The 71,063-nt window shown below is 34.7% G+C and overlaps 6 protein-coding genes across 11 annotated transcripts; 1 reads left to right on the forward strand and 5 right to left on the reverse strand.

Annotated features, from left to right (window-relative positions):
• Positions 1–216: 216 nt before the first annotated feature.
• On the reverse strand, positions 217–28,948 carry LOC132179588 (serine carboxypeptidase-like 18). 2 transcript variants are annotated; one of them, XM_088515446.1, is made up of 15 exons: positions 28,764–28,948; positions 28,535–28,680; positions 27,000–27,076; positions 26,741–26,863; positions 26,404–26,506; positions 26,270–26,307; positions 25,856–25,957; positions 11,526–11,540; positions 7,364–7,432; positions 2,006–2,155; positions 1,755–1,826; positions 972–1,090; positions 518–631; positions 385–439; positions 217–300 (listed from the first exon to the last, which is right to left on the reverse strand). In XM_088515446.1, the coding sequence occupies exons 1-15, from the start codon at positions 28,937–28,939 to the stop codon at positions 217–219; spliced, it is 1,443 nt and encodes a 480-aa protein (XP_088371572.1). In that variant the 5' UTR covers positions 28,940–28,948. The 2 variants fall into 2 exon arrangements, with proteins under 2 accessions (XP_088371572.1, XP_088371571.1); XM_088515445.1 differs by lacking the exon at positions 11,526–11,540 and adding an exon at positions 21,904–21,918.
• On the forward strand, positions 21,989–22,776 carry LOC132164154 (uncharacterized). Its single transcript, XM_088515447.1, has 3 exons — positions 21,989–22,048; positions 22,155–22,507; positions 22,609–22,776. Exons 2-3 carry the CDS (start codon positions 22,161–22,163, stop codon positions 22,655–22,657), a joined length of 396 nt encoding a protein of 131 aa, XP_088371573.1. The 5' UTR covers positions 21,989–22,048; positions 22,155–22,160; the 3' UTR covers positions 22,658–22,776.
• Positions 28,949–31,266: 2,318 nt separating the features above from the next.
• On the reverse strand, positions 31,267–38,014 carry LOC132177431 (serine carboxypeptidase-like 18). Of its 3 annotated transcripts, none has more exons than XM_059589755.2 (14): positions 37,124–38,014; positions 36,885–37,030; positions 35,527–35,603; positions 35,258–35,380; positions 34,900–35,002; positions 34,642–34,679; positions 34,079–34,180; positions 33,599–33,658; positions 33,210–33,368; positions 32,985–33,056; positions 32,050–32,168; positions 31,704–31,817; positions 31,543–31,597; positions 31,267–31,446 (listed from the first exon to the last, which is right to left on the reverse strand). In XM_059589755.2, the coding sequence occupies exons 1-14, from the start codon at positions 37,297–37,299 to the stop codon at positions 31,363–31,365; spliced, it is 1,428 nt and encodes a 475-aa protein (XP_059445738.2). In that variant the 5' UTR covers positions 37,300–38,014; the 3' UTR covers positions 31,267–31,362. The 3 variants fall into 3 exon arrangements, with proteins under 3 accessions (XP_059445738.2, XP_059445737.2, XP_059445739.2); XM_059589754.2 differs by having other exon boundaries at positions 33,572–33,658; positions 37,124–38,013; XM_059589756.2 differs by lacking the exon at positions 32,985–33,056 and having other exon boundaries at positions 33,572–33,658; positions 37,124–38,013.
• A 184-nt stretch (positions 38,015–38,198) lies between these two features.
• Positions 38,199–47,545, reverse strand: LOC132178787 (CLP protease regulatory subunit CLPX2, mitochondrial). 3 transcript variants are annotated; one of them, XM_059591338.2, is made up of 15 exons: positions 46,914–47,545; positions 46,355–46,416; positions 46,065–46,165; positions 45,866–45,949; positions 45,266–45,312; positions 44,231–44,305; positions 44,068–44,145; positions 41,481–41,537; positions 41,072–41,142; positions 40,889–40,988; positions 40,665–40,769; positions 40,272–40,334; positions 40,012–40,134; positions 39,366–39,524; positions 38,199–38,397 (listed from the first exon to the last, which is right to left on the reverse strand). In XM_059591338.2, the coding sequence occupies exons 1-15, from the start codon at positions 47,451–47,453 to the stop codon at positions 38,383–38,385; spliced, it is 1,680 nt and encodes a 559-aa protein (XP_059447321.2). In that variant the 5' UTR covers positions 47,454–47,545; the 3' UTR covers positions 38,199–38,382. The 3 variants fall into 3 exon arrangements, with proteins under 3 accessions (XP_059447321.2, XP_059447320.2, XP_059447322.2); XM_059591337.2 differs by lacking the exon at positions 38,199–38,397 and adding an exon at positions 38,486–38,613; XM_059591339.2 differs by lacking the exons at positions 38,199–38,397; positions 39,366–39,524; positions 40,012–40,134; positions 40,272–40,334 and adding an exon at positions 40,466–40,554.
• Positions 47,546–49,955: 2,410 nt separating this feature from the next.
• Positions 49,956–55,610, reverse strand: LOC132179036 (serine carboxypeptidase-like 13). The gene is made up of 14 exons (XM_059591654.2): positions 55,412–55,610; positions 55,171–55,316; positions 53,851–53,927; positions 53,591–53,713; positions 53,332–53,434; positions 53,178–53,215; positions 52,248–52,349; positions 51,442–51,528; positions 51,195–51,350; positions 50,886–50,957; positions 50,680–50,801; positions 50,424–50,537; positions 50,285–50,339; positions 49,956–50,175 (listed from the first exon to the last, which is right to left on the reverse strand). Exons 1-14 carry the CDS (start codon positions 55,567–55,569, stop codon positions 50,092–50,094), a joined length of 1,437 nt encoding a protein of 478 aa, XP_059447637.2. The 5' UTR covers positions 55,570–55,610; the 3' UTR covers positions 49,956–50,091.
• A 4,286-nt stretch (positions 55,611–59,896) lies between these two features.
• On the reverse strand, positions 59,897–64,908 carry LOC132179037 (serine carboxypeptidase-like 17). Its single transcript, XM_059591655.2, has 14 exons — positions 64,635–64,908; positions 64,413–64,555; positions 63,561–63,637; positions 63,297–63,416; positions 62,455–62,557; positions 62,301–62,338; positions 62,097–62,198; positions 61,597–61,683; positions 61,342–61,491; positions 61,201–61,272; positions 60,862–60,980; positions 60,445–60,558; positions 60,295–60,349; positions 59,897–60,089 (listed from the first exon to the last, which is right to left on the reverse strand). Exons 1-14 carry the CDS (start codon positions 64,781–64,783, stop codon positions 60,006–60,008), a joined length of 1,413 nt encoding a protein of 470 aa, XP_059447638.2. The 5' UTR covers positions 64,784–64,908; the 3' UTR covers positions 59,897–60,005.
• Between the last annotated feature and the right edge of the window lie 6,155 nt (positions 64,909–71,063).

A 71,063-nucleotide genomic window follows, 5' to 3' on the forward strand; every position in this document is an offset into this window, starting at 1 on the left:
GATGATAGCTAGGCATGTTGTCTTTCAATTTCAATAAGCTCTAATTCAGTTCGAAAATACAAATTATAATGTCGGATATCTTACCAGAAAATACAAACTATATAGTTTCATGAACGTGTCAAAAATGAACAAGAAATTAAACGAAAACCGAAGATCAAAGACGTCGTTGAACATGTTGAGTTTCATGAAACTGTTTATTAAGAATAACACCATTTACTAGAGAGGGTAGTAAGCAAACCACCTATCAACCATAGCAAAACACTCCTTGGGCTTGTACTCAGGAGCTGTGTGGCCTCCTCCCTGCAAGGCATAAAATGTAGTTAATTAGCTTTGGTAATAATAACTTTGGAAATTAATAATTGGAAGATTATAATTATTTCTTGCCTTCACAATTGTATATGTCAAGCGGGACTTTTTGTAATAATATTCCATTGTGTACCTACAAATTATATATTGAAATTTAGAATTCAAAATAGCTTGATGACTTCAAATTATGCAAGTTCAAGAAGACACCAACCCTGCAACTTGCCCATCAACAAACCATGGCTCCCAATCTTCGGAAACAGTCAAATTTAGAGATTTTATCCATGCGTGAGTGCCCACATAGGGAATAACTATGTCCTGATCACCACTGTTGTAAAATAAAAAGCATATGATCGAGTGAAGTATGTTACTTCTTATAGCAATGAAATTAGCTTTTGGTGCAATCTAAGTAGGGGATAATAACTTATGACACAACCTGCAAATCCGACACAAACCCAACATGGACTTAGCAAGTTATAATTAAAAAATCTAACTCGTTTAATTAAATGTGTCAAATTAGAGTTGATCCATATAATCTTATACGCATACCTTGACACAACTCGAACTTGAAACACAACAAGTTGCCACCCCTAACTATTCATGGCAAGGGTAATTAATAGTATTGCAAATTGGGGAAGATATAAGAAAAATAAAATTTATGATATTACCTGTAAATTAACATTCTATACCCTTTCTTGATGAGGTTTCGGTGGTAATTAAGAACAGAGAAGACATTGTCCGTGTAAGATAAGCTTGCATTGCATCTTGTCCACTCTTTTATTCTCCCCTGGCGTTGTCATTTGAAGTAATTGGTAAAATTATTCTTCATCTTGAAACCCATTATATAGTTTTTATTTGGAAATGGGAAAAATCAAATTTAGTCAATAGGTTTTTATGCGATTTTCATTTAATCACTAGATTTTCAATTTCGACAATTAAGTTCATAGGTGTTCCTTCCTCTTGTTTTAAATAGGTCACTTTGTCAACATACTGTCCAATTAATTAACATTATCTCACATCAAATCAATCAATTAATGCCACGTGGTTCTCATTTGAAATGTCATGTGTCAAACTCTCACAGCTACTTAAAATTATAGATATACCATAAATAAATAAATAAATTTTGACAAAAAAAAAATAGGCGAGGTGGTCGACCACTCTTGGGTTAGGGTGGACACAATAAAATAAAAAGAAATTTTACATATATTTTTATTTAAAGTAATTGTGTCATATGGAACATACGGTTGACACATGCATAAAGTGTCAAACTAGAGTCATGTTGTATTATTTGATTAGTTTGATGTAACATATGGTTAATTAATTGGATGACATATTGACAGAGAGACATTTAAAAGTAGATAAAAAAAAAATTAAAGATTTAATTGTCAAAATTGAAATCGCACGAAACCTAATAACTTAATTTGATTTTTTGCTTTAAAATATTTACATACCTCGTGAATGCCAAGAACATCTTGAACAGTTTTGTTGTTGGCCCAAATGTAAGAGAACAGATAGTTATAGCTCTACAAAATGAATAAGCTGGTTATGGTTAGTTAAATTTTAATTACTTAACAAAAAATATATAATATAAATAGAGTGCAAAAGGAAATATGAAAAAAAAAAAAAAAAAAAAAAAAACATGTGGGTGCACATGTTCACCTGTGTGAGAGAGAGAGAGAGAGAGAGAGAGAGAGAGATTTACCCGACACCATGGTTTAGAAATTTGAGGAACAGTAAGGAGGTCTACAGAATCCTCTCCGAGGCTTGGATCCCACTTTGATCCAACAGGTCTTGGTGACAGTAAACTACATATAGGTTCTAATATATGTGCTACATTTATCTTTTTGATGCACTACAATTTTCAAATGGTAAATTGTTAATACACTTGAGAGATTAAAAATAAATCTAACAATTATGTTGTACAAATTGCTAGTGAAATATAAGATAATTTTTATGAGACTTGTTAATTTGAATATGTTAGATTATATGTAGTGCTGTCTCACATTGGTTGTATACATATAGTGTCTGTATCATTAACCTATATATATAGGCCTCTTCTGTACATTATCCAACGTGATTCAATATACAACATTATTCTCAATATAGTATCAGAGCACAGATTCTGAATCACCATTAATTTTTTTTTTTTCCGCATCCTATTTTTTTTCTTTCGGTTCCACTAGTGTTCTCTGACAAATCTCTCGCTTTGTCCTTTTCGGTTCTCTCTCTTCCCATTGTAGTTTCCAATGGCTCAATATATCACTATAATCCTTGGAAGATGACTGTTTCAGAGCTGCTGCACACAGCCTCATCGCAGTCCTCACACTCCCACGTGCCGCTTGAAGTCTCTGCCATCCCGCCATAGGCCGCCACTGTGGTCCGTTCGCTTCGCTTAGGCTCTCGTTCGATAGATCTCCCTCCAGCGACTCTAGAATTGTTGACAACACCACATTCCGCTAAGCCACGTGCCCTCACACGCTGCTCCAACTTCTGCGCGTGAATCTCATGCGCCCATGCGCTGCCATCCAAACGCTCCAACCTACCACATTACCATCTTTGCCACATCAGCCTTGTGTTGACCATTGACTATTGTCAAAGCTGACCTTTGACTTTGACTGCTGCCAGAGTTGACCAGGTGCTTTATACTCTATTTTTTCATCCTGATTTCATATTTATGGTTTTTTTTTTTTCATTTGACCCTTCTAGATGGCACAAAATGAGATTACTCATCATGTTCAAACTATATTGAATGGCACAAACTAAATGGTGTGGTTTCAATCTATGCGTAGCTTTCTTAAAGGCGGCAAGCTTTAGCTTTATGTGACTGGGGAGGTCAAAAAGTCCGCTAAAGGTGTTACTGAAACAGATGATGCTTTCACCATTCGTCTTATTGATTGGGACAGTAAGCATCATCAGATTCTTACATGGTTCCATAACACAACTATTCCATCTATTTATGCTCTCTTTGGTAGCTTTGTTAAAGCAAAGGGTGCTTGGGATATGCTTGCTTCTCGCAATTCTTCTTTGGACGGTGCTCATGAGTATCAACTTTTGTTTGAACCTTTTCATCTGAAGCAGGAACCTGGCAAAAGTATTAATGATTTTCTTGCTTGTATATAATTCTTATGGAACCAAATTGATGTTTTTGATCCTATTTGGAAGGATCATAATGATGCTCTGATGTATGTTATACGTAGAGATCAGCATCCCTTCACCAATTTTTGATGGCCCTGCGTGATGATTTTGAGCATGTTCGTGTGCAACTTATACATTGTTTTCCGCTTCCCACTTTAGACACTACCATCTTCGAACTTGTTCGTGCCGAGACTAGATCGCAAACTATGCGCTCTCAGCCCAATCATACAATGTTGGTTGCGCCATCATGTGGTTCTTCGTCATTTCAGCCATAGCATTCTTACAAGTCAAGTTCTCCTTGACTCCCTCCTAAGTCTCGTGATAAAAATTACTGTCGCTATTGTCGACGTCGAGGGCAAACTATTAACAAGTGTTGGCGTAAGGGAAGATCTAATGCACCCACAACAGCAGTTGCCCATACTGAGAGTGATTCATCTCTAGTGCTTCATCTCCAACTGCTCCCTCTTCAGTTGCTCTCTCAGGCTAGTCATCAGGATCCAGTGTCACCTTATCTACAGGTGGCTTCGAGGCAATAGTCAACCAGGTCGTCCTATCTCATTCTAGTAATGCATCTTCCTTTGTGCTCTTAGTCCTTCTAAGTACCTCTTTCTCTTCATTCTTTGACTCTGCTTGTTGCAATCACATGACACCTCATCCTACTTCCTTTACCACATTTTCACCTGCACCTCATTCCTCATTCATTCGCACAGCTGATGGCTCCACTATGAGTATTAAAAATATAAGCACTATCAATACACCTTCCTTTTATGTTCCTGAAGTTTTTCATGTGCTTGAATTATTCTTCAATCTTCTTTCTGTTGGCCATCTGTGTGAACTTGGATATAGACTTGTCTTTGACTTTTCTAGTGTACATGTGCAGGATCCTCGTACGAGCCAGACCCTTGGGACTGGGCGTAGAATTGGGCGCATGTTCAAACTCTCATCCTTGTTGAGAGTTGTTGCCTCTTCGTGACCACCATCTCTTGCACTTTGGCATTCGCGTCTTGGTCATGCATCTACATCTCGTGTACAAATTTTAGCTTCAAAAGGGTTTGTTACGTTCAGTGTCCAATAGTTCTTTTTATTCTATTTCATGTCAACTTGGGAAACAACTGGCTTTGCCATTCAATAATAGTGAGTTTCATGCTACTGCTTCTTTTGATTTAATTCATTCTGATGTTTAGGGACATTCCCCTGTTACTTGTATGAGTGGTTCATATTATTTTGTCATTTTTGTTGATGATTTCTCTCGTTACATTTGGGTGTTTTTAATGAAATCTTGTTCTGAATTATTGGATATTTATCGGACTTTTGCCAAAATAGTTGAAACCCAATTTTCAAAACTCATTAAAGCTTTTCGTTCTGATGATGCTTTAGAATATATTCAACATGATTTTCAAGTCATCCTCAAACACTATGGCACTATTCCTCACTTGTCGTTTCCAAGCACCTCACAACAAAATGGTCAAGCTGAACATAAACTTAAGCACATTTTAGACACTGTCTGTGCTCTTCTTCTTTCCACATCTGTTCTTACCCCATTTTGGGGTGAAGCCACTCTCACGGCTGTCTACACGATTAATAGGTTGCTTACCCTTATCATTGATAATTGCACTCCTCACGAGAGGTTGTTTGGCTATGTACCCCCATCTTCATGTTTTTGGTTTTGCTTGTTTTGTTTTACTCCAACGTCATGAACGCACCAAACTCGAGCCTCATTCTCAGTTGTGTTGTTTTCTTGGATATGGAGTGGAACAAAAGGGCTATCGGTGTTATGATCCTGTGTCTCATCATCTTCACATCTCCCATCATGTAGTCTTTTGGGAGCATCGATTATTCCACAAAGTCGACAAATTCAGCATGCCATCATTTCCTCCCTTTACTACTCTTCTGGAGATTCCTCTTTCTCCAACTCTCACAGCATTTCCTCCCTCTCGCTTGAACAGCAATCATCTGATGCTCTCGACACCACTATGCCTGCGTCCCGAGGTTCTATTCCATTCAAGGATCTGGTTTGCACTCCACCACCTGACCTTCACTGATCCACCCGAGTAAGATCTCTCGCATCCCATTTACAGGATTTTCATTGCTTTCATTCTTTAGCTACCTTGCAAGCCTCACTCATTTCGAGAGGCCTACACTAACCCTCTTTGGCAAGCTGCAATGAAAGAGGAACTTGATGCTTTACACAAGAACAATACATGAGATCTGATTGAATTGCCTCTTGGAAAGTCTGTAGTTGGGTGTAAGTGGGTTTACAGAATCAAGACTTGTTCTAATTGTACTGTTGACAGGTACAGGGCTTGATTTGTGGCCAAAGGTTACTTAGGAGTACGGTGTGGATTATGATGAGACTTTTGCTCCAATTGCTCGCCTCTCTTCTGTGCGTGCTCTACTGGCTGTTGCAGCCTCTCTACATTGGTCACTTTGTCAAATGGATGTCAAAAATGATTTCCTTAATGGTGATATAAGTGAAGAAGTCTATATACAGCCACCTCGTGGATTATCTCATCCTACAAACAAGGTTTGTCGTCTCCGTCAAGCTCTATATGGACTTAAGCAGACTCCTCAAGCATGGTTTGCTAAGTTTAGCTCCACTGTCTCTAGCCTTGGATACTGTATTAGCTCTTATGATTCAGCCTTGTTTATTCGCCGCACAGACCAGGGCACCATACTTCTTCTATTATATGTTGATGACATGATCATCACTAAAGATGATCCCATTGGTATTTAGAAACTTAAACAGTTCCTCAATCAGCACTTTGAAATGAAAGATCTTGGCCCTCTCAACTATTTTCTTGGTCTTGAGATTTCTTTTTCTTCTGATGGTTATTATTTGACACAGGCCAAGTATATCTCTGATCTGCTTTCCCGGGCCAATCTCACAAACAGTAAAATTGTTGACACACTGACTAAGCTTAATACTCATCTTACTCCTCATGATGGCGAGCATCTTTGTGATTTTACCTTATATCAGCATATAGTTTGCAGTCTTGTCTATTTTACTGTCACTTGGCCTGATATCTCGTATGTTGTCCATCAGGTGAGTCAGTTTATGGCTGCTCCTCGCTCCACTCATTTCTCAACTATCATCTGCATCCTTCACTAACTAAAGGGGACATTATTTCATGGGCTCTATTTCTCCTCCTAGTCTCCTCTTCAGCTGTGTGCTTATACCGATGCTGATTGGGCGGGTGATCCAACAGATCGTCACTCTACCACTGGTTACTGTTTCCTACTTAGCACCTCTTTTATTTCTTGGCGAAGTAAGAAACAAACTATTGTTGCTCGATCTAGCACCGAAGCAGAATATTATGCTCTAGCTGACACTACCTCGGAGCTTCTTTGGTTGCGATGGCTGTTATAGGATATGGGTGTCTCTCTTTCTTCTGGTACTCCTGTATACTGTGACAACAGGAGTGCTATTTAGATTGTTCATATTGATTTTTTCATGAACGGACTAAACATATTGAGATTGATTGTCATTTTGTCTGTCATCATCTTCTTTAGGGATCACTATAGCTTCATTCTGTCACGTCCCATGATTAGCTCGCGGACATATTTACAAAGTCACATCCTCTAAGGCGTTTTCGTGATCTTGTGTCCAAACTCAAGTTGGTCTCTTGTACTCCACCTTGAGCTTGAGGGGGGCTGTTAGAATATATGTAGTAATGCTGTCCCACATTGGTTATATACATATAGTGTCTGTATCATTAGCCTATATATATATATGCCCTTTCTATATATTATTTAGTGTGATTCAATATACAACCTTATTCTCAAGAGAACAAGTTTTAGACAACTTGTCCCTTACTAAAACAGATAGGACCCTTAAAACTTTCACTAATTTTCTATTCGAATTGCTAGTAATTAATAACATCATATATTATATTATAAATACATAATTGCTTTAGTGCTCGCTTACCTCTGTCACTGTGGTAAGATCTTTTACGCATGGCGTATTGGTTGGATCTATGTTGATATACTCACCACACTACAAGAAACTGACTCATCAGGGGCGACTCATTAGGGGCGACTATAAAGTCGCCCCTAATACTCAACTATTAGGGGCGACTTTTGAAAGTCGCCCCTAATAGTTATGTATTAGCGTCCACATCCAAGTGGACGCTAATAGTCGACCCAAAAGATGAATAATAGCGTCCACTCTAGGGTGGACGCTAATAACTCGACCCTAATATACTCGCGGGAAATATTCAAAAGGCGGGAAAAAGATCATTAGCGTCGACTTTTCAAGTCGACGCTAATGCCTAATCATTAGGGTCGACAAAGTCGACCCTAAAGAGTGTATGGATGAATTAAAATTTTTTTTTAAAAAAATCATTTTATTTACCAATAGCGTCCACTAAGAGTGGACGCTGAAGAGTGATCATTAGGGTCGACTCTAGAGTCGACCCTAATGCCTACGTATTAGGGTCGACAAAGTCGACCCTAAAGAGTGTATGGATGAATTAAAAAATTTTAAAAAAAAAATCATTTTATTTACCAATAGCGTCCACTAAGAGTGGACGCTAAAGAGTTATCATTAGGGTCCACTCTCAAGTCGACCCTAATGCTTAAGTATTAGGGTCGACAAAGTCGACCCTAAAGAGTGTGGGGAGGAATTAAAAAAAATTAAAAAAACCTAATATTCATAACCAATAGCGTCCACTTTTAGTGGACGCTAAAGAGTTATCATTAGGGTCGACTCTTAAGTCGACCCTAATGCTTAAGTATTAGGGTCGACAAAGTCGACCCTAAAGAGTGTCGGGAGGAATTAAAAAAAATTAAAAAAACCTAATATTCATAACCAATAGCGTCCACTTTTAGTGGACGCTAAAGAGGTATCATTAGGGTCGACTCTCAAGTCGACCCTAATGCTTAAGTATTAGGGTCGACAAAGTCGACCCTAAAGAGTGTGTAGGAATTAAAAAAAAAATTTTAAAAAAATATATTTAACCACCAATAGCGTCCACTTTTAGTGGACGCTAAAGAGTTATCATTAGGGTCGACTCTTAAGTCGACCCTAATGCTTAAGTATTAGGGTCGACAAAGTCGACCCTAAAGAGTGTCGGGAGGAATTAAAAAAAATTAAAAAAACCTAATATTTATAACCAATAGCGTCCACTTTTAGTGGACGCTAAAGAGGATTCATTAGGGTCGACTCTCAAGTCGACCCTAATGCTTAAGTATTAGGGTCGACAAAGTCGACCCTAAAGAGTGTGTAGGAATTAAAAAAAAAATTTTAAAAAAAATATATTTAACCACCAATAGCGTCCACTTTGAAAGTCGACCCTAATGACAAACTATTAGGGTCGACAAAGTCGACCCTAAAGAGTATGTGCAAGAATTAAAAAAATAAAAAAAAAAGAGTATTATTTACCAATAGCGTCCACTCAAAGTGGACGCTGAAGAGTGATCATTAGGGTCGACTTTGAAAGTCGACCCTAATGACAAACTATTAGGGTCGACAAAGTCGACCCTAAAGAGTATGTGCAAGAATTAAAAAAATAAAAAAAAAGAGTATTATTTACCAATAGCGTCCACTCAAAGTGGACGCTGAAGAGTGTTCATTAGGGTCGACTTTGAAAGTCGACCCTAATGACAAACTATTAGGGTCGACAAAGTCGACCCTAAAGAGTATGCAGGAAAATAAAAAAAAAAAATGAAAAAAAAAAAAAAAAAAAATGTTGATGCCCAATAGCATCCACTAAAATTTTGTATATATCACTGCATTGTTTAAAATTTTCAAATAAAGTGACACAATATGCACCGTTAAATATAACAAAATAAAATTTTAACCGTAAAAGTAAAGCTCTCCCTTTCACTTAATATTTCATATGTACAGTTGTTTCAATATATATATATGTGTTTTTTTTAAAAAAAAAAGGAAAATTCTTCTATTTCAATTCCATCCTCCTAAAGAAAGATTTTAATTTGTATATATTTGCCATTTGGTTAGGACTTTCATTTGGAGGATAAAGTTTTCATTCGGACTAATTTGAAGACTTCAGTTTTAAGTGGATTCCCCAAATGATTCCTAACCAAATGGGATTTAATTCCCCGAATGAAAACTTAATTCTTAATTCTTAATTCTTAACTCTTAATTCTTAATTCCCATTTCATAATTCATATTAAATTTTACATATCTAATAGTGTATATATATGATATGATGAATATATTGAAACAAAACTAAAGACAAATAAAAAGATTAACTTAAAACATACTAAACAAAATAAAAAGGGTAAACTAGGGGGTGCCTCCCATGAGCGCTAAGTTTAAAAACTAAAGACAAATAAAAAGAAACAAAACTAAAGACAAATAAGAAGATTAACTTAAAACATACTAAACAAAATAAAAAGGGTAAACTAGGGGGTGCCTCCCATGAGCGCTAAGTTTAACGTCTTCAGCCAGACGGTGCTCCCTGCTCACTGCTGTCCAGAAGATGATGCTCCTGCAGGTGGCGGTGGCAACCGGGTGAGAATGGACTGCATCAATTCTTCTATGGTGTCTAGGCGTTTGTCCATCAATTTGAAAGTTTTGGATGCCTCCTTTCTTTGGCCAGCCAACTCTCTCCGAAGGCCCGCTATTTCTTCAATAAGTTCGCGGTTTTGTTCCTCCTCCTCAGATGCCTCTGGCTCAACTTCAGGTTCATCTTCGGCCATCGGCTCGGCCTCACTCTCTTCCGCACCAGGTGCTGGTCCCCGGGGCATGTGGGACAAGCTCTTGTTCCATTGGCGAATGCCAAATATGGGAGTAGTAGTGACTGGCTCATCAGCTGTGGTACCCTTGATGCCTTTCTTCCGGAGGATGTACGAGATTAAGTATGGGAAAGGCAACCCCCATGAATGTGTGGACTCCGCTCCTCCAACGTGCACCCCATTCCAAAATTTCTGAATTTGCTTCCAAATTATGTCGGGAATGGAGTACCAAGCATCTTTATGGAAGGCGTAGAGTGTTTGAAGAAATTGATCCCGCCTCTGAGATTTGTGCCCCAACGGAAAAGCATTACGGTGTAATATGGAGTCCACAAACCAAAGCCGTTGAGGTAGCTTCGATCGGCTGCCGGCATTATGATGGGAATCAGCATATTGCCCATCGCACATGTCCTCAATGATTTCCGTCACGTAGAATCTGGCCGGTTGCTCAGCAAGTTGTGCGGCTTCTGGAGGGTGCTCATGATTGCATTGAAGGGCAGCAGCAATGTCGGCCCGTGTTACGTCAATAGCTTTGCCTTTCACTTTGGAAGAGAGGGCCGCCACGTTGTTGCAGTCATGCCACAGGTTGGCATAGAACTCGATCACCAATTTTCTGTAGGCAGTGGTGGTGACCGGCTTGAAAAGCTTGTTGAGGCCCCGTCGCTTGAACTCGGCGACCGCCCATTGAGTCGCCTCAAGATTTTGAAAGTCTTCGCGAATGGCGAAGGTGGTCTCAAATAGCAGCTCCCGCTCCTCAAAAGTGGGCGGGGGACAAATGGCTCTGGTATCGGACCCTCGGGAGGACGAAGCTCGAGCTCTTGGCATGTTGAGGTTGATTGGGGACTTTTGACAAACACTTGGTGTGCACTAGAGATAGCCAAAATTGAAGAACAAACCAACTCCGCTCAAAACCCCCTGCAAAAACAACAAAATCCAACCAGAACAAAGCAATGTGGGTGGATGAACACCCACAATTGCAGAAATATGAGAAAAAAAAAATGTTGGGGAAGTAATCGGGGTTGGGGTGTTGATGGGAATGGGGAAAGGGGTGTAAATTAAAGGTGGTGAAAAATACCTGGTATTGTTGCCGGAGAAGAGAACCGTGAGGTGGCTGTGAGGTAGAGGTGGTGAAAAACGGTGGAGGAGTGGAGGAGTGGTGAAAAATGGTGGAGGAGTGCCGGAGGTGCGTGCTGAAGGGAGAAAAAAATATGTGGGTGTGGGGGGGAAAGTGACCTAAAATAGGTCACGTGATGTGCTGGCCGAGTGCGATCGATCGCACAAATGGTGCGATCGATCACACTCGGCCAGCATATATCGCATATATGCTGTTTCTGTGACAGCGATCGATCGCACCTTGGGTGCGATCGATCGCAGTCACAGAATGTACAAACGTGTACTTTCTGTGACTGCGATCGATCGCACTCAAGGTGCGATCGATCGCTGTAACAGAAAGTACACGTTTGTACATTCTGTGACTGCGATCGATCGCACCCAAGGTACGATCGATCGCTGTCACAGAATGTTAAAAGAGAGGCAGAATTTAATTTTTTTTTTTTTTTTTATTTTATTTTAATTTTTATTGAATAATGTACAACAACTTTGATAGTGATACAATGAAAGGATAGGATCAAGTGACAATCAAAATTTAAACAATCGAAATTAAAGGTTCATTCAAATATCCGGTTGATCATAGTACATTTGTTCAATCGATCATGATAGGATCAAATGATCGATGAAACTTGAAACAATTGAAATTGAAGGTTTGATCGAATATCCGATCAATCATAATGAATTAGTTCGATTGATCGTGATAAGATCAAATGATTGAAACAATTGAAATTGAATGTTTGATCGAATATCCGATCAATCATAATGAATTAGTTCGATTGATCGTGATAAGATCAAATGATTGAAACAATTGAAATTGAATGTTTGATCGAATATCCGATCAATCATAATGAATTAGTTCGATTGATCGTGATAAGATCAAATGATCGATGAAACTTGAAACAATTGAAATTGAATGTTTGATCGAATATCCGATCAATCATAATGAATTAGTTCGATTGATCGTGATAAGATCAAATGATTGAAACAATTGAAATTGAATGTTTGATCGAATATCCGATCAATCATAATGAATTAGTTCGATTGATCGTGATAAGATCAAATGATTGAAACAATTGATCTTATCATGTTTGATCAAATATCCCATTGGTCCTACCTAGTGCATTCGATCGATCGATCGTGATAAGATCAAATGATCGAACAAAATTCAAACAAATTAAATGTTCGATCGAACATTGAATTGAAGTCTAAGCATTTTATATTATATTAGTGCATTACTTAAATTGATCGGGATACAATCAATACAACTTGACATGATTGAAGGTTCAATCAAACATTTGATAAAATCAATTCTGATCGATACTATTACATATATATTAGTCTGATCGATCGTAATTGGATCAAATGTTTGATCAAACATCCGATTGATCATAATGAATTAGTTCGATTGATCGTGATATGATTAAATGATCAATCAAACATCCGATCGATCTTAATAGATTAGTTCGATTGATCGCGATAGGATCAATCTTTCGATCAAACATCTGATCGATAGTAATGAATTAGTTCGATTGATCATAATAGAATCAAATGTCCGATCGATCGTACTGAATTAGTTCGATTGATCGTGATAGGATTAAATGTTCGATCAAACATCCGAGCGATCCTAATGAATTAGTTCCATTGACTGTGGTATGATCAATTGATAGATCAAACTAGATACACTTGAAGGTTCAATCGAACATTCAATTAAAGGTTCAATCCAACATTCAATTGAACTATTAGCTTTTTATATTATCTTAGTGCCTTAGTTATATTGATCTTATATTATCTTTGGATTTTGTATTATTTTATAACTAATTATAAGAGAAATATCAACTTAATGATTTTTATCATAAAAATTTTATGAACCGAAATTTTTAGTTAATATTATAATAGTAAAAACATATTATAAGAGAAAAATTACAAATAAATAAATAAATAAAAATTAAAAAATTGGTAGTATAATTTTTTTTTTTGGAAAATTATAAAAAGATACTAAAGTAGCCTCCCGAACAACCAAATTGTATAAAAATGCCACTTATTTTTAATATTCATATAATACCCCTATTATTTTAACAAATAAATAATAAAATAATTGAAAAAAAAAACGAAATTTTTTTCAAAAAATAAATTACAACTTGCTTCATGTTTTTTTATATTTTTCTCATTTATTTTGGAGCCTTTTTTTTTTATATATTTTTCTCAAATTTTTTTTTTTTTTAAGAACAATGCCCCAAATAGCCACTAATTAAGCTACACCAAATAATTTGCCGCCATCTGCTAAAAACTGGCGGGGGCTCAAATTTTCGGACATCAGATACCCAAATTTTCGGACATCAGCACTCTCACTCTCTCTCTCTCACTCTCACTCTCACTCTCACTCAGTTCATATTTTCGGAGGAAATACAGGATTCAGCACCTGAACTCTCACTCTCACTCTCTCTCTCGATCGCTCTCTCTCACTCAGTTCTCCGACGCAAGGTTCTCTCTCCGGCAGCTCTCTTTCCGGCGCACCTCTCTCTGCCAGCTCTCACTCCGGCGCACTTAAGGCTCTCCTGCAGCTTTCTCTCCGGTATGAGTTTCTCCTCTCTTCTTCTCTTTCTATTGGGCAGCAGCAATGTTCATGGGTTGCAGTTTTGCATCTAAAATGGTTGATTTTTGTGGTTTCTACACTGTTTCCTGTGATTTTTAGTATTGGGATATTTTCAAACATAGTAGAAGGCTAATATTTGATCATTTCAAGCTTGTGTTGGGTGTAAATTTATTCAATTTTGCTCTTCATTTTGTTGCCTATATACTCTTAACAATTTAGGGTCGGACAAAATTTAACCTATATACTCTTATACTCATCCATAGTGATTATATATGAAAACAAGTATTTGGCTAAAGCAACAAGTATTTGGCATATAAATCAGAAGGTTCTGCTTCGATCCTAAGCATGCGTCCATCAAAAAAATCAAATAATAAACTCAACAATAACTCAAAATTACCAATGAAATTAAATAGTAAGAGTATAAGTTCCACCCTTGAACGAACCAGCTAGCAATTAGGCCCCAATAGCCATAATAATGAAAATAGTTCGTCCAAAACGTTTAACACGATCTACATTGACACTAGAAAATTCAAACAAAGTAATGCAAAATTGGTATTGATTTTTTTATTGTCAAGTATGGCTTTTATCTCACTTTAATGATATTGTACTACCAATAAGTCTATGAATTTTGGGTTAATAAGCTAATTAATAATACCACAAAATTTTAATTTTGAAAATTATTTGTCATTTCTCCTCCCCCAACCCCATCCCCAAAAAATCTGTTTTTATGTAGTTGTTGTTGTTTAGGGTTGCCATAGTGTGATCTTTGTCTGCCCCAATTGGTTGGAACAATTTTCAGTTGCTACCAACTGTTGTGTTCTTGCAAGTATCTTCTATCCGGCACTTGGAGTTCATTACTAAATGGTTTCCAGAAGCTCATATCTAAGCGGCCAGCCCTAGTTCTATCTCAGGCTTCTTCTTGAATATTTTTCAATGTACACACCCCTCGCCCTCGTGCAGGGGACCTGCCGGTGGAAATCTCACCAAAAATTAATTTGCCAAGAAGTGGCTTGATTAGTGTCATTATGGTATTAGGGACTAATCACCTAGGATTTAAGATGCACTTCTCTTTTATATGGATCTCTTGGTCTGCTAACTGGGTTTAAGTATCTTGAGACTAGGTCCTTAGGGAATTGAAATTAATAGTGACCCTGTTTCAATAAGACAATTTTTATAGTGATGTCTTCCTCAAAGTTGTGGTGCCTGAAAGAGTGAGAAACAGCGTACTTGACAATAAAATATGTTACTTACAATTTTTTTTCAAAAGAAAACACAATAAAAATAAAATATTTGAGCCAATAATCTTAAGTTGCTAATGATAGGGTACACATACTTGACAATAAAATATGTGAGCCATAATCATTGAAGAGCTAAATATATAGTGGATAAGGGTACCAAAAATAACCTGACGCTCAAAAAAGCTCAACCACAGCCAAGGTTGCCACTAATTCTGTTACACCTATTTACATTTCTGACCCTAAGATACCAACTTAGAAATAGTTGAAAAGAATCACATAAAAAACATAACAAAAGAAACACCCTTGCCTTACAAGTAACATGAAAACAAGTATTTGGCTCCAAATCCGACGCAAGATAATTTGTGGTACAGGTACGTGGATTAACGGTGACCAAATGTTGCAATCCGAGTCATGGATCACACACCAAATGAAGAGCAACAATGTAGGAAGAGAAGAGAGAATTTGATCATTCTTGAACAAAGTCTTATACGCATACCTTAACACAACCCGAACTCGAAACACAAGAAGTTGCCACCCCTAACTATTCATGGCCAGGGTAATTAATAGTACTGCAAATTGGGGAGGATATATGAAAAATAAAATTTATGACATTACCTATAAATTAACATTCTAGAGCCATGTTGTATTATTTGATTAGTTTGATGTAACATATGGTTAATTATGTGTATGTATTCATATGCACGGGTGGGTGGGTGCACACACGGTCATGTATAGCCATGTCATTAATTGTTTACCTGTATAAATGTGGGGTTTGTAGAGATATGTGTTGATTGGAGTAAAGCATAAACTGTTTGTGGGATAGATGATATTGCGATCGATCGCAATCACTACAAGTAAAACCTCTCTGGTGGTGCGATCGATCGCACTACGTGCTGAAGACCCTGATATTGCGATCGATCGCACCACCAGAGAGTAAAGCCTCTCTGGTTGTACGATCGATCGCACTATCAGTGGCTTCAGCACGTAGTGCGATCGATCGCACAACCAGAGAGCTTTTACTCTCTGGTTGTGCGATCGATCGCACTATCAGTGGCTTCAGCACGTAGTGAGATCGATCGCACAACCAGAGAGCAAAAGCTCTCTGGTTGTGGGATCGATCGCACTATCAGTGGCTTCAGCACGTAGTGCGATCGATCGCACAACCAGAGAGTAAAAGCTCTCTGGTTGTGCGATCGATCGCACTACGTGCTGAAGCCACTGATAGTGCGATCGATCGCACCACCAGAGAGTAAAGACTCTCTGGTGGTGCGATCGATCGCACTACGTGCTGAAGCCTGAAAACTTGTATTCCCACTGCATCTCTCCCTTCTTATCTTGTGGTTGCATTAAACCTCTCTTCTTCTCTTGTAACCTATTAAACCTTGCTTCTTCTCTTATTATTACTTGTTTATTAGTATTAAGTCTTATTCTTATATTAGGATTATGTTATTAATTTTCTAGTTCACATCAACTTATGTTATCAAAGTTGATATAGTACATGATTGTTTCTTTTCCATTTAAGTTCAATAAGAAAGTAGCACAGTAAACTTGAAGCAAGTCAACATTCTATAATAAATATCAAAACTAACAACAATGGTAAAAAATGTAAAACTGTCATTGAGCTAAACAAGTAAATAAATTACAAATAGAAATTTGTTCTAAACTACTAACCCACTTCTAGAATATTTTGTTAGGTAACATGGCATTGAGCTAGCATCAATATTTCAGAACAGACCTCCCATTTAATTCTATTAATTCTTAAGAATCTGATCTTCTAATTCCCTTGTGTGCGTACATGTACGCAACGAATAACCTCTAATAGGGACATCAATATGGATAGGAGTTGGATGCGGGAAAGTACTCGATGTTCAGAGCGATTTCAAAAAGGTGTGGAAGAATTCATGGGAATGGCAGTTAAATCAGTTGATTCACGTGATATGACAAAGTGTCCATGCCGTGATTGTGCAAATAGATATTATTCCCATATTAGCGAGGTGAAGGGTCACTTGTATATGAATGGATTTACTCCGGCATACACTCGATGGATATTTCACGGGGAAGAAGATCATTTTAGGGTAAACACTTCTACAAACATGCACACACATACAACTGAAATGATGGAGGAGGTTGATGCAGTTGAAGAATTGTTAGACGATGTATGTATGGGGACATTTGTTGATGCTAACATCGGAGAATCCTCTACTTCACAGGGCCCCCCAACTGATGATCACGAACAAACAAGCTCCTTCCACCGATTTTGGGAAGATGGTTTACGAGAACTTTATCCAGGCTGCAAGAAATTTACACAAATTGCTTTTGTACTGAAGATGCTTCATATAAAGGCGTTCTGCAACATGAGTAACAAGGCGTTTGATATGATGATTGACTTGATAAAGATGGCCCTCCCAGATGGAGAGACATTGCCACGCTCGTATAGAGAAGCAATACAGTTTAGGCGACACGTGGGATTCGGTTACGATAAGATACACGCATGCAAGAATGGTTGTGTGCTTTTTTGGAAAGAACATGCAGACAAAGTGGTATGCCCAAAGTGCAACAATTCAAGATGGATTGATGGCAAAGGAAAAAAAAGTAATATTCCTCAAAAGGTCTTACGGTATTTCCCAATAAAATCAAGGTTACAACGGTTGTTTATGACAAAAGAAATGGCCAAGGAAATGCGGTGGCACAAAGAAGGTCGAGAAGATGATGGCAATACTCTCAGACACCCTGCCGATTCTATTGTATGGAAAGAGTTTGATAAAAGACATGAGTGGTTTGCAAGTGATTCCCGCAATGTGCGGCTTGGTTTAGCAAGTGATGGTTTCAACCCATATGGTAATATGAGTACAACATATAGCATATGGGCAGTAATGTTCACGGTGTACAATCTCCCTCCGTGGATGTGTATGAAGAGTCCAAATTTGATGTTGTCCCTTATTATCCCTGGGCCTTCAGATCCCGGAAAGAATCTTGATGTATATTTGCGCCCATTGGTTGATGACTTGAAAGATTTATGGAATGAAGGCATACGCGTGTACGATGCATCAAAGAAAGAGACATTTCAATTGCATGCGACATTACTATGGACTATAAATGATTTTCCCGCATATGGAAAATTATCTGGGTGGTCTACAAATGGAAATCTTGCATGTCCAGTATGTAATAAGGATACATCGTTCAGGTATTTGAAGTATGGGCATAAGGTGTGCTTTATGTGTCATCGTCGGTGGCTTCCTCAAGAGCATCCATGGCGCAAAAGAGGAGATTTGTTCGATGGTACAGAGGAGCATAGATTGGAACCTGAAGAATTGTCTGCAAGTCAATTGTTGAAACAGCTAAGGGATGCTGAGGGTTTACAATTTCGAAAAACAAGCGGGAGAAAGAGAAAGTACACAGATGTTGTGTTGAATTGGAAGAAGAGAAGTATTTTCTTTGAGTTGCCTTACTGGTCAAGTTTGAAAGTACGTCACAATTTAGATGTAATGCATATTGAGAAGAACATATGTGAAAGTATCTATGGTACGTTGATGAATATTGATGGGAAGACCAAGGACACAGTCAAGGCACGAAGAGATTTACAGTTGATGGGTATACGTAAAGAATTGCATATGCAGCCAAATGGTGAAACTTATAGGATGCCACTTGCGAAGTACACATTGACAAGAGATGAGAAGAAGAGTTTATGTGAGTGGTTGTTAGGTGTTAAATTTCCTGACGGGTATGCATCTAACATTGGTCGATGTGTGAACAAGCTTCCTGGTAAAATTTCGGGTATGAAAAGCCACGATTGTCATGTCTTCTTACAGCGCTTGCTTCCTGTTGCAATTCGAAATTTCTCTACGTCGGAAATACGAACAACATTGACCGAGTTGAGTACCTTTTTTACGCAGTTATGTGCACGGACGTTGAAAGTTGATATCCTGAAACAAATGAAAGTCGATATTGTAATAATTTTATGCAAAATGGAAAAAATATTTCCACCAGCTTTTTTTGATGTTATGATCCATCTAGCACTTCATTTACCTCGGGAGGCCGAGCTTGCCGGTCCTGTACAAAACCGTTGGATGTATCCGTTCGAAAGAGAACTTGGAAGATATAAGAAGTGGACACGTAACAAAGCGCGTCCAGAGGGGTCTATTGCCGAGTGTTACCTAGCTGAGGAGAGCTTGACCTTCTGTTCCAGGTATCTTCGGGGGATTGAGACAAGATGGAACCGTGAACGGAGAAATGTTGACGTTGAGGAAGTAGAAATGAGCCAGCGCTTGGATGTGTTCTCCCAACGAGTTCGGCCGTTAGGAGCAGCTAAATTAGTAACACTGAATGCTAATGATTTTGGTAGGGCACGATGGTATGTGCTTACCAACTGTAACGAAACGGCGTCATATTTGGAGTAAGTTTAGTAATGGTCTTTGTGTTTTACCTGTTACGACATGTGATAATTTTAGCGGTGATGATCATTTACGAATATGTTTATTTTTCATGCAGTGAACATTATAATATGATCAAAAGAGAAGGCAGCCATGACATTGATAAAAAGCATGAGGCTAACTTTGAACGTTGGTTCCATAAACGTTTATACAATAGTGGGTGTACTGCAGACAATGGCTCAAAACAATTATATGATCTTGCATGCGGGCCTGATCGTCATGTTAGATCGTACAGAGGTTGCATCGTGAATGGTGTTAGGTACCACACGAAAGAATGTGCAGAAACTCGTACTACCCAGAACAGTGGTGTTTCTGTTTCAGGTGAGGACGAAACCTCAATAACTGAGTATTATGGTGAGTTAAAAAATATTCTAGAGTTACGTTACCCTGGCCAAAATCTCGTGTACTTGTTTGAGTGCGATTGGTGGGACACTGGGAGTGCAACAGGAATACAAATGGACCAAGGCTTCACGATTGTTAATACTTCTCGTACATGGTGTGAATCCGACCCGTTCATCTTAGCATGTCAAGCTTCGCAAGTGTTTTACTTGGATGATCCCAAATTGGGTGGTAATTGGAAAGTGGTGCAGAAGTGGATCAATAGGGACATCTATGATATTCCAACAGTACAAAAGGGAGATAATACAGAAGATGACGAAAGACTCAGTGATGACGTATACCAGGAAGGTGAATGTGTTGGGGGTAATATGGTCTTCGTTGATGAAGCAAATGTTGAAGCCTCCACTCAATTACGTAGAGATGATGCGACAATAGCAATTGATGAATTATATATTCAACTTGATGCAAGCATGTTTGCCAACGATAACTTGTCGAACGAGGACTATGATACAAACTTTGATGAGGAAGAGGAGTTATGTAGCGACAACGATATAGACTCTGAACACGAAGAGGACTCTGAACACGAACAATCATCTTCAAGTAACAGTGATACAGATTCTGAATATGAATCTGATGATGATATGTGTTGAACATAAGCTCACATTTGGTGTAAGTACAAAGTGTATTAGCATATTTAATGAAGTTGATGCTCTCTCTCTCTCTCTATATATATACATGTATTGTGGTGTTTGTTTTTTTTTTTACTAGCATAATTATTGTTTGTTTGTCAAAAATATTGAACATACTATATGGTTATAATTTGACTAATATATTTTTTTCGTTTTTGAGTTGTTTGCAGATTGATCATAACAATGACAACAACAGGACGTAAACGTGTTCCAGCAGCACGAGGCCGAGGCCGAGGCCAAGGTCAAGGTCGAGGCCTTATTGACGAGCATGAGAGTCCGACTCCCAATTCTGGGTTTGGTGATACAGATATGCAAATGGCGCCCTCGCCCCCCCTCCTCCTCGAGTCAGTGGATAGGCATCCTTCGCACGAGTCTAATGATCCTATTCACTCAGTGGCAGGATTGGATTCACAGGGAGGCGCCCCTACTGCATCTTGTAAGTTCATGAATTATATGTTTATGAAATGTTATTTTTGTATTATTTTGGTTTGTTATAGACATTTGACAATATAACTTACTACGTTACCATGTTTTGCATAACAGCTACCACGTCTGTCAGAAGTGTAAGGGGTAAGGCCAAGTGTAAGAAGTTGAGTGAGCACGTACTTAAGCATGGTCCCTTAGTGCTAAACATTCCAAATAGACACCGGGCACCTATAGGCGATAATGCGTCATGGTTTGCAAGCAAGATTGGGGAGATTATTCGTAACATGTGCGAACTCCATCACGGTGAATGGAAAAAGGTCCCAGCTGAGGAAAAGAACAAGTTATTATTTCATGTTCAGGTATGAATATCAATGTAATGTTTATGAATATGTTTTGTATGAAAAAATAATGTGACACATTTTTTACCATTGTTTTCTTATCTATTATGTATCAGTCAAATTTCGCACTGAATATGGAACGATACGAGCACGTCAAAGCTGTTGAAAATAAATTGGGTCGTGCATATGCTAGGATCCGTTCCAGCTTGTATAGAGACCACTACAAAAATTTTTTTGAAGGCATTGATAAAGACGATGATGAGGGGATTGCCAAGGCTAAGGCTATTGGGAGGGAAAACGTGCCAGCAGGATATGGTCCTGAACAGTGGAACCTAATATGCGACTCATTTGATGACGATAAATGGAAGGTAAATATATATTATTATACTGATTAGAAATTTCAGATTGATATAATTTGCATGCACTTGAGGACATTTTATGAATAATTGTGTTTGTTTTTTTCTCCAAATTTTATAGAAAAAGTCTGCACGAAATATAAAAAACAGAAGCAAATTGGAAACAAATCACACAGCTGGCACTTGTTCATTTGTTAACGTCATTTACAAAAAGGTAAGTGTCTCTTTTTTATAATTTAATTAAAGTAACATTATTTAGTGTAAACTTTGATTATATGTATTATGTGTAGGAACAAGAAACAAAAGTGAAGCCCAATCCTGTTGAATTATATGAGGCTACCCATACAAGAAAAAAAGATAAAGAGTTTGTGAACGACAAATGCAAAACTCTATATGTAAGTAAATGTTTACGCTCCGATTATTAAGTTGATTAGTGAAGAACATGAATAGTAAACTTGCATGAAGTATATATTAAACTAAAGCCAACTATGACTTGTGCAGCTTCAGATGCAAGAATTAACAACCAGTGAGGCCTTAGAGGAAGGCAGTGTGGAGGGGACAAGTGTCGAGGACCGAATGCAAGAAATAGTCACACAAGTGCTAGGGGGCCGACGATCTGGTCACGTTAGAGGAATGGGATGCGGTCTTATTCCTACCCCTTTAAGTACTTCATCTCAAGCGTTCACCCACTTCGACAACCATGACGAGTGTAGGAAAAGACAAGAAGATACTCAAAGCGAGCTTCAACAGACTAGAATCGAACTTCATCAGTATAGAGAGAATTTGCAAGCCAACGTTGAGGAAACCAACAAATTGAAAGCCACTGTTGAGTTCTTAATGTCACGTATTGGAGGGTTAGTGAAACTATATCTATGCATTAATTTTACAAAAACACACATACTAAGTAATCGTTAAAAAGCTTATTAATCATTATATGAAATTCTATTCTTCTTAGGTCTGGAGGGAGCTTGCTTGGAGGTGCATCAAGTGAAGCCAACAATTGAGGGAGCTTTGGAATAACCATTTATTTATGATGTACTTTTTGATACCATATATTTCAGATATTTTTTTTTGATACTATGTATTTGGATAGTTGTTGGTACTTTCTATTTGCTATTGTGTATTTGAGTATTTGTTGATCGTGATCTGTTTGGTAATGTATATTTGTTGGTACTTTTTATTTGGTTTATATTATGTTAAGATATTCGCAAAATTTTTGGTTCACGAACTTTTGAGTTAGTAAATCTCCCTTGACATGTTTATCAAGGTTAAAGAGCTTTGAGTAAACAATGCAAGGGAGTAATAATATCTTTCTAAATTTTATTTTTAAGTGTATGCAGGATGATAAGAGTACAAGAAAGTTAAACTACCCAAGCAGGTTCTTACTTTAATATGTTTCATGAACAAACACATTTTTAGTATTTCTTTCTCTATCATGTTGGGTTTCATTCTTATTGTCTTGATATCATATATTGGTTCATTGTGGTAGATTACTCAAATTGCTTATGAGGATGAATTGGGAAGGAAGATGATGCAGATAAGTATTTTATTTTGGGTTTTGAAATTTTCCTGGCCATAGATTGTAAAACATATATTTAATAGTTTTCTCCCTTGGCAGGTTTGGTTCATGGGGCAGTTCTCACATATTTTTGATGATTTTGATGAGGTTAGTCATTTTGAGTTACGTTGCTTGTGAGCATTTAGATTAGTTTGAAGATTGTTGTCTGATGTGGTGAAGTAGTGTTAATGCATAGTACTCTTCTCTAAAAGGTGTTAAACTTTTAAACTTTGCCAATATTTGTGGTTTTCGGCTTCTGTTTCCAATGATAGGTGTCGTTTTGTAGTTTTAAGCCATTATTCATGATATGTTTGCCCTTTATATTATATCATTTTCATAATTATAGGATAAAGAGGTATAAGATGTGTTAGTTGTGGTGAATGAATGGGAGAGTGGTTGATGGGTTTGTTTTGTTTTGGTGATTGATAGCGTCGAGAAGGAACGAAGCGGCGGGGTGGCTGAGGAAGATGGTGGGAGTAGTGGGGGCGAAGGATTTGCCGGCGGAGCCGTTGGAGCAGGAGTTACGGCTAGGATTGAGAGGTGGGATCATTCTCTGCAATGTGCTCAACAAGGTTTACTCTGGAGCTGTGCCCAAGGTTAGCCTTTTCCTCATCCTTATCTTCATTTAAATTCTGTGTCTTTTTTGTTTTTTCAATTTGGGATGTTTAAGCAGTAGTTTGATTTCTTTTTAGGTGGTGGAAAGTCCATGTGATTCTGCTTTGGTTCTTGATGGGGCCGCATTGTCTGCATTTGGCTGCTGTATTTATGCACAGAAAAGGAAATATTCTGATAAGTTAGGACCTCAATGGAGCAAGGAGGAGCTTGAGCATTTTTATCAAGCCTATTGGAAATATGGAAAAGACTGGAAGAAGGTATGCCTTTATTTGACGTTGTGTTTTATTTACTCTTTTGGGATTTACTTAATTAGCCATAATTGGTTGTCTTTCATTATATAAGCAGCTTCTAATTTTTGTGGTGTAACTTGATATCTAATTTGGTTATGCATACATATGCAAACATTTTCCATGCTTTCTCCCTGTAATACTGTTTACAATAAAATTTTCTGTTCTAATGCGACAATTTCTAATGTGCTCCAGTTTTGTTTTTGGTCTCTTTTCTATTATTGACTTCTGTGCATATCCAGGTGGCTGCTGTAGTACATAACGGATCCGTTGAGATGGTGGAGGCTCTCTACATTACAAACTGGGTTGGTAGCGTCCATTAGTGTTAGATTGATTTATAACTAGAATCCGTAAAATTAAGCACTATTTTCACCTTTCTTGTATAATCTATTGCGCTTTATTTTAATGTAATTGATTTGCATGAACTAATGACCAGGGTATGACCTGGTTTAATATTTCTTTTGTTTTTTTCTTAATACTTGTCACTGCTTTGTCTTGAACGCGTTCTTACAGATTTGAATAAGGGTCATAGTGCTCATTTACTTCTATTAATTGCAAGCTGGAGGATTGAATCTACTAAACCTCTTGGCAGAAAATAGTTTCTTTTGCATCCCAGTTATTAGATAGTTTGGAGCGGGTTTGTCATTCAGTTAATAATTTCTTCTAGTTTTAGTAGTTAGTTATGGTGAGATTCTTGATAACTAAAGTTAATAAATTTGTATGAAATTTGATCTTAAATTCAGAAATGAAACTGGTTTGCATATGTAAGTAATTTGGTTCCCTGGGACTGGGTCTGGGTCTGCGATCGATCGCACACGATTGTGCAATCGATCGCAAAATCTCGAACACCTTCTGGTACTGCGATCGATCGTACACATTGTGCGATCGATCGCAGATTATTTTTTTTTAAAATTTTTTAGGACAATTAGGGTCCACTTTGTGGACGCTAATGGTTAACCATTAGCGTCGACTATGGTTTCCGTTTACATTACCTTTAGGGTCAAAAAATTGTGACTTTTAGGGTCCATAAAGTGGACGCTAAAAGTTATCAATAGGGTCGACCCTGAGCCGACGCTGATAGATAGTTTTTTATTTTTATTTTTTTAGGACCATTAGCGTCCACAAAGTGGACGCTAATGGTTAACTAATCAGCGTCCACTTTTATTTGGACGCTGATAGTTAATTTTTTTTAATTTTTTTTAGGACCATTAGGGTCCACTTTGTGGACGCTAATAGTTAACTATTAGCGTCCAATTTAAGTCGACGCTAATGGTTAACCATTAGCGTCGACTATGACTTTTTTTTACATCACTTTTAGGGTCAAAAAATGTGACTTTTAGGGTCGATAAAGTGGACGCTAAAAGTTACCATTAGGGTCGACTTGAAGTGGACGCTGATGATCACACGTATGAGCATTAGGGTCGGACTATTAGCGTCGACACTTTTAGGGTCCAAAAGTCGACGCTGTTGGCAACAGCGTCCACTTTAGGACTTTTAGGGTCGACTTTGAGTCGCCCCTAAAGACCTAATTTCTTGTAGTGCCATTGCAGTTCGTTTTGATTGACTTGATATCCAAAATAAAACACCCAAGAAATTTAGATCCATATTTTTGTATGAGAACACATTTGAATTTCATAAATAACATTAGGATTTTCAATTACAAAGCATTAATTGAACTAATTTCTTCCTCAATGACTGAAACTCTTTGAACAAATATATATAAGAGCAGAGGCGAAGTTCACCTCATAGAGCTCATCTGATATAAGCGTCTTCCGGTTAGCAAAAGGAATTCTGGAGTTGTAGTCATCATGTGGAACTGTGGTTGGGTCACCAAGCACATATCCCTGCGTCCAATTCATCAGAGAAACTTTAAATTTATTTCAAGAATACAAACTATATAAGGCATTAATCAACATGAATTAGCTTAGGCTTCATTGGTTTCGACCTAAAACTTTTCTATTTTTCAGTATTTGGGTAGTACAATCATTCGCCGTCCGCCACCCTTGTCTTTGCCGTCGTATTTTTTGTACAAGCCAAACATCGAAAAATACTTTCAGTGAAATTCATTTCATAGAAATTGATATCTCCAAAAACATTTTGCAAACCAACTGAGCCTAAGTTTATCTGACTTATCCAACTCAAATGTGAGCACGTACTTGGAGATTCATAGCAGGCTTACGTCCAGCTTCATTACCTATATAAAAACCATGCATGCTTCATGAGCGAAAGCTCGATAATTAAGGTATATATGGGCCCCATTTCATCATTACTAGAGATTCACAAAAATTACCTTCAGATATTTTTTCAACAATAATTGGGACAACTATGCCCGAATAAGAATCACCAGCAATGTAGAGTGGGTTTCTTTGGAATGTTGGGTGAGCCATAAGCCACTGTATGTACGTGTCACAATCCAAAACAGCAAACAAACAAACAAAAAAATTGAGGTTAATTAGCATGCATGCATGTCTCAATTTCTTAAATTGAATCTTAAATCACTGTTTAAAGTTGAGGATGTTAATTAATTAATGTAATAATTAAGTGCTCACTTTCATTTAAAAATTCAATAGTATCTCCCAATTAATTAATCTTTTATATATGTGTAACAACATATTTAATGAACTCACCTTCCTTATAAACTCATAGGTTTGTGCTGCTGATAATGTATCAGTCACGTTGTATCCTTCCCAACTTTTTGCATATGAGAATCCAGTGCCCACGGGTGCGTCTACAAATATTATGTTGGCAACCTACACAAATATTGTCACCATTACTTTTCATTAACATTACCAGACATATGCCAAATACATCTCTCTCTCTCTCTCTCTCTCTCTCTCTATATATATATATATATATATATATAGATTAAATATGAAATTAATTAACCTTTGTCCAGGAGTATGGGTTCAATTTAAATGTCGGGGAGCCCCTGCTGGATTCCGTATAGTCAAATGAAAGCGGACCTACAACCAAAGATGAACCAATTGCAAAGGTAATTTCTGACCATGACTAAAATTAATCTCGTCACCCATCTGCCAACTGTGTGTGTATATATATATACACATTGACTTATGAAGATTTTCAAAGTCCATAAATAAAAATGAATTTTGAGCAGGGTTATTTTTAATTAATTTTCACAGGGCTCAAGCTCAAGTCTTCAAGCTTTATTTTGAGATTTCCACTTGTCTTACATATTTTGATTATAATATTAAACACCAATCCGTTAGACTCATAATAATATGAAAATAAACAATAAAAAAAATAAATAAATAAAGAAATAAAGAAACATATGTTAGATAGGCATAGCTGGCTGGATTTTAGGAATGACAGGTGGGTTTTTCTTACTCTTTACGAAATGTCGAACCTGTGGCAATAAAAATATGTTTTTTTAATGTATAATTAATTAGGCTGCGATATACGTACGTACAGAGACTCTCCACGAATAATGCGCTTTGATAAAAGCGAATCTGGCATGTTGTTAATCAATATATATATCAGACCATTAATTGCATCATTACCTGACATTACTCTTTGGTTTTCCTTTCGGGATTGAGATTTTTTTAATCTCTACTAGAAATCTAGGGGATTCCGATAAAAACAAAAACAAAACAAAAAATGAGAGAAAATTTCGGATTTTAAAATGTTCCGGCTGGTCTCCAAAACAAATTGAGGTACCGAGCGAGCTCATTTGCTCATGACACTTCAAAGTATAAGGTCTTTCCCCCTCTCATTGTTCTTCCAAATTTCTTGGAGTCAACAATGAATTTCTAGATGGTGATCCTTTTTTTTATCTAGCAGTTTTTTTATTTATTTATTTTTTGTTTATTTGAAAAAAAAAAGAAAAAGAGTAGGTTGGGGAGAACAATTGTGGCTATCTTAGGTGTGACCAAAGTACACTTACCTACTAGGAGCCACACAGGAGGGGCCTAGACAGTGAAAACCGTATGTACTCTCTCAAGTCCGACTGAGTCAAAGTTCTTCATTACAAGTATTCGAAGCCATGCCCTAATACAAGCTCTGAGCACTTGAAAATTTTATTAGGCTATTGAACTACCACCCTTGATGGTTTTTTATCCTGTATTTGTGTTGGTAATCAATGGGTTTGAGAAATAAAACCAATTAACCTAATGAGATTAACCCTAATCAGATCCATCATATATACCACGTGAATGTGACAACTTTACATGAGTAGTGACAAAAAAGAAAAAAAAAAAAAAATCGTTTTTCTATCTTCTTCTTTTATATACTTCAATTTTGTTGGTTACTTCATATCAAATTTATTTATTTTATCTAAATTATCATTTGATTTATATATTTCAAATTTTTTTTCCCGTTTGGATCGAGGAAACGTCATAAACTACCCTATTACATTTCTACCAAAGGTGACATAAAAAAGGATGAGATATATTATATATAAATACCTATTTCATAGACTAAACCGGAAAAGGCAGAACAACCCGGGCCTCCGGTGAGCCAAAGCACTAGAGGGTCATCTTTTGGACTCCTCTCAGACTCAACGAAATAGTAGAAAAGCTGCACATCATCCAACTCCCCCACTCCTACGTACCTGTTGTTGCACAAAATCCATAATATCTTGATCAATTAATGTCACCTTCCACTGTATACCACATATATATAATGCTCACTTACCCGGTTTCAAGCTTGAAAGGGAGATCACCGGGAAAGCCCGGCAGGGTGTTAATGATTGTTTGAGACACAACAATGTTGGGGAGAAGCAATATAAGAAGAAGTAGACACGACAACAACATCTTGGTTAGACACTTGCTGTAATTATCTGCTTCAGCTGGTTGCAGAGGTGGCGCCATGCTTGCTTGCTTTCTCTAGCTATCACACACCACAAATGGAGATGGAATAAAGTGGTCAGTAAGACTGAGTGGTTTATATATGGAGCTTTGAGGAAGGAAGGATATGGTGTTAGCTACGTTGACTAACACGTGAATTCAGTAGGGTGAAAATGAGGTTAATTTCCATGGAAGCTATATTAATATAAAATACCGCATATGGTATTAGAATATATAATTGTTCGTCCAAATTTTACTTTACTTTATTTACGCGTAAACGCATTTCCCTAGTTTCAGGGACCGATCAGTGCAAACCCAGTTTGTGTTGGGTGGTCCTCTTGTGTGGAGACCATCCGTATCTTTTAGAGTACTAACAGCAGTTTTTTTTTTTTTTTTTTCTTTAAGTTTAAAACATAAAATTACTTTTTGTTTCCGTATGAAAATATATTTTACAACAACTTCTCTTACCTTTTCATATATTATTAAAATATTATTTTTTTTACAAAATACAAGTTTTCTACCTACCCTCACTTTTTTCTATAAAATCCCAACACAATCGCCAATTAAAGACAAAAATATGAAAGAGCAGAGAAGAAACAGAAATGTTTATATTAAAATAATGTATAGGAAACTACTTTTGGTTCCCTACACATTAGGAAACTAATTAATCTTTTATATATATATATATATATATATATATATATATATATAACAACATATTTAATGAACTCACCTTCCTTATAAACTCATAGGTTTGTGCTGCTGATAATGTATCAGTCATGTTGTATGATGTATCCTTCCCAACTTTTTGCATATGAGAATCCAGAGCCCACGGGTGCATCTAGAAATATTATGTTGGCAACCTAGAGAATTATTGTCACCAATACTTTTCATGAACATTACCAGACAGATGCCAAAACATATATATATATATATATATATATATATATATATATATATATAGGGAGCTCTTGCTGGATTCCGTAAAGTCAAATGAAAGCGGACCTACAACCAAATACGAACGAATTGCAAAGGTAATTTCCGACCATGACATAAACGTCGTCACGTATCCATCTGCCAAATTAATATATATAGTAGTGACACTAAAACTTTCATGTGCATCCCCTCCGCCACCCACAAGGGCCATGGGGTGACCAGCCACCCCCAAAGGAAATTTTTTTTTTTTTTTTTAATTTAATTAAATATAATTTTTTAATGTTTTTAATTTAAAATTTTTCTTTTTTTTAATTAATTAATTATATGGACACGTGTCAAACCGTGATTTGTGCTGACACGGTGTTCCATCAAATGTTGGACGAAATTTTGACGGAGGGATCATCTCCGACTTTAAGCAAAGAAGAGGGATTCCTGTGATAAAAAATAAACCTTAAGGGTCAAAAAATAAAGAAGTTAAACCAAAGGGCTGAATAAGGTATTTAACTCTTAAAAAAATTAAAAAGAAGTAGACCATGAAAAGCATAATGACTAAACATAAGGAAAGGAATGGCATATAATGACATATAGGGCATATGCTAGCGGCTAGTGCTCTAAATGGCACAATCCACGTCTTTTATATAAGACATAAAATAAATAAATAAATTAAAATTTTTTAAAAAAAAAAAACCAAAACAAAATGACCGTAGCTCCATTAGTGGTAGAGAGAAAATTTTCGGGCTTTTATTAAAACACTTCCTTTAAAGATTGGAGGATCATTTGTGGTCTGATCTTGATAAAAATTTTAGTATATATGTTGTTCTTGACCATGAAAGCCATGTATTGACTAGTGTCGATTGTTGTATTTCTTCTCCAGTTGCTTGATTGCGCATGCTCACTTAGTGAGATCTTTCTTTGTTCTTATAGAAATCCACTTTTAGAATGACAAATTTATGTTTTGTCCAAAAATTTAAATATTTGTCTTGATGTGTTAGTAACCTTTAGATATTTCTTTAGAAAATACATTGTAAACTCATTATCATTGATAGTGGAAAATTTAACTAGTTTTTTCCCTTTGCATTAGAGGGTTTTTCACGTAAAAAACTTTTGGTGTCTTTCTAATTATGGGTTGCTTGATTATTTTTCACTGGATTGTGGGTGTATTTATTTTTTGTGCTAGTTTGGCTATTTCATTTTCACAAATATTGGTAGATTAATTTTGTTGTGTTTGAAACTATAGTATTCACCCCTATCAAAGTGGTATCAGAACTTTGGTTAAGTCTGTGTCAAGATGATAGGCATGTCGTGTTTTCAGTTTCAATTTGCTCTAATTCGCCTACCAACATCCCAAGTAGAGAGCAAAAATCCAAATTTGTAATGCTTACAAATTACAAAATTTGGAACAGTTTCATGAACAATTAAGAAAAAAGGAAAACCAAAGATTAATTAAGGACGCCATTGAAGCTGTCGAGTTTCATGAAACTGTTTATTAAGAATAACACCAAATTGACTAATTAAAGAGGGTAGTAAGCAAACCACCTCTCAATCATAGCAAAACACTCCTTTGGCTTGTACTCGGGAGCTGTGTGGCCTCCTCCCTACACCATTAAAGCAAGACATATAATGTAGTTAATTAATTAGCTTTGGTAATAACTAAGGAAATTAATAATTGGAAGATTATAAGTTTTTCTTGCCTTTACAATTGCATATCTCAAGCGGCACTTTTTATAATTATATTCCATCGTGTACCTACATGTACATTATATTGAAGTTAATTTATAATTGAAAATAATTAACTTGATCATCATGACTTCAAATTAGATTGATTAATTTGCAAGTTTAAGTAGAAACTAACCCTGCAACTTGTCCATCAACAAACCATGGCTCCCAATCTTCGGAAACAGTCAAATTTAGAGATTTTATCCATGCGTGTGTGCCCACATAGGGAATAACCATGTCCTGATCACCGCTGTGATTAAATGAAATGAATTAATGCATATGAGTGAAGTATGTTAGTTCGATTCTTAGCAATGAAATTAGATTTTCGTGCAATCCAATTAGGACTGATAGTTTTTTACACGATCGACAAGCGAATTAATCTGATATGAACCCAACATAAATTTAATGAGCTATGATTAAAGGGTATATATGAACCGTTTAATTAAATTGGGGAAAATGACAAATAAAATTTATGACATTACCTATAAATTAACATTCGATACCCTTTCTTGATGAGGTTTCGGTGGTAATCAAGAGTAGAGAAGACATTGTCCGTGTAAGATAAGCTTGCATTGCATCTTGTCCACTCTTTGATGCTCCCCTGGTTGTCATTTGAAGTAATTGGTAAATTAAACTATTCTTGATCATGAAACCATTATTATTGTTGTTTAAAGTAGGGAAAAATCGAAATTAGTCCTTAGGTTTTTGTGCAATTTTTATTTAATTCTTCGGTCTTCAATTTCAACATTTAGATCCTTAATTAGGTGTGCCTCTTTTTTTAAATATGTCTCTCTGTCAACATACCATCCAATTAATTAACAATATGGAATTAAGATCTTCTTCATTTTATTTGAACTGGAGAATATCCAGTTAGTTATAGTGGAGGGGTATTTTTGTCCCCTTGAAAAGTGAAAAGACAAAAATACCCCTCCAATAAGATCAAATGAAATGGGGAATATTCATTTAGTGTAAAATGATGGGTAATATTGTCTTAATATTAAAGTTGAAGGATAAAATTTATAATATTACTTCTCATTTTACACTAAATAGATATTCTCCATTTAAAAAAAAAAATTGAGCGGACCCTGTTCCAACCTGACCAACTGTATATAGCACATGACATAATTACTTTAAATTACAAATATACCCTTAAAATTAAAACTTTTCTTTTCTAAAATGTGAGGTGGCACATACAAAAGTATTTTAAATTTAAAGTAACTATGTCATGTGGCACATACAGTTGGCACATAACATGTCAAACTAGAGCTATGTGGTATTAATTAATTGGATAACGTGTTGACATAGAGAACTATTTGAAACCAATAAAAAACCACAAAGGGTCTAATTATTAAAATTAAAATCGCGTAAAAACCTAGTGACTCAATTTGATTTTTTTTCCTTTAAAATATTTACACACCTCGCGTATGCCAAGAGCCTCTTGAACAGTTTTATTATTTGCCCAAATGTAAACGAAAAGATAGTTATAGCTCTACAAAAAAAAGAACAATTAAGCTGGTTATGGTTAGTTAAATTTGAATTACTAAACAAAAAAATATATATACATAAATCGAGTGCAAAGGAAATATGAAAAAGAAAATAAAAAACATGTTCACGTGTGTTTGTGAGAGGGAGAGATTTTTACCCGACACCATGGTTTGGGAATTTCAGGAGCAGTAAGGAGGAGATCTACAGAATCCTCTCCGTAGCTTGGATCCCACTTTGATCCAACCGCCAACGGTTTTGGGGACAGATAACTACATGTAGGTTCCAATATATTTCCTGTATATAGCTTGCTGATGCACTGCAAATTTCAAATGGTAAATTAGTACTGCTGTTTGATTCCCGTAAAAAGAGCTCGGTTTGTTAATGCTTTTTATAATGTTTTTTGATTTGAAAAATGTTACTACATGACATAAAAGTAATTTTGAGTATTTTGTGTTTAATTTATTTATTAAAAGAGAAAAAGAAAAAGTGTTGCCAAACCGAGTCTTTTAGAGTTCTCACCTCCGTCACCGCGATAAGATCACTTACGCATGGTGTATTGGTTGGATCTATATTGATATACTCGCCATTGCAGTTTGTTTTGATTGACTTCATCACATACAAAGTAAAAAACCCAAGAAATTTAGATATATCCATCTTTTTTGTAACAATTGTATATAAAAAGCTTGCAAAAACACCATATATATATATATATATATATATATTGAAGTCAAATGGGTAGGAGGATTTAAATGGCTAATAAGCACTACTAGGAGACAGGGAAGATGTAGGAATGCTTCCGCTCTCATCTATGGACAAGGACAGAGGAAGGAGGTGGCTCATATATATAGGCCATGGCCACCCCCAACTCATAAGGCCCATAAATGAATTCAGCTTATTAATTTATGTCCTGTTTCAATTGGGATTAGGACACGTGTCTCAATTTCAACTTGTCTCGGACCTAAGCTAGACCCCTCCTAAATATAATTCAAGAGAATATATAAATTTAAGAGGAGGGGCGAAGTTCACCTCATAGAGCTCATCTGATATAAGCGTCTTCCGGTGAGCAAAAGGAATTCTGGAGTTGTAGTCATCATGTGGAACTGTAGTTGGGTCACCAAGCACATATCCCTGCGTCCAATTCAGAGAATATTTATTTCAAAAATACAAACTATAAGGCATTAATAAATATGAATTAGCCTAGGCTCCGTTCATTCCGACGTAAAACTTCTCCATTTTTTGGTGTTTGATATGACCGAAAATCTTAATCAAACCGAAAACATTTTGATTCACCAGAAAAAAAAACCTCATTTAAACCGTGTAAAATAGTTTTCCTTTTTTAATTTTTTGGAATTCGAGCGTTTCCTTCTCGCACATACTTTTTTTCGTAGTTCATTCGCCGTCTCCTCCACCCTTGCCTTTGCCGTCGTATATTCCGTATAAGCCAAATACCGAAAAAATATTTTCAGCAAAAATCATTTTTTAAAAAAATTGATATCTCCAAAAACATTTTTCAACAAAAAAACATTCGTGGAAACAAACTAAGCCAAAGTTTATTTTAATTATCCAACTCTATTAATGTGAGCACGTACTTGGAGATTCATAGCCGGCTTACGTCCAGCTTCATTACCTATATAAAAACCATGCTTCATGAGTGAAAGCTCGACAATTAAGGTATATATATATATATACACCCCATGCCATTTCATCATTATATATATATATATATATATATATATATATATATATACGATTCTAAATCTCTCTCTCTTCCTCAGTATTTCCTCGTGCGTGGGCAAATGTTAAAAATAAAATAAACATATTGTAGAGATTTGATTCACAAAAATTACCATCAGATATTTTTTCAACAATAATGGGGACAACTATGCCCGAATAAGAATCACCAGCAATGTAGAGTGGATTTCTTTGGAATGTTGGGTGAGCCATAAGCCACTGTATGTACGTGTCACAATCCAAAACAGCAAACAAACAAACAAAAAAATTGAGGTTAGCATGCATGCATATCTCAATTTCTTGAATTAAATCTTAAATCACTGTTTAAAGTTGAGAATGTTAATTAATGTAATAATTAAGTGTTCACTTTCATTTAAAAATTCAATAGTACCATCTCGATTCCAATTAATTAATCTTTTATATATATATATATATATATATATATATATATATATATATATATAATGAACTCACCTTCCTTATAAACTCATAGGTTTGTGCTGCTGATAATGTATCAGTCATGTTGTATCCTTCCCAACTTTTTGCATATGAGAATCCAGTGCCCACGGGTGCATCTAGAAATATTATGTTGGCAACCTAGAGAATTATTGTCACCAATACTTTTCATGAACATTACCAGACAGATTACCAAAACATCTATATATATATATATATATATATAGAGAGAGAGAGAGAGAGAGAGAGAGAGAGAGAGAGAGAGATTAAATATGAAATTAATTAACCTTTGTCCAGGAGTATGGGTTCAATTTAAATGTCGGGGAGCTCTTGCTGGATTCCGTAAAGTCAAATGAAAGCGGACCTACAACCAAATACGAACGAATTGCAAAGGTAATTTCCGACTATGACATAAACGTCGTCACCCATCTGCCAAATGTGTATATATATATATATATATATTGGTTTAGGCTAATTAGATTCAAAGCATAGAGATGCATGCCAGATTGTGGAGAATCAACCTTAAACGAAGATTTTCAAAGTCCGAAAAGTAAAAATTAGAAAACTTTTCATGTTACTTATAAATTCATAGGAAAACAAAGTGATACTAAACTAAAAAACAAAGTGGCTGGGTGGTTGGGCCACCCTTTAGGGGTTTTTTGTTTTTTTATATATATATATTGATTATTTTAGTTTTCTTTATTTAGTTTTTTTAATAAAAAAAAATAGTTGTTTTTTATTTTAGTTTATAAGAAAAAAAAAATTGATATTTTAGGAAGAAAAAGAGAAAAGTAGCCATGTTGACAGTTTTTCATCCATTATAACGTTCAACGTTGATGGAGTGGCATTTTTAACAATTGATGGTACTTAGTTTGACGTATCCATGTACATGTTTCGTGGTGTAAATGACAAAACAGTGATAGTTTGGGAGGCCAATTGTACGTATTTTCTCCTCTTATATATATATATATATATATATATATATATATATAACAAGCAAGATCTACACCTGAAAAATGAGCATGTGTTTAATTATTTTTTGAGAAGTGATCTTTAAAAGGAGTTTTCTATTTTGTTTTGAAAAGTGTGTTAATAGTCCTTCTGAATGGTTCTTTTGTCTATATGGTGTCTAAAAACTAATAAAGTTTTTGCCACATATCCAAAAAGCCACGTATGACTTATAGAACATTTTCAGTAGTAGAGTCAATTCTTGCCACATCAATATATTACTTTAAAAAAATTAAAAAGATATAGAAAGGAAAAGTGATATATTGAAAATGATTTTTGACGGTTTAATATCAATCACTATATGGTTCAATTATATTGTGTCACTAAAATCATCTGTACATAATTATGGTCTTATCATTAAATACTACAAAATATTAGTTTTCCTTCTCGTTCCTTAACTCCATATCAACCTCACCGCTTCACTAAAAACAAATCACACTTAAAAGTTAAAACTCATCACCAAATTGAAGATACATGCGGCGCAACGTGATTGGATCAACTTACGTTTTTTTAGCACAGACTAAACAGTTCCTTAATTGAAGTAGACCGAAGGATCGATATTGCAGTACTGACAAAAATCATGAGGACTAATTTTATTGCTTTTGAAAATCCAATTGCTAATGAGATATATGCATACCTATTTCATAGACTAGGCCGGAAAAAGCAGAGCAACCCGGACCTCCGGTGAGCCAAAGCACTAGAGGGTCATCTTTTGGACTCCCCCCAGACTCAACGAAATAGTAGAAAAGCTGCACATCATCCAACTCCCCCACTCCTACGTACCTGTTTTTGCACAAAATCCATAATATCTTCAATCAATTAACGTCACCTTCCACTGTGCTTAGATCATATATATATATATATATATATACTCACCCGGTTTCAAGCTTGAAAGGGAGATCACCGGGAAAGCCCGGCAGGGTGCTGATGATTGTTTGGGACACAACAATATAGTTGGGGAGAAGCAATATAAGAAGAAGTAGGCACGACAACAACATCTTGGTTAGATACTTGCTGTCATTATCTGCTTCTGATCGCAGAGGTGGTGCCATGCTTGCTTTCTCTAGCTAACACACTTCTCTTTTTTTACACGTAAACCCAGCTTGAAAATCAAAAGCATGTGTTATAAATTATGGATGGTCGTGAAACAATGTTGGATTAAGTGTTAACATTTATATCATATCATATGGTGCAGCTAGCCGGCAGGAATAAATTGATTTATGATGTTGTTCCCGGCCAGTTGACTCAGGAACCACAACAGCATCCTGGTAGTTCTGAAAGGTAGGAATATGTAGATGTCAAGACCTTAGATGCGATTTTTTGATTTGATTGACACCTAATACGTCTTATATTTTATTCATTTGTGTTTCCACTCGGCAAATTATTGTGACTTTCTGAGGAAATAAAATTAAAAGCATCTCTTGTTAGGTTCATTTTGTGACGTGTCTTATATATTAAAGTCAGTGGTCCCACTTATTTTATTTTTTTATTATTATTATTCTTTCTTTGTTTTCTTTCTGGCATTTAGTCTTCGATGGAGAGTTGCAGCCAACTGGCTGGAATCAAGCTAGACGCAACCGCCTCTTTCACGTGTATTTTAATGTGTGATTTTATTTAATAGTAATATTTTATTGTCACGTTCAGAAATGAGGACTTGAGAGCATTTGTAAATTGTAACACTATTGGCACTTGTAAAATAACACTACTCAACGCAAGAGAGAGAAAAGGAGACCGTCACTTCAGTGCGATTGAGAGATTATGCAATCTCACTTTCAGTTTTCTCATGTGAATGTCAAGGTGTAAAGAAATAGGGAGTATTTTCTTTTTCTGTCACTTTTACGTGAGAATGAGATTTTGATGTATTGCCGTTTTGAATCGAGTGGTTTGCTAGAAACCTCATGCATCATGTTAGACAATGCCAGGAAATCTTGGCCATAGAGCAATAATGCCACTATCCAAATGATGCATATTTTAGAGGTGATTTTCTCTCTCCTATTGGATTTCCATTATCAATACTACTGCCAAAGATGTCAATTTTGGAAGAAAATCAAGCATATATTTTGGACACTAGAGCACTACCTCACAATTCACATCTCTTCCCTAGCCAAAATCACAATTCTCAGCAGTCATTTTACCTATGAAAGATCCATCTGGAAAAAGAAACAGAATGGGTCAGGGCCACCTTTGTACCTCCTGCATGATTGATGCTCCATGTGTCTAATGGAGGACTGCGGAAAATGCAAAGAACTTTGAAATATAAGATTTATTTTCTTCTATTATTGTGTATGATATGTAGTAGTCTTTACACATGCTAAATTACATAAAATTTACAATCAAATGGCTCTTGACTGAACCTGCAATCCACCCTGCAAGCAGAGGTCAACTATGTTATTCAAGAAACAAGAAGTTCAGAGGGTGGTTTCCTATGCTTCTCTTTGGGTCATATGGTCTTCACTCTTCAGTAGTTCAACAGAGGCCTAACACCATGGGCTTTCCGAACATTAAGACCCATTAAATTTTGAAGGAAGTTATACTAAAAAGGGGTGTTATCAGAAAGTCCAAGGGGAGGTTTTTCACAAGAAAAAAATATGGTAATACATCAACATATCTAAAATTTGGTAATCCTTTAAACTGCATTTGTAAAGTTTACTTCTTTTCTTTTCTTTTTCTTTATTATTGGTTAATTATAAATAAATCCAGTAGGTCTTGAATCCACAACCTCACCTTCTTCTTGAGATGCCATTTGAATTCAAGCTTATTGGCTGCATTTTCTAAATTTTTTAATTTCTTCTAGAAATAATCCTTTATACCAAATTCAACACTCCTATATTATTGTGACCTTTACAATACAATTAGTGAACATAATCAGCATAATCGACAATCTCAAATCTAGACCAAAAAAAAAAAAAAAAGGACATGCTCACAATTTGTTGTACTTTCAAGCCATTAAAAATCTGACCTCTAGATATTTCCAAAATTACATAATTCCAATTATCTGTATCATTTTAATTTGAAACACCAAAAAACACAATCAAAATAAAAACGGAAAGTTGAGAAGAATAGGGAAAAAAAAAAAGTTGAGAAGTGTCACTTAAAAGGATGCATTAGAAAAACATACCATTGGATTGCTGGACTTTGTGTCATGAAGCAATTGATCGAGTGCACCATCTGCCCGAAGTATTTTTGCTCCACATCCAGGAGCCTCCACTGGCCCAACAGCCTCTTCATCAACCAAAACTGCATTCATAGTATCACTTTCGGCCTTCATGTCTGGAATCTGTGCATAAAAAGACAAAAGGGAATGGTTGCATTAGGGTGTGCTAAATGTCATAAAAGACCTTGATGCAGAAATCTAACATTTATTTAATTTCATATGGAGTGACAGGGAAAGAATCAATATCAAGATGCATTGACTATTTCCCCAACAGGTAAGTGATTACTTTCATTGAATTGATAGGCTATAGCACCAATAACTCATTGCAATACCAGTTTGTTGCCGATTAGAACAGCTAGTCAAACTAGCAACGTTTTTTGCCAAATAAGCAAAAAATGCAAGTCAGTTATTTCTCTCTTATAGTGACAAAACATCATCCCATATCATGCAGTGGTCTCACTATCAAGTTAATTAACAACCTGAGAATTGCAACAAATATAGAGGTTTCTATTCAATTTGTGAGGCTGCTTACCTCCAAAAAAAGGGGAGAAAACACACACAAGTTGCATATATTATAATGACTAGGATAGATACAAGGACCCATATCTACCTCATACATTGCTTCTGTCAGAACATTTTCCAATATTGCTCTTAGCCCTCGGGCACCAGTGTTCTTTGCCATCGCTTTCTTCGCGATCAATGTCAAAGCATTATTGGTGAAGTGTAACTTGACCTGAAATTTGATAGACAGATAAGCAGTTCCAGAAGTACCAAATAGAGGGTTACCACATCTGCATGCTTGAGACCACAAACAGGATAGAAAAAGGAATAAATTTTACAGACCACAGATGCAGTGGTTCAAAAGCTTACATTGTTCATGCTGAACATCTTCTTGTACTGTTTAGTAAGAGAATTTTTTGGTTCTGTGAGGACCTATGACACATAAATAACCCATGAAACAGTTAACTACTTCCTTATCATTGAAAAATTCAGAAAATGAATGAATTCTCGTTTTTCTTTTTTTTTCCTTAAAAAAAAACACTTCTAATTTCAAGATTTATTGCCTGTTTGAAGCAAAACAACTTTAGAAGCATCATCACATGATACAACTTTGGAGTTTGAGCCAATTAGGCAACAGATAAAAGCTACAAAACTGCAAATACAAAAACCCAACCATTCCACTCAGTGAGCATGATATGGCCCTTCCAAGTAGTTGGCAGCAAAAAATTTGAACAAAATAAACATTAAACTGATAGACCATACCTGAACAAGTTGGTCTTCATTTAAAGCTGAAAGGCTCACTAAAATTGGAAATCGTCCAACAAATTCAGGTATGAGGCCATATGCAATAAGGTCACCACTTTCTACCTACAAGTTCATTTAAAACCCATGAGGCCAGCTAATAAAAGGAACAAGCATATGCATTATGCAAAATACAAAAGCAGAAAGCAATCAATGAGCATTTCATTTAATGCGTGGATTCTCACAGATTCCAGCAATGAGGATGTCACTACAGCATTGGTCAATCCGCCACTTCTCATGTTTGAGCGAACCGGTGCTCCAAAGCCAATGGAAGAATCTTGCCGTCTGGAAAAAGAATGTACCCATCATACACGAAGCCAACAAAGAAAGAATTTTTATAAACATACAGCAGTAGAAAATGGTATTACCTCTCTGAAATGGTCTTCTCTAAATCAACAAATGCTCCGCCACAAATGAAGAGGATATTTTTTGTATCTATCTGCAAAACGTCAAAAGTTAAAGATACCCAGGTAACAACTATAATAATAATAAAATAAAATAAAAAAGTAATTCTGAAACTAAGAAGCTTCAAAAATATTTAACTTTTTGATATTAAGATTCCATAATTCCTAGTAAAATATCATTTATTTCAAAATATCTACGAAGTAATTCCATCAAATTCATTTAGCAAGTGCCTGGCATGAAACCAAGTTCCACAGACATGGTAAGTTCCAACTGCACTGAGGGCTACTTTGGCCTATGACTCACCAGATATAATTGTATGAAATAGAAACAAACGTAGCATAAGAAAAACGGATAGTTTTAGCTCCAGCATACCTGAATGTGATCACTGCGGGGATTCTTCAGAGCTCCTTTATCAGGAACACTCACTATCTGACAAAGAAAAGCATGTAGTGAATGGACAGCCTAATATAATATAATATCTTGCATATTTAAAGCTTTAGAACAGAGTTTTTTAATCATTTCAAAAAAAGTATGTGTCTCACCTTACAGGCATCTTCAGAGGGTGCAAAGATGACATAACCAACAATAACACAACATTTTCTCTGTTTATCACTAAAATGATAAGACAACTACTGAATGCTCACAATTATGTGTTTAAAGACTTAATCAAGTCCTTAAACCTTTTCTGGACTGTACTCCTTAAATTTTCAGTTAACTCAAGTCTTATGCACCACCCTAGGTGCTTTTCCTGAACTCAGGCAGGATACCTTAGGAGTAGCCTCTAATGAATGTATTTACTTGTTATAAAAACAATTAAAAAATGAAAAATGAAAAATGAAGAATGAAGAACCACAGCATATACAAGATAGATTTCCATTAGAGCTTTAAGGTTATGCTAGATTTCCATTAGAGCTTTAAGGTTATGCAGACCTCTATGCTTGATTAATAGGTCAGACTATAGATTTCCATTAGAGATTTCATTTGGAATATAACCATCAAAGGAGACTCTCACCCAGGAAAATTGAAAGAAAGAAAGTGATGAATAATGGGATCCTACAAATTTGCAAAGTGGTATGGCTGCTACAAATAAGGCCCATCGTGATTTCTACTATGTCAGGATTTTGCTTCTATATAATCTTCTTCCCTCGTAAACAATTGGCAAGAGAACTTTGATTAATAAATCCAGCATACTATGCTTTCTTTTAATGCTGAGATTCTGTAAAGAACTCTTCTAGGTGAGACTCCTAGAAGGCCTTGGTGAGACTCAAAGGTTTCCTATCTCTTTCTTCAAATCTTTCTTTTCTTCAGTATTCAGCCACAACCAAACCTTGTTCACCCACTATTAACCCTTAAAAAACCTATCTTATAAAAGGCTAACAAGCCCATCATCAAAACCATTTTTTTTTTTATAAGTAATCAAGATGTATATATGCAGCATAAAGCACCCCAAGTACACGAAAAGTATACAAGAGAAAGTACCTGGCTAAAAGAAGCCAAAACTAGGTGGTTCAGCTCCAAAACTAGCATTGAAATTCACCAAAAGTATCAATCAAATTTAATGTTCAAGAGTACTGCTTAGCCCTACGGCAGCAACTTAGATTATCAGTTTTCTCTAGTTGTTTTGGCTACAACCCCTCCATAATCCTTTAACCAGCTTTCTTAACATGTGCAACTTAGAGTTTCATGGCCCACATATGATAATAGGAAACTCTGATCACTAAATAAAATGGTCATCCAACATCAAAAGGCTTCAATCACCAAAATTTTCCTAGAATAGGAAGTCGAAACATGAACTCTAGAATGTTATTCATATATATCAAATTCCATCTTGGATTCAATATTTTTGAACTACAGAAACTAATTGGAGTCGTAGCCGAACTTGAATCAAGAATATTGAGGCAAGTTGATTTTCATGAAACCACTACGCAAACCGATCTAGAGTCATTTGCAGAAACTCTGAAACAAAAATTCCAACACCAACAGAAATGTTTGAAATTATAAACTTCATTCCTACTAATCGAAAACATGAAAAAATCGGTGTCATCAGACCCATCAGTATCCTTATGTAATAATGCAAGTTCAAAGGCAATTTGACAAAGCCCAGAACCCACTCATCTCAGACAAAAATTTGGTAGAAAGTAGGTGCACCCAAAAAAAAGAGTGAAGACACAGTGTGCACAACCTGATTCATTTTTTGGAAAGCCCCAAACACTAAGGTAATATGCGAAGATCTACGCATTAAGTGTACTTTTTACCATGCTTAAAGATTTTGTCAACAGCCCATATATTGCTAGAAGGAAAACAATAGTTTACCCATTGAGTTACTAAAGAAGTCAGCTTTCATTATAAAAATTCCAAGTGAAATTTAAAAACTACCCGATTTGGCAACATAAAATGTTACTGGCACTACAAAATAACCTGTTACTGGAACCCTCAATTCCAAAATTCATGCCAGACTCCTAGTACATACTATCATGTGAGCATACCAATCAAAACGTGTACACAAAATTGATCGACAAAAATTGGGATGTTTACTAGGACATATAATTGGAGTAGAAAGATACATAACGCATCAGCGCATCTAGGAGAGCATAGTTCACTGATGCATTTGAGAGACCAAAGCCCTAAAGAGAGGAAAAATACGAAAGTGAAAAAAATAAAGGTGGTGAGAAGACTTGTTGAAGAGTAATGCAAACTTCCACATGCTTCTATTTCCACACTAAGAACATGCATATCCTGATGCCAATGTATTAAACATGTATACAATTATAAATTGAAATAGATATCCAGGCAAAATAAAAAGAAAACAACTGTTTCATTCAGAAATTGATGTACAGGATCAGATAAAGTAAACTGGTTGGAGCACTACATTCAGCATTCTTTCTAGGAAGTTCTATCAATATATTATAAACCATGAACAGAAACTAACTACAAAGCTATTCAAGCTTGATGTACGCACCATTCCTTCCAGCATTTTCAGTAATGCCTGTTGGACACCCTCTCCAGATACATCTCTGCCAATGTTTAAGCTTTCAGCCTGCACAAAAATTCAATGGGATTATTGTAAATAGGGCATAGAAATATTTTGACTGGACGTTCCCTGTAGTAACAAGTCACAAAACCTTCTTAGTGATCTTATCGACTTCATCAATATAGACAATGCCTTTCTGAGCTGCTTCAACATTGAACTCAGCTTCCTAAACACCAATCAGCAAAACCAATTATGTGAGTTACAGGAAAAAACTCATGCAAAAAAATTTATGGAACCATCAATCAAAATTAAGATAGCACATATTGGAGAAGAGGCAAGAAATTAAAAATGAAATAGAGCCCTGAAGCTAAGAAAATATCTTAGAGGTTTCCTCAAAACTATTAAAGACAAGGGCATCATGTTCACACATCACTGCACATACAACTACAAGGAGCGCATGCAGATGTGTGACATACATAATCAAGCGGCTCTAAACTCCATGATCAAGTACCAAGAATGCCCATATTCGCATTCTAATACCATCATGTTCTAAATATCATGTACCAATAATGCTTCGCTGCTCTTCAGCATCAGTAAGAAGAATGAAAGGTGATCATTCCATCCTACAAATGCCAATGCTTTTGTATATTAACTATGAAGTTCTTCAAATGAAATAAACCCAGTGAACTTGCAACCACCATCCACTTTAGGACCAGAACATTGAAGTCCAAATTTCAACAACCGTGTATACAAATTCACATTTATATGTCAGAAATGCAACAAAAGAAATACAACAGTTTGTTTGACTCTATCACGATATTAAACATTTATACACCAATTTGGTCAGCAGCCAAACTTATCAAGGAGTGACAATTGGCATAAGAAGACTGAAACCACCATATGTAGTCAGAAATAAACAAAAACAAAAGAGTGGGGAGGGGGGGGTGGGGGGTTGGAAGAAGAAGAAGAATGAAGAATTAATCAGGCTACCCTCATTTTCGTGTTGTTTACCTACATGTACAGAAGGATCACACAGAATGTTCAGAGTCCAAAATGTTGAGAAACTTTTAGTATATATATAAACATTTCTTTTTTTTATAAGTATATATATACACATTTCTAAAATACAAACTCAAAGTCATAATATCCATGTATAACAGATTAATTAAATAACATAAGACCATACCATAAGCAGCTTATACAATATTGATTCCACGTCTTCTCCAACATAACCTGCCTGGAGAGAGAGCAGCAGCAGCAGTTGAATATATCAGATGAATCCAGTAAAGCAGCAAAAATTTATTGAGAACAACAACAAATATTTAAGTAAATGATGTGGCAAATTCAAAAAGATATATTAACGAAAATGAAACACAAACAGAACATGCAGTTTTTGCAATTTGCATGCATCAAAATCAGTAGTCATAATAAAGTCCTGAGAACCCCAATTAATCTGTATTTCTCACATTCTAGACATCAAGAAGATAGAGCAAAAGATCCACATATGTTCAAGAAGTTGAAATCTTTCTCTTATATTGGGACATAACTTCATTACAATTTCAGCAAGCAACTTCATAGTATGAAGAATTGCCTAGATGTGAAAATATATTCCATAGGGCATTTTCGTATAATTTTTTGTCAACGACAATGTGATAACTCATCTTTGTAAATGTCCATGTTCGTCAAACAGGATAGCATAGGCAGCTTCCATACAATGGCAAATGAACAAATAGCCAATGCCTTATTACCAAGATGAACAGGTAAAGAACTATATCAAGCAATGAACTTGCCTGTGTTAATGTTGTTGCATCAGCAACGGCAAATGGTACATTCACAACACGGGCTAGTGTTTTTGCAAGTAATGTCTTTCCTATCCTTACAGCCAAGGGGAGAATACAAAAATCAAAACTGCAGCCCTTGTAAGCAGGTGGTTCTCACGCTAATACCATAAGGAGAGAAAAAAAAATCAAATTCATATTTCGTACCTGAGCCAGTGGGACCCATCAATAATACATTACTCTTCTCCAGCTCAACAGAATCGCAGTCCTCATTTTCTTCTCCATTATTACCCAATTCTACACCCGACCTGGTATTGAGATGCACAAATTCAGTAAATAAAGAAGCATCCCCGAGTGGATAGGCATCTAACATTACGAAACAAATCAACTAAGGCCAAACCCCTCATAGAAAAACTGAAATAACCCGTATGACGCTCGAGTTATAAGTTGTAAAGACCGAGAGCTGACTCAAGAAGAAAGACAATATATGAACTAACTTTTGATTGAAAGATTCGTCATGTATCCTTTTGTAGTGATTGTAAACAGCCACCGAAAGCACCTGTAACGAGAGCATACATCTCAATGACAAAACAAAAAAAAAAAAAAAAAAACCCCACAATTCTGTATTATATAGTGCATTAAATTTAACAATGCCATCCAGATACAACTGCATTATTCCACAAACAATTATCAGGAATAAAATGAAGATGTTAATCATACACGTTGTCATGATCACACAATAATTCTATTCCTCTTGTAAATCAATAAACATCAACAAAATTGGCATGCACAAAACTACACGATCACCAAAACTTAGCATCTACAAGTACATGAATTCCACAAAATTCAAAATTGAGCACACAAAATCATAAGAGTTCTACACGGAAATTTTACTCACTATTTACAATCACACATTTGATAAAGAATTCGCTACGAACTACATCTAGATTTCTAAAAAAATCCACATTGATCACGCAAAAGTCAATATTTGCTAACGAGTACAAAAATTCAAGTTCACAAGCAAACCACCCAAAAAGGAAAAATCAAAATTCAAACCTTCTTCGCCCTTTCTTGGCCGACGACGAATTCGTCGAGCGCCTTAACAATCTCCTTCGGAGTCGGCAACTCCCTCCCCGAATGCGACGCAGCATCGTTCTCCTCATCTGGTCTTCGACAAGCTTCAGCTTTCCCAAACTGAGCTCGATCTTTCTCGGTGTCCTTGACCCTCCCAACCTCGATGAAACTGCCTTGCAAAGGTTCCAACTTGAAGGGCTTGAAGTAGAACGCCGTTTTGCAACTGGGGCAGAGATTGAGGGCCTGGTAGAGCCCAGGCTCACGGCCCGTTATGGATAACGGGCGGTTGGAGAAGATCACGGGCATTTGGCGGGAGCAACGGGGGCAGTTGACGTCGGCGCGAATGTGGTCGTAGGAGGAGCTCTGCCGCCCTTGTTGGCCGAAGTGGGAGCCTAGGGTTCTACGACTGGGAGAGCTGTCGGCGAAGTGGGTCGTCACTTGGTTGGGACCCGATAACATGGTTTCCAGAATCGAAATCATGGTTCTACTTTTGATTCTGTTGTTTCGGAGAATCGACAACATTTTGCTTTTCTTGTTGATGGGTTTTGGTTTCAATTTGAAGACTTAGAGGAAACATGGAAGTGGAGGAACTGAGAATCACAACGAGTTTTCGTTTTCACTTTAGTTTTTTTTTTTTTTTTGTTGACCTTTTTTTGTAAATCTTTTCCGATATATTTTAATTAATACTTTCACATATGTTCATTGTTCAAACTCTTAATATATATTAGAAAATGATAGGCTTACAAACACATTTTACAAAAAAAAAATTTATAAATTGATGTGGCACAATATGATTGAGTTTCTCAAAATTTGAATTTATCTCATATTTAATTATGTTGTACCACATCAGTTTATAAAAAAAAAAAATTTATAAAATATGTTTTACCAAAAAAATTTTATAAACTGGCACAATATGATTGAATTTCTCAAAATTTGAATTTATCTCATATTCAATTATATTGTACTACATCAGTTTATAAAAAAAAATTTACAAACTGATGTGGCACAATATGATTGAGTTTCTCAAAATTTAAATTTATCTCATATTTAATCATGTTATGCCACATCAATTTGTAAAAGATTTTTTGTAAAATGTATTTGTAAGCCTATCTTTCCTCATATATATATATATATATATATATATATATATATATAATTCTTAAAACATTTCAAAAAATAACTTGAGATTATTACTTTGTGAAGCCATGTCCATGACTTTGTGAAGACTCTTTTGACTTTCTTAAAACTTAACAATCTTAAATAATGCAAATTTTTCTTAATAGTATAAACATATTAATCAAGTTTCTTATGCGCAAATCCCCCTTAGCTATTTTGGAGAAGGACATAATTAGCTACAAACTAGTTTGTAGTTAATTCCTAATGTGTTCCTAATTCTTGAAGTATGTGAAAATGCTATTAAAAAAAATGTGTTTTTCACATGCCAAGCAATACTTAGCAACTAGGATAATAAACGAGTCGAGTTCAAGTGAGTAGTATCTTTGTGAGCTTGGCTCTTTTACACTCATCATGAGCTTGACACATGTCAAAAGCTAAACTTGGCTCACCAAGGGAAAAATCTTGGGCAAACTCGAACTTGAGCTTGCCCATTAGCCAAGCGGAGTGACTTATTGAACACTCGGCTCGATATAAAAAAAAAAAAGGCTGACAAGCCCTCTAACCAGATCCACCCTCTCCAACCCCTAAACAACGCAAGACCACCATCTTAAGGCTGGCAAACATGTGTGACAACTATCCCAACGTACTCTGTGGCTAGAGACCATTGTGTTGTGGCGCAATCACCAACACCAACATTTTTTTTCTTTAAATAGATTTTTTGAGTGTTAAAAGCACTTTTAGACCACTCAAACACAATTTCAAGCATACCCTTAATGTACATGCCTTTTTGCCGCTGTGACACTTTTGTCGAGCTGATGTTTTAAGTTATGTAATAGACACAACGATGTAAATGTTGAAAAATGTAGACATTTATTGCCAGCTCTAAATGTAATGTGATGTTTATTATATAAATGTTTCTGCTGCAAGTTAGTATAAGTTTATGCTTATGACATGTTATGTAAGGTCATGTTATTGTGACGAATTGGCCCTTGTTATAAAGGGGCAAGGTTGGAGTCACCACAAGGGCAATGCCCCCCTTGCCCACTCTAGTTTGGTTCTCGCATGGAGGAATGGACATCTCTAAACGACTACTTAAATACTAAAGATTTGTTTGAAATTGCGTTTGAAGGACTTAAAAGTATTTTTAACATCCAAAAAGTCTATTTGAAGAAAAAAGTAATCGTTTGTTAAAAAAAATTAAAAGCGCTTTTAAGGATCCAAAAAGTCTAAGAATGACAAAAAAACACTTTTAGCAAAAGCTTAAAAATGAAGCTTTTACCCAAAAACTCTTTTTGACTTAAAAGTTATATTTTTCAAACATAATATCAAACATGCTCTAAGAGTATATTTGAGATTACATTAAGAAGTTTAAAAAGTATTTTTAATGCATAAAAAGTTGTGCAAAGCAAATATGGTTCTGTTTGGTATAAAACCCAAAAAAATGCTTCCTTGACTTTTTCTCTTTTTTTTTTTTTTTTTTAATAAAAAATGTCAAAACACACTTTTAGGAAAAACTTGAAAATAAAGTTTTTTTCTAAAAAGCTATTTCTAGATATAAAAGCTTTATTTTCCAACCGGCTCTAAAAGTTTGTTTGGAATTGCGTTACAAAGCTTCAACGGGCTTTTAGTACATAAAAAAATCATGTCAATAAAAATTGAGTCCGTTTGGCAGAACAAAACTTACAACACACCTTTTTTTTTTTTTTTTTTTAACTTTCTTTGCTTTCAAACAATTTTGGAGAAGCTTGAAAACGAGGTTTTTTTCTTTTAAAAAAGTTATTTTTATCTTTTTCTTTTTTTTTTCCCCTCTTTTTAATAGATAAAAACTCTATTTTCTAACGTGGGTAATCTATGGCATTTTGTTTGGATGCGACCAAGTGCGCTTTTGAGAAAAGAATGATATTGAAGCATAAAAGTGTTCACATTAATTTTTCCTAGCTATTGACTACATTAATAGAGCACAAGAAGATTTTTATTCAAAATATTTCTCCAGACAAGAATAGAATTGAAAATACTCAATAGCTTCTGCCTTGAACACAGTGAATTAGATAGGATAACGAGCAAAAAATCTATCAACCATGGCAAGGGTTTCCTTGTGCTTGTACTCTGGGGCCGTGTGACCTGCTCCCTGTATAAATAATTGTGGTATATTAATTAATTGTAATTTCATTTTAATCTTGTGAAGAACATGATAAAAATAATTAATTATGGTATTTATTCTCTCTTTGATTTCTTGCCTTTACAGTCACGTAAGTCAAGCGGTAGTTATCATTCATGTACTTCACTTGGTATCTGCAAAGGAGTTTAATTAAGTGAGATATAAATAATTTAAGACACTAATTCTCTTGAATTAATGCAAATCCTAAAAATACTCACCCTGCAATTTGACCTTCAACGAACCATGGACGCCATTCATCAAAAACATCCACATCAAGAGCTCTTATCCATGCAAGTGTAGCAATATAGGGCACAGAAATGTCATGATCACCACTGCAAAGGGAAGAATATTTAATAAATAAATAAATAAATTTTTGACTTACTATATAAGTACCCTCTTTTTTTTTTCTTTTTTTTTTCCTTTCTAGTTAAACAATGAAGGTAATTAAGCAAGTTTTTATGAGGGGAGTAGAACCTGTATATAAGAGCTCGAAGCCCCGTCTCCGTGAGATTCTTTTGATACACGACACTGCTTGTGACATCTTCTGTATAAGTCGAAAAAGTTTTAGGGCACCTTTTCCATGTTTCTACGGTTCCCTGATAGATGCAATAAAATAAAATCAAGATTTCTACCGTATTTTCTTTCAATCAAAGTGAAACCACTTTTACAACTTGCAATACCTCTCGAACTCCAAGAGCATTCCGGACTCTGTCATCATTCAACCACTTATAAGCGAGCACATAAGTAAAGCCCTATAGAGAATACATCAATCAAATTCCTGAATTTTTGTACAATATTTCAAGAATATGTAATGTAGCAAACATTTATAACCATAGTTAGGTAGAGTAATGTTTATATACAATATTTTTATCCCATAAATATTTCATAATATTGACGTGGCAGTCTCAACGGGCTCGTTGAGACTGCCACGTTAATAAAAATGTAATTTCTAGCATTACTCATTTTGTAGAAAGAGGACGTAGGTTTACCCGACACCACAATTCTGGAAGTTGAGTTTGTGAGAGGAGGTAATTCATGGTTTTTGAATCCTGAACTCTCAAATCCCATTCAATCTCCTTTGGTTTTCCGGATGCAAAGGCACATTGAGGCTCCAAAATTTGTGCAAGGTTTATTTGTAGAAGGCACTGTAAAATTAAATGGAAATTAAATTTCAAAGCCCTTGAGATTTCAAAAGACAAAATTCATCAGCAAAACCAAAAGTAGTAATCTTGTAACCTCTTTGATTGCTTGAAGAGCTGTCACACATAGTGTGTTGTTAATATTTACATTGACATAATCGCCAGAGCAATACAATTTGGCATTCTGGAAAAGAACACACATTCGAAGTTTTAGAGTAATATCTGAAGAAATTCATAATGATATGAAAAATCAAGAAAATAGCAGAGGAAATAACGAAAATTAAATGAGAACAAAGATTTTTGGGTAGTTCGGTGTTAGACACGTACATCTACGATTAAGGAAGAGCTTGATAGGGCTACATTATGTTCTTATTCCTTAATAATATTTACATTACAAATTATTTCTATTTAAAGGGGAATTGTGTGGTAAGTAAAGATAAAAATAAGTATGATAAATGATTTGCTTAACCTGATTACAATAAGTATTTTATACGGATTATAATCATTTATATAACAATATCTTTTACACTAACCAGAGAACTAAATTGGAAAGAAAGAATGTGCATATGCTTGTAAGAAGGCTTGCCTATGTATTGATTTAACTTTTTTATTTTTTTTTTCAAAAAGGTAGATGGGAGAGATCAATTATAACTATTATATCTAGGTGTGAGTGACGTGTGACCATTGTAGTACTTATCCACTGAGAGCTGCATAAGAGAAACCTAGACGATAAAAACCGCACGTACTCCCTCAAGTCTGATTGAGCTATATAGCCCGACTCAACTCAATTAGCGCATCATTGGAACTTAAAAGTTTAGGATGCATGCTATGGGGACATGACACCGAAAGTAAAGCAAATGCAATCATGATGCCTGATCTATGTACATATATATGTTAAATCACCTCATAGAGTTCATCTGAGATAAGGTTCACTCTGTGCACATATGGGATCCTGAAGTTTACATCAGTGTAAGAATCTGTCACTGGATTCCCTAGCAAGTATCCCTGTTACAATTCAAAAACATTCATAATGCTTCTTTATATTAGTGATTGCCAAAAACACAAAATGATGAAAAATATAAATTCTAAATTTTCAAATATAAAATCCTTTGTTTTTTTGGGTCTCATCTTCTTGGTACCATCACAAAGCAACACTACATTAAATCAGGGTTTTAATGGAAGTTATAAAATAAAAAACCAACAAAAATTTGCTCGCATTTTTCCACCAACATTTGAGTAATGCTACTTATACTTTTTTAGACCCAACACCTCGCATCCATAAGTGACTTTTAAAACCGTCATTAGATTTCTGATGGATCTTTACTGGATTTTAATCTAATTGTGTTTTTAAAAACCATCTATGAGTGTAGAGAAATGAGTGTGAAGAAGTGAGAGTGTGTGTAACATCATTCTCTAAGAAATAGTTTTTTTTTTTTTTTTTTTTTTCTTTAACAGCATTTTAAAAACACCCCTAAATACAATAATAGTGTTTTCATGCTAAAATAACAAAGAAAAACACCGCTAAATTAACGCGTTTTTCCCTTTATTTTAGATATGTTTTGAAAAATGCGGCTAATTACTAAAATAAGATAAAAGGATTACCAAAATTGTTGGAGCTATTTACTTGAGTAATGCTAGTTACTATATTTTTATTCTACAATTATATATATCCAACAATGTTAACATGACACTCCAAATCAACCATTAGATTTATTTATTTATTTAACAATTATTAATCCAATAGTTAGTTGAGAGTGCCATGTCAGCTTTATTGAATGAACGTTGAATAAAATTATAGTATCTAACATTTCTCTATATAATTAGATCACCTACTTGAAGTTCCATTTTTGGCCTAAGCCCATCTTCCAGACCTGTATGATAGCATAAACCAAAAGATAATTAAGCTTATAATTAATCAAACTTTACTAAATCACAAATGTTTGTTTTTGAACAAAGAAATAAGATATCTGCAAAAAATTTTCTATACCTTTCAGTATATTTTGAACGAGCATAGGAACAATGATGCCGGAATATGAATCACCACCAATATATAGTTGATTTCCAAGAAAATTTTGGTGATTGAGCAACCACTGTTAACAATCACTTTACGTTAGAATATTAATTAAATGATTAAATCAACTATTCTTATTAGCTTAATTTTTTTATAATATCTAATGATTAATTTAACATGGTATTAAAACAGATAAATTAACATTTTAATAAATATCCACTTTCTCTACTCTTACCTTCCTTAGAAAAGTATATGTCTGGACTGCTGATTTTGTGTCCGAGGTGTAATAACCCTCTGAGCTTTTTGCATATGAAAATCCAGCTCCAACTGGTGCATCAATAAAGATAATGCTGGCCACCTGATTAATTAATTGCATATTGAGTTTGGAATCAAAACAAAATTAGAAGAAAAAAAAACAAAAATACACCATTAATTGAACATAAAATTTTGATGGGTAATCCAGCAAAGGTCCATGATATCCATGAAGTTATGCACCTTGGTCCATGAGTATGGGTTCAGAGTGACAGATGGCAAAGACCCATTGTAAGATGCATAGTCAAAAGTCAATGGACCTGCACCAAGAGTAAGAGTATGTTACAGTGATTTAAGTTATTAAAATTGTATCTTTCTATCAACTAAAGATCGATATTCGACTTCATCAAATCTCAACTTTCATTTAAAATAAATATTTTCACGTGTTGAGCCTCACCTATTAAAAGAGAGTTTGAAAGAAAGTGTTAAAGTGTTGATTACGAGGGGAGTGAATTAATTCTTTTTGGCCTACTAGTGTCCTACCGGTGCCTCGGCCACGCCACATCAGCCCTATTTTTAAAAAAAAAAAAAAAAAAAAAAAACTGAAAAGGAGTTGGACGCTGGTAGGATCCTGGTAGGCCGCCTAGTATCACTCGTGTTAAAGTGTTGATTAAGTAATTAAAATTATCTCTTCCTATCAACTTAAGTTTTTGGAATAATTAGTAATTTAAGATAGTATAACTCGTTGACTACAATCTTTGTCAAGAAAATTAATGTCATACAGCTAATTAAAATCCTATTCTCAATAAATATAATAAGGACAATATTATAAATCAAATAATATTTGCAAATAAATCAAATTGCAAATTTTATTTTTTATTTTTATTTTATTTTATAGACCTTAAAAAACAGAGAAGGGAAGAAAACCCATACCTTTTTTTGAATTAATATATTTATATATTCTTTAAAAAAAAAAAAAAAAAAAGCTTTAACCTTTATTTGATCACCCATGGGCCAAGTACCTATAGGAAGCCCAAGCTCCTAATACTGCTAGTTGTGGGCCAGAAACCCAAGAAGTCCGAACTCGACTATGTTTGTTAATAATGTTCAAAATTATGTTTTAGTTTTGGATTGAAAAGGTATTTTTGATGTGATATAAAAGAGATAAATATTTTTTTAGTAAGATTTATAATAAATAAGTATTATGTGTTAAATTGTGTGCTAATAATTTAAGAAAAGTGTGTTTTTATTTTTAAAAATAGAAAATTATTTTAAAATTATTACCAAACAAAGTTCACGAGCTTGAGTTTCGCTCTTTTAAATCTTATATAGATTCTCTCACATTAACTTTGGATCTCAATCGCTCCTTATGAATGACATAACAAGAGTCACTTTGGGTTAAGTAAGAAAGGGCCACAAAAGAAGAATGTTGGATTCTCCTTGGGCATGAAAGCCCATGGGGCCCATGTTTTCCCCTTTTTTTTTTCCCTCCCTTTATTTTATTTTTACCTGCCAAACTTCAAAAGCAAAAATAATAATAATAATAATAATAAACAAATTTACCGATTTCAAAAGCAAGTGCAGAGAAGCCGGAACAACCGGGGCCTCCGGTGAGCCAAAGGACAAGAGGGTCTTCAACAGGGTTCCTCTCGGATTCAATGAAGTAGTAAAACAGCTGCACCTCATCAGTTTCGCCTACTCCAATGTATCTAATTACAAAAACCCATAAATATACTATACATGTTAATTCAATGGAAGAATTAATACACACACACACACACACAAAAAAAAAAAAAAGGATTACCCAGTTTCAAGTTTGAAGGGGAGCTTGCCGGGATATCCCGGCACATATTCAACGATGGTCCGATTGGCCTCAATGCCGGAGAAACCCAATAAGAGAAGAAGTAGACTGAACCACATCATATGAACAATATTGCTTGGATTCAACAAAACTTTCTGCATTTTTCTCAAACCCTTTTTGTTGAGAAAAATGTCTGATGGGAAAATACGTATGGGGAGTATATATGATTTAAAAGAAAGTGAAAAGGTTTTATATGATAGTAATTAATGGAGTAATTAGGGCACGTGGCAAAGACCTTTTGAAAAACGACGGTTAGGTACACAGGGGTTTGGATAATTCATCTGTATTTCAGTGCACTTTACTGAACATTCAAAGAGCTCAAACACCGTGCTGATGGCTTGTAGCTCATCGAACTTTCTTCAGCAGCCAGCAGATCAGTAGAAGAAGGGAAGCTTGAGAATGATGAATGGAGCGTTCCTTTTTTTCTTTTCTTTTCTTTTTTCTTTTTTTTTTTTGGTCAACGAAAGAAAGGAGAAATCTTGCAGACAAGACAAGAGTCAAGACAAACAAAAAAAACGACAAGAGAAATTTATATATATATATATATATATATATAATAATTTATTTTATCCACCTTTCAATATTCATCAAAAGAAAGTTGATGTAACCTCCTTCAATAATCAAAAAAAAAAAAAAGATTAATGGATTGAAAAATTGTTAAATTGGTCCATATACATATAGTATGACCTTGTAATAATATGTGGTTTCAAAATGAAGTAATTAATACATGTGGTATGCTTATGTAACAAAACATAAGCTACCACATGTATTAATTACTTATGAAATTAATTACTTCATTTTGAAACACAATTATTACAAGGTCATACCTTGACTCCATACAAAATACAATTACGAGGTGACCAACCCAATTAGGTAAGCAACCTACCCTAAACCAATTTTTTTTTTTTTTTTTCTTCCTTCTTTAAATATATTTATAAATTTATGATAACTAAAATTGTCAGGAATTTATAATAAGAGGGATGATTTGGTTACACTACAAAATATTATAAGTTCATTTTAAAACCATAAAGATATAATTGTTACAAGCCAAGCTACATGCATGAACCAAGTGAACAATTTTACTTTCAGGTCTGTTTGGGTGAGCATTTGAAGGACCAAAAAGTGCGTTTAACACTTAAAAAGTCTGTTTGAAGAAAAAAAGTATCCAAAAAACTAAAAAATAGAAAACGACAAAAACTTAAAAATAAAACTTTTGCCAAAAAAACGCTTTTTAACTTATAAGTTTTATTTCTCAAACATACTCTCATTCATTTACGATTTGGAGGATATGAAAGTAAGGTGCGAACGTGCCTCAAGGCATCTCATTTTTTATTTTTGTTTTTGATTGAATCTCACTCTATCTCTTTGGTGTGAATCGTGTGATGTTTGAAATTATTATACAAATCTTGTCCTCCAGCAGCAGCTACCACAAAAGCAGAAAGTCATCACACCTTCCATGCATCATCTCCCACCTGTGAGATTTGAATTCTTTGCGTTGCTGTTCAGTTGAGGCTTGTGCTCACCAAAGAAACAAGGGGAAGTTTGGGGTTTAAAGCAGAGGTAATTAAACAAAATGGGTATCAATCTTAAACATTAACAAAAAAAAAACGTCAAATATATCACACTAAAGAAAGCCTTATGGGTAGGAAAAAACGAATCTGAATCTTCAATACTAATTTACGGTGCAAATTATAAGAGAGTCCTTATGCAATTCACCTTTCAAAAAAGTGGACAAACAACTTAAAACCCGTGTTTTAACAAAAGCTCTCTAACAATTTACAAAAATCTGAAAAGAAGTATCGAGATTAGGCAAAACCCGTCACGTGAACAAATGCCAATCTCAATTATACCAGAGAGCTAACAATTACCTAACAATACAGATATGGTAGTTTCAATCAATTTTTAGATTAGTTATTATTAAAAAATAAAAATAAAAAAAATTGCTGCTTATTATCTGATGGATAAAAATGAGGTATATAATATTAGTCTAATTTATATAGTAAAAATATATTAATTTTCTTTTGGTCTTTGGGCTACATAATTGGATAACTATCTTCCTTTCAAATTCGTTTTTGGGTATTTGTTGTTGGTTTTTTCCTAGCAATCTTCCCTTCTCTTGTATTGGTCAGATTGTCTGAACTCCAACTCAGCTGTTATTCTGATTCAATTAATTATTTTAATAGGACCACGTGCCTATTTGCTCGCTTTTTATTTTTTAAGTTTTAAGCAGTTATGGACAGCTATTGGCTGTCACTAATATTAAAGATCCTCCATGTTTGAAAAGTGGTTCCTGTGACAGGGAGTCATGGTTATAATGGACGGGTAGTTGGAACATTAACAATTAAAATATATATATATAAATTAAAAAAATAACCGAAAACAAAAGAGGACCCACAAGAGAGAGGGAAGGCTACCCCACAGCGGGAGGGCAAGCTAGCCCAACAGCAGCGCCAGACACTCCCAAGTCCCAACAGTTGGGCTGCAGCCCATTTTTTAAAAGGGTATTGACTAATTGAGATGGCTCTCCTACCTTTTTTAAAAAAAATGAAAAATTAAAAAAATTAGTGCCACATCAGATTTAAACGATTTTGAACAGAATAACTTAAACGAAATTTTTTTAGAAAATGACGATTTTGGTCCTTAGTTTATAAGGAACTCTTTAAAAAAAAAAAAAGAAAAGAAAAGAAAAAAGAAACATAATATGTTATAAAATCAAAGAAATAACAATGATAATGATTGCACAAGGGATCCATCAAACACTCGGAGCCATTACAAGTAAAATAAAAATGAGTTATTTCATTGTTTAGATTTTATTTTATAGATCTAATTGTGTATATTATTTTACGTGATGAATATATTATTATATTATTTATAAATTTTAAATCATGTGAGATTTTTTTAAAAAAATAAAAAATAAATGATGTGAGATTATGTACACGATAAATGCAACAAAATGAAATTTTAATTATAAAATATAAATTTATAAAAAATTGTCTGCATGTCTATTTATTTATTTATTTTTTAAATTACATTCCACCCCTTAAAATCACCCAAATTTAAGATATGCACCTAACATTTTAAATCGTTGTAAATAATTCCCTAAATAATTCCCTAAAACATGAAAAAACTTTGACTAACTCTTTTGCAAAACCACCAAATCACCCTTAATAGTCTTCTCAAAATTTATTAAAAAAGAATTGAAGGCGATGTAAGACCCTTTTATTTTTCCCAAACTTTCAAGAGCACTAGTAACAAATTTCTAACTTTTATTTTATTTTCTTAAATGTAGGAAAAATTCTTAAAAAATCTTTGCAATAGTCTTCTTTGGTGTTCCATAAACCAAGAAAAATCAAAGGAACCAAAAGTGTACCCTTTTTTTCTAACTAAACCACCTCTTCTTTCGTTTTCTCTATGAAGAAACCTCTAGCCAACCGATTGTCATGGGAGGAGGGAGTTTCGGTCCTTCCTCCTCCTTCCCCTCGCATCCCCTCTCCCTTTCTCTCCTTTCCCTTCTCGCCTCTTCTAAGGCCCATACCGCCTCTTTGGAGGCATTATCCAATGCTTTTGGCATTTTATCTTTATCCAATAACTGTATCGTCCCTTCCTCCACTGTAAATTGTCTGCTCACTGCCTTCACCAGCTGCTCTTAGCCTCGAATCCGCACCCTTCTTGAAATCTTTGGATTTGATTTTTTCATTATATCAGGTTTGGGAATGTTTGTGGAACTTTTTCAGTTCCGTGCTCCTCTCTAACCCTTTTGGTTGTGCCTTCTTTGACACACCATATATAACCACCTTTTTTGGTGGTCCATTTTCTTGGTCTTCATACCAAGAAATCATAGACCCGCATCATTCATTTGTTGCATTGCATTTTATTTTCTGTTTACCTGTCATGTTATGGTAGTTTAGGGGCTGTTTAATTTTTTCTATTACATCTCTCTTTTTCTAACATTTATTTGAAATAATATGTAAATGGTATAGGAAAAGAATAATGGTAGTTATTGTAGATTTTATTTGAATAAGAAAGCAAAAAAAATAATAACTTTAGTTCTCTAAATTTAAGAATTTATTTTTTTAAAAATAATAATAATACTTGTTGCTATTGCTATAACAAGATTGCTTCCTAAATTTTATAAAATGATATACTTTTCTTTTTCCCCAACTAGAGCTTTTTCTTGCTGTGGCCCAAAATGCTGCATCGTGGGTATAGAAGTTTGTGGTATAGAAGTTTGCACTTTTATTAATTTTGTGAACTTCTCGTGACTATGGGGATAATTAAAAGATGCTTGAAAAAGAATGAATTGAATCCTTTCTCTTTTCAAATTTAATGAGATTTTTGTTATCTTAGTATTATAAATCATATCTACCAACATTCGGTGTTACCATAGATTGAGAATATTAAAAGGTAATAAATAATATAAATGGCGAAAGAGCAAAGTATTATTCGTAATTTAAGTAGTAGTACGAAATTACAAGATGAACAAAATTTTGCATAGGAGAGTAAAACCACATGTAAATCTTGGATCCGCCTGTGTTAATCAGAGTGGATAATAGTGGATAAACCTATTGAACATGTTGAAACCTTCCCTACGCTTGTACTCTTGAGGCGAGTGACCCGCTCCCTGTACAAACAACAAATACATTAGGGTTACAGTAAATATGAAAGAGTTCTTATGAGGCTTATCTGTCTAAACATATTTCGGATAGCCCGTTTACTTGTTCAGACAGATAAATTCTATAAAAACTCTGTCGGCGATCCAAAAAAAAAAAAAAAATTGTAGGAGATTATTATTATTATTATTATTTTGTTCTATTTTTGCATCTTACCTTTATTGTTGCATAGGTCAAGCGGTATCCATTACTTGAATATTTAATTGTGTATCTACATTCAAAAAAAAAATGAAACAATTATCAATCTGTGAGCATTTATAATATAAAAAAGCTAGATCATGATAGATCAGAAGGCTAAGTACTGACCCTGCAACTTGACCATCCACTAACCACGAATGCCAATCATTAACTATGGTTAAATTTAGCACCTTGATCCATTGTTGCGTACCAATATTTGGGATTATTAAATCATGGTCACCACTGTGAGAAAAAGAAGATCAAAATCATACTGTTTAGTAAAATTTGAAAAAACTTTATATGAAAAAAACCATAATCTTCAATTATCACTACTTATATACGAAAGACTTAAAATTTAATGGTAGTTAATATGCATGTTTAGAGTTTTAGATCCGATTAATGAATCAAAAGCAGAGACAGAACCAAGATTTCTCATCTGGGGGTTAAACTGGAAGGCCATGACCCCCGCCGCCGCCCAGTTCTGTCTCCGCTTGAAAGAGAAAAATGGGAAAAAGATTATTTGAGTGATAGTTTTGAGCAACATACTTGAATATTAGAACTTGCAACCCCTTGGTGCTAAGATTTTGATGATAATCAATGACACTAGAGACATCAGATGTGAATGATATGTTCTTGTTGCATCTCTTCCAGTCTTGTACCGTTTCCTGATTGCAGTCACAAGGATACGTAAGTGTTAAAGTATTGATTAAATTATTATATTTACATTTTTTTATCAGGTTAAACTTTTATGACAGGTGGTGATACTCGGTCTTCGTCAATTCACCATATTTCAATTAAATATTCTACGTGTTTGGATTCACCCATTAAAATAGAATTTGAGTCCACTCGTAAAAATGAATGTTAAAGTGTTAATTAAATGATTACCTCTCGGATATTAAGAGCACTTCGGACGGTTGGATCATTAGCCCACAAGTAAGAGAGTGAATAACCAAAGGTCTGCAAAAGTGGGTCAAATTCATTATAAACTTTGGAGGGAGAGGGAGAGAGAGAGAGAGAGAGATTTACATGGCAAAAAAAATCAGGGTCTTCGGAAGACAGGGCTAAGCCATCAGCTTCTTCTTCAAGAGCTCTTCGAACCGATTCTCCATATGGTTCTGGGGATGTCCAGGTGCACTTGGGCTCCAGAATATGATTTTTGTTTATATCCTTCGTGCACTAAAATTAAGTTGAGGGAATCATCCACTGTCAGTACTCTTCTATATTTCTAAAATCCTTTGTAAATAACTTGTATGAAAAAGAATCAACTACTCTCTAGCTTACATGCTGGAGTATTTTAAGATTTTCATAGCATTCTGATTGTGATGTAGTAACACTGCTATAACTCCCATTACATGCTTCTTTTGTTGCCTGCAAAACCACACACCATTTCAAGTTTCACCATCACAAACTTTACAAGGATAATAGAACTCGATCCCCTAAAAGGAGAATGATTGCGAATTGGATACGAACTCCTGAATAAGAAATTAGAGTCTCATACACATGTTTCAACAAGACTCGAGCTCGATACGCAACATTTAGAATTGTCAATTTTTTACACGACCCACGAACTCGACGCAAACCCAACACAAAATTAGCCTGTTCAGGTTAAAGGGGTTTAAACCGTTTAGTTAAATTGATTGTGTTATAATTGACCTATATAGTGTTATACATATATTTCGACACAACCCGAACCCGACACACGAATATAAATTGCCACCCCTTAGTAGTATATATATTTAGATTAAAAACTGGAAAATTTTACAAATGTAGATTGGAATTACCTCATAGAGTTCATCTGATACAAGCCCCATGCGATGAGAATATATAATCTTGGAATTTTCATTAATATCCGTATCAGTTCGAGGGCACCCAAGAATATATCCCTGAAATCATTTCAAACAAAGAGTTTTTCAAGTCATAATCACAAAAACCATGGCGTAAATGTATTGAATTAACTGTACATTAATATTTAAGCATATATGTACCTTGAGATTCAGGCGTGGGGTAACTCCAGCATCATTATCTGAAATATTTTTAGCCAAACAAGTTCCAAAAACTTATGAGTCACATCTTTTTTGAATTTGGTTGCAATTAAGGTATGGAAAAATTTTATTTCTAAGAGCAAGATCATAAAATTACCATCAATTATTTGTTTAACAACAATTGGAGCGGATATGCCTGAATAAGAATCAGCCCCGATAAATAATTCATTTAGCAGGTAATCTGGGTTTTCCACCAACCACTGCATTTACAACTCAAAATATAAGTGAATAAAATTATAATGGTTTAGAGAGTGTATTTTGAATTTTTTTTTTTTTTTTTTTTTTTGGGTCGGTGTCGATAATAGTTTCAACTTTTTTGGTTACTCAATTAGTCAATTAAGTCGATTAGTTGTCGGCTACAAGCTTTTATATTAAGAGTTGTCAAATTCCTTCCAAGTTCTAATTACTGAATGAGTAAAACATATGTTTTATAAATGAAATAAAAAGTAAATCCATGGAATATAGACCGAAAGGACAACCACAAATCAATTGGACAAAATAATAGGAAAACTTACTAAATAAAATTCAAATTTCACTTGAAAAATCGGGACAAAAAAAAAAAACTACTTCCTACCAAACCAAATCAACGTCGAAACAGTATTTTTATTCTGCCTATTGACCACCGAAAGTCGTTTGTCGGCCGCTAAGTGATAAACAGTAAATCTGTCGACCTCTATTTGTGAGTGATCTATTTTCGGGAAAATAGATCGGAATTTCTTTAATTAGGCTATTCAAACTTTACTGAAATTCTGGCAACTTAATTTCAGAGAATCCGGAAAAATACCTAGAAGTATTTTATCACCATTACATTTTGTCAACAACAATAAGATTATTATTATTATTATTATATCCATTTAATAAAAGCGATATGAGACATATTGAACAGTTAATATTCAAATTGTTTCTCTTAATTTGGAAGACTGTAAAAGTGTTACTCACATTCCTTAAGAACTCATAAACCTGTGCTGCCGTTCCTGAGTCTGTGGCAGGAAACGCACCAGCACCACCATAGGAGAAACCAGTGCCAGCAGGTGCATCTACAAATAAAATGCTAGCAGCCTGGGAAATTATCCACCATTATTCAATAATATTCAAAAAAATAAAAATAAAAACATAAAATTATTTGGAATGATCTCATGGGGAAATACAATTAATTGCAAAAAAAAAAAAAAAGAAAAAAGAAAAAAATAGTGGTATACGAACCTTTGTCCATGAGTACTTGTAATAATATGTTTGTGGTATACCCCCTGCGTAACCTGACATGTTGAAAGCTAATGGACCTGCAAGTATAGTTCAAAATAGATAATTAGGAAATATTTATCACCATTTTTATTGGTATATAGTTTATTTAAATTTTTAACATGGTGAGTCCCCTGTTTTTTTTTTTTTTTTAACCAAAAATCCATTAGTTTTTAGGAAATTAAAGGAAAACCCCACCTTATAATTAATGAGTTGTATTTCGGAAAAGGGTATGAAATAAAATTAGATGGCATCTACTGGATGGACCTATGGTGGGGGTTTGATTTGGCTCGATTGATGCTTATTGGTGAACCTACCGGTCAAGTTTCAATCTTTAAACAAGTCAACCTTCAGGTAAGCGGGAACGACAAAAAAAAGCATTAGTCATATCTATACTATCAGCTTAAAAAAATTGCCCAATTTAGAACCTTTTAAAATTACTTATAGATTTCAATCTTTAAACAAGTATAAGGTTAAATGTCAACTTTTAGGAATGTCATAACGATTCAAGAAAAATGTTAATCATATTAGTCTAAAAAATAAGAAACTGTAAGACGTAATACTCATAATTGTCCTTATAATCTAGTCACTCTATGTGAATTATTTATTTTCCTAACGTGAGACGGGTGGTAAACAAAACAAAACAAAACAAAATTCCCATGCTCTTGGAAAATGAAATGCATCAAATATACCTATGAGGGTCCTGTCCACAGATTATATGATATTGAGGGTCCAATACTCCAAATGGGTTCATTTTCAAATATCACTTTCTCAAACATATTTTTCAGTTTATAGCATGAGGAATGGAAATGGTACCGTTTTCATAAATAAGACCGTTGAAAGCAGAGCAACCAGGGCCGCCACTATACCAGAGCAAAACAGGGTCCTTTTTGGGGTTCCTCTCAGACTCGATGAAATAGTAAAACATCTCAGCATTACCGGTGCTGACATTGACATACCTGAAAATCAAAGCAACCCAATAAGCAAAATCACGAGAAAAAATCCAACACAAAAAACAACAAAGTCGTACTAACATACCCTGTATAGAGTTTAAACGGAAGGTCGCCGTCGAATCCTGGTAAAGAGGTGACGAGCGTGCCGGAGAAAGCTACATTTACAGAGAAAAGCAGTAGAAGAAGCAAATGCAAACAAATTCTACTCGCATGATTCCCGGAGCCGACCACCATTTTCACTGGTTGTTAGCTCTGCCCTGCCCTGCGTATATAATCTTGTAACCTGAAGGTTTGGCTGTGGAGGGCGTTATATAAGTTAAGAAGACATTGTTTTCTTGGTAAAAACAGGGGAGTTGAAGACGATTCTGAAGTATATAGTCAATGCTGACGGACGACAAGAATTGTTGTTAGAACAGGAAATGGGGTTTGAAGTACGGTTGATAATGCAGCCAAGAGGGAAATCAAATGAAAAATGTAACTAATGTTTTCGTGGGGGCTGCGGGAACTATGCATCCTCTGCCGGATATTTGGTGAACGTGCCATTTGTTTTTTTGGGCACATGTGCAAATTTCTAAGTAGATCTCATAATTTTTTTTTTTTTATTACTTTTCTAATCATACCATTAAATTTTAAAAAGTATTAGTTTAAGGTTATCATCTTTCAAAAGTTTGCAATGTCAACATAGTATCAGGACAGGAGCTTAAGTTTGAATTGTCTCTGTCATTTAACTCTCATTTCAATTAAATATTCTATCTATCTGGCCTTCATTTATTCCTATCTTATTAAGCTTTTAAGATTAGCGGTGATTAAACAATTTCTAAACACACATTTTGCTTTTATGAAAATTGAAACCTAGGTAAATTATGGTCATACACACCTCCTAAAGTTGAAGCTCCTAGCTAGTTCTCTAACTATAAATATCCATGAGATTAAGAATCTTGCTGGTAATTAATAAGCTTCACGAGCGAGTACACTAAATTATTCTTCAACAATTAACCAAACATTAACACGACTCAATAATATATGAGACTTAGAGACAACTTATGACACGTGTTTATCAAATGATCAAGAGACACACGTGGCTAAAATTACTGTTGTTGCATGTGGTAATGACGTGGGTGCAGGTTGTATGCCTTTGAGAGATGGAGAATGACACAGAAACTGGCTTGTCACTTGTCAGGTGTGATTGAGCACTCACATGCCGCTCAATAATGTAAATTTGATAATAATAAAAAATCTAATATTATTATTTCTCTTTTTTTTTTTTAAGAATAAGAAAAGTAAATAAATAAATAATATTTTAAATAAAACAGTTAAAATTAATAGTTAAAATGTTGTGTTGAACGTGATGTTTTGAAACAGTAAATAGTTTAAAAAAAAAATTGATCATTTAGCTAAATATTTGTTGAACCGAATGTGAATACTTTGATTAACATCTACCAATTCCACTTGCAAAAGTAAAAAAGTAATGTTACATATTACTCATCAATATTTTTTTTTTTTTTTTTTAAAAAAAAAATAATAAAGACTATTACATCAGCCCAATGAAATAGGTTGAATCCGAAAGGTGGGAATCCATGTTCCTTTTTCCTTAGAAAAGTTTTATTTCTTTTAAAGAACAAAAATTTCTGCTTAAAATGAAAAAAAAAAAAAAAAAAATTATATAAAACCTAACCCATTGAAAAAATATTGGTATTTATTATTTATTTTTGAATAATTCTACAAACTGTACGCCACATAAGAGATTGGGTCCTTAAAACGGCTGTTTTCCTTGGTAGTTGCTGTTCAATGTGTTCTTGCAGACTTACAGGTGCAGCAACACATCCAAACCATAAGTCTCTTCCTTTTTTTTCTTTTTTTTTTTTTCGTTTTTGCCTTTTTCCATATGTAATTTCTTACTTGTTGGTCAACGCACCCTCACAAACCACGTGCGATATTAAATCCATGTGTTTTTTTTGTCCTTTGCCATTTAGTACTTCGTTACTTGTTAGTCAAAGCATCATTAAATTTTCAATTTCATAGGAACAGGAGGTGCCCTGTCCCTCTTACACTACTTTCACTTTCACAACGATCGGAAGTGAAAGTAGTAGAGTTTGATTTATAAGCATCACACCTCTTTTAATAACCAATTGTCTAGAAGTTGGTCTGTTGCCATTGTTTCTCTTATTCAGCTTTACTTATACTGATTTTGTTATTTCTTTAAATTTAGACTAAATTTTTTATCATTTTAGTTTTCTACCTTATATTAAATTTTAAAAAAATATATGAACTCTGTCTTATTTTCTGTCAAATTGATAACAAAAAAACATATAAAGTTACATTAGTTATCCCTAAGATTAAAAAGAAAGAAAAAAAAAAGAATCATGGTCATCAAGGAGAAAATGTTACCACAAGACACTCATGACACCTAATGTGACGTCAAACATTGCTTGAGTGTGAGAAAGATGATATGTTTATATGTAATATTCTCTCTCTAAATGGTATGAGGCTTCTTAAGAGTAAACCCAATAATAAAATTATGCAGGTTGAAGCCCAAAACGGACAATATCATATCACTTAAAGAGTGGTATCACACTCATGCTATAGATTACGGAGCGAGAGAGAAAGAGTCAGAGAGGCCGAAGATTGAAGTTGTGAAAATAATAGCTAAACCTAAACCTAAACTAAAAAATATTAATAAATATATAACTAGTACCCCGGTTATAACCGGGTGCCAAAAACAGGAACTAGAACCGGGGTACCCGTTTTTTCATTTTTTCCAACCAGAACCGGAATCGGTTTTCCAATATTTTTTGACACCCCTAATTTATACTAGTTTCTCATATACAACTAACATAACCGATCAAAAGCCATGTGCGTTGACTGCTCCTAACAGTATCCAGCCTATCAAGGACAATCCTTCTCCACGTGTCATAGCAGCTTCTGTCTAAGAGTGTGTTTGGGATTGCGATTTTGCAAGAATAATCTGCGTTTTTAAAAGATATAGCAAAACATAAGGTGTTTGGTATTGCGATTTAAAAAGAACTTAATTTAAAATAGAAAAAAAATCTGCAATTTCTATAAGCAGACTAAGTGTGTTTATTTGAAAAAGTACGAATTTAAACCAAAATTATGATTTCTCATAACAAATATTTAATAAAAAAGTACTTTTTAACATATTTTACTAAACGCCTTTACGATTTTAAAAATGCAATTTTTAAAATCACACTTATTGAAATCGTAATCCCAAACAGACCCTTAAAGTCTTCTTGTAGCGCCCCGAAATTTTCAAAGTTATTTAAACAGATTATTTTGATGATGATGTTATTTTGATATCCATTTTAGCCTATGATTTTAATTCTGGGGAAATTTATGATATTACAGAGAGTGGTAATTAGATAATAGTTATTGGTGAAATAATAGGATAGTAAATAGTAAGAAAAATAGTAGATGGAGATTTATAGATGGATACTAGTAGGTGAAGATTTATAGATGAATACTAGTAGATGGAGATTTATAGATGGATACTAGTAGATGGAGATTTATAGATGGATACTAGTAGGTGAAGATTTATAGATGGATACTAGTAGATAGAGATTTATAGATGGATACTAGTAGATGGAGATTTATAGATGGATACTAGTAGGTGAAGATTTATAGATGGATACTAGTAGATGGAGATTTATAGATGGGTACTAGTAGATAGAGAATTATAGATGGAGATTAGTGGATGAAGGTTGTAGATGAAGATTGGTAGATGGAGATGGTTTCCTATAAATAGAGTCCTCACCCTTCACAAATTTCACTACTCCTCTCCCTTCTCTTCCACATATTCTTCATTCTTCCGTTTTCTACTCGGTCTTTCTTCTTTCTGAAAGTGTTTACACGAAACAGAGAGAGAAAGGGCGAGACAAAGCGCTGCAAGAAAGAAAGAACACGAGAGAGAACGGACTTGAGAAATTAGTTTGAAAGATATACTAGTAGTGTTAGTCAGATTGGAGCAACTAGATCCTTCAGACCACTTTTAGCTTCAGTCTAGAGGTAAGTAAATTCACTACCCCTTCTAAAATTACTTCATGTCATGCTATTTATTTATTCTTGTATCAAACTGTAAATGATTATTTTATTTACCTGTCATGGATATATGTTGCATGCATGAAGCATTTCTAAAAGAATTATCTAGAAAGTTTCTATTTCTTTAAACGCTTTCTAAGTACAACAAGTTTATATTTGAAAATGATTCCATTTTGAGAAAAGAAAGTTGAGAAATAATGATGATTATAAGAAAGAAGAATGATGATAAACCCTCCTACATGTTGCCCTAAGATGCATCAAAAGAAGTACAAAGAGAAGTACAAGAAATGAGTTAAATGTTTATGAAATGAGGGCACATGTATGGAGGAGAGTATTTTTGGCCCCAAGATAAGTAAGGATGAGAGGAGTTCGGTACCGATACTCGGATGGAGGCGAAACCACTGAAGGAGGCTATGCCAGAAGGTGGTATTCCATCAACATGACCGTTGAGTGCACCAAGAAAAGAGTTAATTAACGGTCGGGCATGGCTGAGGCCACAGTTCAGTGCCATGGTCACAAGGACCCGCAACCCTCGTACACAGGGGTAATAGTGTACATGGGCCCTAATATGAGAAAACGATAATATGATTTCAACGATGATATACTATGATGATTTTCAATGATGGTATACTATGATGAATTTCAACGATGATATACTATGATAATTTTTCAATGATGGTATACTATGATGATTTTCAACGATGATATACTATGTTGATTTATAAAGATGATTTATAGCGATGCATTATGATGATGATGTAATAGTACGTATATGCTACGGAAGATACAACCGTACATACATGTATTATTATTATGGCTGGATGTATATTTATTTGCGAAAACGATTATCAAAACTGAGAACAAGGAGCAAAATTATTTATGGTTGTGGATTTTACTTGCTGGGCCCTTTGGGCTCATTCAGTTTTATTTCTTGTTTTCAGGTAGAAAGGATGCTGGAATAGGAGGCCGGAATGGGGACGGGAATAATTATTAATTTTCAAAGTCTTTTCATATCAGTGATTATAATAATATGATATTCCGCAATTAAAGTTTAATGTTTTCTAATTTCGCTTGTAATAAAATCTCTTGAATAATGTTTTATACTTTTTTTTGTATCCTTTAAAATCAAGTACTCTGATAGACCTTATAGATCTTTGCAAGAACTTTTGTTGTAAAAGAAGAAAAGTGGCAAACTCAGTCTTAACGGGCTGGGGATGTTACAATTTTGGTATCAGAGCAAAGGTTATAAGGTTCTGGCATATTTTTTTTTATTGAAAAAAAAAAAAAATTGGGGTTAATGGGAAGCCACATTCCGGCCAAATAGAGTATGTGTTTTTGAGTGGTCTCTAATATATGATGCATGAGCATTTTCTAATGGTTATTTTTTTTTTTGGTTAAAAATCATCTTAGTGTGATTAATCTGGAGGATTTTAGTATTGTGATCAATGACGAAGATGGATTTTCTTTTATAAATAGGTTGTGATCTATAGTATCTGCCCATTTGGATTTGCGGCAATTTTCTAGAGTATCAATTAATAAGGGTATATTTTAAGGTGTCTCGAAGATTTAGAAAAGATTATTGATCATGATTTAAAAAAAAAAAAAAAAAAATCGTATGATGATTTTATTGATTTAGGTTGTGAGACAAATTGTGTAAGTGACTTAGTAACGAATAGTCTTATAGATGTCGGTTGTGAAAAGATTCTTGAACTGAATTAATGGTATAAGAGTTTATATGAGTTTTTGGTAATGGCTAAGGTTTAGTTGATGACAATAATGATACTATGATTGATGTTATAATATATGGATTAATGAATAAGGATTACGTAGTGGCATGAAGTGAATGCCTAAGTATTGCAGAGATAAATGCAAATGAGGGATACCCTAGAATCTATAAGATATTTTGATATATAAAGTTATGGTTTAAGGATTTTGATATTTTCAAATGATTGTGATGACTTTGAGGTACAATTCATGAAATCTTTGAGGTGATCCTTAGAATTTGAGGTGTTAGGTTTTCTGTAATTGAGGTAAATTATATTGAAGTGATGCTTAAAGTTTTGAGAATGAATTGATGCTCCTAGGTTGTGGATAAGATTTAAATTTTGAGGCATTAGTGGATATGGAATTATGAGAAATTTTAGTTACATGCCAAAGCTTTTGATATAATTTTCTTTTACTAAGTAAGAATAATGAATTATTATTCTTGAGGTAAATTGAAGTATAAAGGTAAGAGTTGAAAGACAATATAATATAGTGACATGATCTAAATTTCTCTTATAAGATATATGTTCAATGATATTAAAGTATTTTAGAGGTTGATAACATGTGATGGTGCATACTTAGATGTTTTATTGAGTGATTAACTTGTTAAACAGATTGTTTATTTAAATGAAGTTATTATAATGACATGATGATTATATAATGAATATTGAATGAGTACTAAATGATTACGAAAAGA

Source organism: Corylus avellana, chromosome 4 (genome assembly GCF_965113065.1).
Source record: "Corylus avellana chromosome 4, dhCorAvel1.hap1.2, whole genome shotgun sequence".
NCBI lineage: Eukaryota > Viridiplantae > Streptophyta > Magnoliopsida > Fagales > Betulaceae > Corylus > Corylus avellana.

Coding starts and splice junctions, on each gene's coding strand:
- LOC132178787 (XM_059591337.2), bottom strand. CDS start 47,453: ATGTTGTCGATTCTCCGAAACAACAGAATCAAAAGTAGAACCATGATT. Junction 44,146..44,230: donor TCGATAAGATCACTAAGAAG/GTTTTGTGACTT, acceptor ATTTTTGTGCAG/GCTGAAAGCTTAAACATTGG. Junction 39,525..40,011: donor TGACAGAAGCAATGTATGAG/GTAGATATGGGT, acceptor TTTTATGCACAG/ATTCCAGACATGAAGGCCGA.
- LOC132179036 (XM_059591654.2), bottom strand. CDS start 55,569: ATGCAGAAAGTTTTGTTGAATCCAAGCAATATTGTTCATATGATGTGG. Junction 53,714..53,850: donor ACCCATACTCATGGACCAAG/GTGCATAACTTC, acceptor TTAATTAATCAG/GTGGCCAGCATTATCTTTAT. Junction 53,435..53,590: donor CATATACTTTTCTAAGGAAG/GTAAGAGTAGAG, acceptor GATTGTTAACAG/TGGTTGCTCAATCACCAAAA.
- LOC132164154 (XM_088515447.1), top strand. CDS start 22,161: ATGCAAGAATTAACAACCAGTGAGGCCTTAGAGGAAGGCAGTGTGGAG. Junction 22,508..22,608: donor TTAATGTCACGTATTGGAGG/GTTAGTGAAACT, acceptor TATTCTTCTTAG/GTCTGGAGGGAGCTTGCTTG.
- LOC132177431 (XM_059589754.2), bottom strand. CDS start 37,299: ATGGCACCACCTCTGCGATCAGAAGCAGATAATGACAGCAAGTATCTA. Junction 35,381..35,526: donor ACCCATACTCCTGGACAAAG/GTTAATTAATTT, acceptor ATAATTCTCTAG/GTTGCCAACATAATATTTCT. Junction 35,003..35,257: donor CCTATGAGTTTATAAGGAAG/GTGAGTTCATTA, acceptor ACGTACATACAG/TGGCTTATGGCTCACCCAAC.
- LOC132179588 (XM_088515446.1), bottom strand. CDS start 28,939: ATGGCGCCACCTCTGCAACCAGCTGAAGCAGATAATTACAGCAAGTGT. Junction 27,077..28,534: donor CGGTTTAGTCTATGAAATAG/GTATTTATATAT, acceptor CTTTGGTTGTAG/GTCCGCTTTCATTTGACTAT. Junction 2,156..7,363: donor ATCTTACCACAGTGACAGAG/GTAAGCGAGCAC, acceptor TGAAAATTGTAG/TGCATCAAAAAGATAAATGT.
- LOC132179037 (XM_059591655.2), bottom strand. CDS start 64,783: ATGGTGGTCGGCTCCGGGAATCATGCGAGTAGAATTTGTTTGCATTTG. Junction 64,556..64,634: donor CCGTTTAAACTCTATACAGG/GTATGTTAGTAC, acceptor TTTGATTTTCAG/GTATGTCAATGTCAGCACCG. Junction 62,558..63,296: donor TTTATGAGTTCTTAAGGAAT/GTGAGTAACACT, acceptor TTGTAAATGCAG/TGGTTGGTGGAAAACCCAGA.